At 37.4% G+C, this 72089-nt stretch overlaps 1 protein-coding gene across 2 annotated transcripts; it reads right to left on the minus strand.

Moving 5' to 3' along the window:
* Window positions 1-19169: 19169 nt before the first annotated feature.
* hapln1b (hyaluronan and proteoglycan link protein 1b) lies at window positions 19170-55788 on the minus strand. Of its 2 annotated transcripts, none has more exons than XM_006626553.3 (5): window positions 55289-55788; window positions 33821-33948; window positions 25711-26079; window positions 22437-22739; window positions 19170-21570 (listed from the first exon to the last, which is right to left on the minus strand). In XM_006626553.3, exons 2-5 carry the CDS (start codon window positions 33921-33923, stop codon window positions 21281-21283), a joined length of 1065 nt encoding a protein of 354 aa, XP_006626616.2. In that variant the 5' UTR covers window positions 33924-33948; window positions 55289-55788; the 3' UTR covers window positions 19170-21280. The 2 variants fall into 2 exon arrangements, with proteins under 2 accessions (XP_006626616.2, XP_015215466.1); XM_015359980.2 differs by lacking the exon at window positions 55289-55788 and adding an exon at window positions 34714-34836.
* Window positions 55789-72089: the final 16301 nt, after the last annotated feature.

The following is a 72089-nucleotide window of genomic DNA, read 5'->3' on the forward strand; positions in this document are numbered from 1 at the left end:
CCTGTTCCTTTGCAGCTTACGCATGCCGACGCAGCTACCCACTTGAACTACCTGTGCAAAGTGTGCCCATTGTGTCTCCATGAGTGTGAGGTTGTCTATCCACTCACTGCATCATGTGTTTTTTACCAGAGGAAATGCAAAGTGTTTGGCTTCCTGTATGTCCTTCTATTACAAGTTTTATATATATAGTATCTTAAGAAGAAGAGACTATTATTAGAAATAAGCACTGAAATGTTGCAGAAGAGGCCACTTCCTGGAATGATATTTGGAATAATACAAATTCTGACTAGGATTCTAATCATGGAAAGACCCACTCACTGTACACTTCCCTCACATACCCTCTTTGACTCAATTCAGAAGGTATCTTGCAATGACAGTCTCCAGTGCACATTTGTACATGTTTTTGGGAGTATTCAGAGGTTGTTATGTTTTAATAATAATAATAATAATAATAATAATAATAATAATAATAATAATAATTGCTTACACTTATATAGCGCTTTTCTGGACACTCCACTCAAAGCACTTTAAAGGTAATGGGGACTCCAATCCACCACCACCAATGTGCAGCATCCATCTTTTGGCAATAGTTCTCTTTCAATTTGATCATTAATTTATATAAGGATATTAAGTAGTTCTTGCCGGATGATGCCTGTAAAATGGGCATATTCCAGTGGCAGAAATGGATCTGGCTGGCTGGCTGGCCTGATTGCAGGTGTCAGTTGGCACGGAGTTGTGAGCTCCTTGACTCCCTCACTGGGTCCTGATCAGTGTACGATTATAATTTATGCGTCGTATCAGCTGCATGAATCCATGGTGCCAGTTCAGGGCGGTGGAGGCTTAAGGTCCTGCAGCGGATGAAGTCAAAGTCACATTGCAAATTGCTGCTTAACCTTATTTCAGAGTATGTAGAACCTGAAAGAGGCATTCAAAGAAGCAGGGCATCTGAGCGGTAATTGTTTTTGTATCTTATTCGGGAAAATGTTCACAATAATTATTGAAAAGGTTTCAAACCATCACAGAATGCAGGTGCAAAAAAGAACATTTCAGATTCAGAAACACGGTTAATCAAATAAAAATAGGCTGCACTCGTCTTGGTGGCATGGTGCAGTGGTTAACATCCTGTCCCGTCCTTCGGATGAGACGTAAAACCGAGGTCCTGACTTTCTGTGGTCATTAAAAATCCCAGGGTGTTTCTCAAAAAGAGTAGGGTGTTACCCTGGCCAAATTTCCCATTGGCCCTCACCAATCATGGCCTCCTAATAATCCCCATCTATGAATTGGCTTCATTACTCTGCTCTTCTCCCCACTGAGAGCTGATGTGTGGGGAGTGTTCTGACGCACTATGGCTGCTGTCGCATCATCCAGATGGGGCTGCACATTGGTGGTGGTGGAGGGGAGACCCCATTACCTGTAAAGTGCTTTGAGTGGAGTGTCCAGAAAAAGCGCTATATAAGTGTAAGCAATTATTATTATTAGTAGTAGTACTAGTATTATTAACATGGCTGTCTTGCAGCCCTAGGGTTGCCCTGGGTTCAATTCCAGACCTGGTGTGGATTTTGTGTGTTTTCCCTGTGCTGATGTGGGATTCCTGTAGGTGCTCCAGTTTCTTCCCACAGTCCAAAGATATACTGGTAGGTTAATGGACATTGGGAAAAATAGGCCCTAGGTTTGAGTGTGTTAGTGTCTGTGTGTGTGCCCTGCAATGGACTGGTGTCCTGTCCAGGGTTTGCACTGTCTTGCTCCCTTGCTGGGATAGGCTCTGGCTTCCCCATGGCCCTGAATTGGAAGTAGTGGTCAGAAAATGAAAGGATGGATGAACCAGTCTTTTCAATGAAGAATTTATAGTTGTTTTTGGCCCAAAGTCAGAAAAGATGATGTGCCACTGCATTGGAGTTTTCAGGCTTTCTTATACTTATCAGAAATAAAGTTGGCATTATAATTATGTTGTGGGCTCATTTCGTTTCATCTTCAGGGAGGGTTTTGTGATTGAAAAGTGTAAAATGAGGTGCAGGGTGCTGTAACAGTCTGCCAACAGCAGGTGGTGCTGTTGAATGGGTGATACATAGGCAAATCTACAAACACCTTGGCATTTTGAAAGCAGGATCAGTAGGTAGAGGTTTTATTCTACATATTTTTTCTTTCATGATAAAGATCATGGGGTGTGTGGCATTTTAAAAGGAATTTGTTTTGGAAAACTGGATTGCTAATTCTACAGCTGATTCCATGAGTTGGTTGGCTTAAAATAAGTAGTTATAAACATAATTACTGTCTCATACTCAATTCAAGGGACCTAAAATTAGTAATGGCTTGTGAGAATGCGTTCAAAGTTCCTTACAGCAGGGAATGGGGCAGAAACAAAAAAATATTTAGCGATGAAAGGGTTTACAAACAACATAACCAAAACAGCAGAATAAACATTTACCTTCATCTTACATTTCTGCCACATTGTATATACGTACAAAATGAAAAATTTACCCTATGCCAGCAGGTATGGAGGGCTATACAAAAAAATTACAATTGAGTGATAAGAAACAACAAAAAAGTCTATACATACTATAGATATCACTGCATATTTTCTCAAAAGTAGAATCAGGTCCCTGTAGGGAGATAAATTGAATCCATGTTTCCCAGTATTTGCTAAACCACTCTGCCTGCAATCTGAGAGAAAAAGTTATTTTTTCCATTATATAGATCTCATTCACAACATTAACCCCATTGTTCATGTGTTGGAGGTTCTTTTATAAGCCATTTTCTTGTAATGACTTTTTTACTAGCTGCTGGAAGAATCCTTCATATATTTCTATCCTTTACTTCAGTATCATTAAAGTCGAAATTGCCTAAGTGCATAACAGAAAATTCAAATGGTATATTCACCTTTACTTAATTATTAAGAGTTATATGTATAGATTTCCAGTATTGGTGTATTTACACTTTTAGCAACAGACTGCTCCAGCTACGGTGTTCAAGGGAACGTTTCCGCAGGTCTTTTCTCCCGGTGGCAGTCAGGGTGTATAACGCTGCCCTAGGTTAGGATTGCTAGCCCTTCATTTGCTCGTCTATGGACAACATGTTGCTCCATTGTACTTTTTTTTTTGGACACTCAATCTGTATATACCTATGCACATTTTGCACATATTTTATTGTTTTTACAGTGTCTATGAACATATTTTGCACACACCTATGTACTGTATTTATTTTTATATATTTATTTTTGCATTACTGTATTTTAATTGTATTCTAATTTTTCGTCTGTGCTGATGTCTGTTTTTGTTTGCTTGTCTTGGGCTGGACTGCTGTAACACATCAATTTCCCTTCGGGATCAATAAAGTCTTATCTATCTATTTATGGGCATGACCAAAATATGTGTGAATGAGTCACATCTTGCTCTCCACATAATCTCCAACATTGTGAACTGCTGCCTTTTTTTTTGGCTTGAATTTTAGGGCTGATTAAAAAACCGGGTCAAATTTTTCCAACATAACTCTCTTCAAGTCTGTGAACTTGTAGAGCCCTGTTAATATCTACACATATAATTCCACTGATCCATAGAAATTGTTGTATTGATTTATTTTCCAATTTTATTTTAATATATTCCGTTGAGTCTTTTTTCATATATTCAATACTACTGTACAGCTTTGATTTTATTTTTTTCAAATGACCATGCTGATTTATTACTTTCCTTTCTAAAAGGCTGCTTTCTCCAGCTTTTTATATCATATATAATTTGAAGATATCTGTTAAAATCTTTTTTTTCCAGATTATATTGTTAGATCTTTAAAGTTTTTCAGATGGTCTTGTTTCATCATAGTACATACAGTATTGCCGTAATCCCTTTCGTAGCCCAAATCTTAAACCTTATGTACATATTTAATTGTTTCTATTGTGTTAATTTAAACAGAGAAACAGTTCAGAAATTATGCCATTTAGTATGAACCGTATCTTTGACTAATGGAAGATTCAGCTTCGGAAGGTTGTGAGAGACTCACAGGTTCCATTAAGTTAGTCAAGCAAGCACACTAAGGGCTCTGCGATAGAACAACAAACTCAGAAATAGAATGTTCTGTCCGGAATATTTGCCTTCCCAGCCTGTTGATGTCTGCCTAAGAGGCAATAATACAATTTGCGCCAGCATTAGCTGGGTTTCTAGGTGGGTGGGGGTTTCCAAAATAGAATGAGGCAAAGAAGCAAACATGGAATAATGTGCAACACTTTTACTTTCAATGCTATCGTTTATTTAGCATGACATACTGCACTGCATCTTACAATTTCTCCCATTAAACCTGTCTTCATGTTGAAATGTTTTTGCAAAAAAGAAATTGACTTGCAAGGAAAGGCTCAGTCTTGTTAGTCCCCAAAACAATGTGCAGTAAACGTACGGAGGTCTAGACAGGTTACCTTGCCTGCCCAGGATCAATAGCTAGTTTCACATTGCACCTTCCTCTTACAAATAGAGAGGGAAGCTTCAGTACTCTGAAAGCTCAGCTCAGCTCATTATCTTTTCTGTACAATAACATATGGTATATGTCATACACATTGGGCAGGAAGTTTAATATTGAATAGACATTTTGTGCACATTTATAAGAGGTAGGACTCAATGCACATAAAAAAATGCCAAGTCACTGTTATTATTATAGTGGCAGCAAAAGATAATCACACACTAGCAATCGATAAAGCCTTACTCCTGAAATTAATCAGATCTCAGTACTCTTCTGTCATAAGGAAACCATGTTGTAACTGTAAAACCTACTTTATAGCATTTGATTGCTGAGTATGGAAGTTGCTCAATTTTTCATCTCTCCTTGGCCTAAAAAAGTACATTTACATATTTATATTTATCATTTAATTTCAAATTTACCATTACCCTCTCAACTCAGTCTTTTCAAAATCATTTATTGCAAAATTATTAATTAATACAAAAGTACCTCATACAAAACTAAAAAACATAAATAAATAAATCATATTGTTAAGTAAAAGTGGGGGTTGACTTTTTTAATCCTACCTGGTCTCAGCAATGTTTGACATAGGTCAACCATGATGACTAACAGGGCAGCCTAGAAAGTCCATTGTCTTGTCTGACACATTCCCTTTATGGCTAGTCCAGCATACAGCATGCAGAAACTTCTACAACTAAACAAACATCAATTATAAAACCATAATTTCTGGTATACCTTGGGGTTGAGTCTTGATTTTTATAATGATCCTATTAATCTTACAGTGTATAGATTCTCGCCTTGAAAAAAATAAAATCTGGACACACTTAAATTTACCCACTTAATTCTGAAATAAACAGAGCTTATGTTATTTGATATGCTATCTCCTCTCCCAAACTCATTTACTTTCAATTGCAGATATTAACGTTAATTTTGGACTGAAATCAACTGTTAGAATGTTAAGGATTTTATTTCAATATCCATTAAAATACAACCAAGATACTGCCCATGTCAAGACCACCTTCTTATTGCTATTTTAAAAAAGAAGGATTTCAGGATTTATTTCAGGATTTATTTTTACGTGATCATTCATCACAGAGGCTTTTCTCAACAATAGTCTATTTGCTAACAAAGCAACTGAAAATGAAATTAAATGCATAGAGCTGTTGTATTCTGTTTAAGCAGTATTACAGTGTAGGAAACAAAGGCTTGTCTCATGCTTTGCAGTACAACATTCTTAATGCTTTATTTTCAGTGTGAAAGCTAGTTTCATGAATAATATCTTAAGGCGATGTAGAGCTGATGGGTAGAAAAATGAGTGTGATTCCAACTTGCATATGCATAGATATGCAAGTTGTATATTATAGCTAAATTAATTCATTATTAAAGAAAAAATAGATAAATTACCCCCAGAAAGAAATCAGAACCACATACTCAGGTGAATGCAGATATAGTGCCTTGCCAAAGAATATAGACTTTTGCATAGTTTTCTTGTTTTGTTGCTTTAAAGTTTGTTTACATCTGCCAAAAAGTATGGAAACAATTCCATAAAGCTGGTGTGAAAAGTTGGTAAAGACCTATCCAAAAAGATAAGCTGTTGTAATTGCCAAGGGCCAAAGGCACTTCCACAAAATACTTATGCAAACAACGAGTTGCAAGAGTCTTTTCTTTAGTTTTTGTTGACATTGATTTCACCCTAGATAGTCATACTCTTCAGCATGAGTATTCAGGTTTTGAGTAAAACATTTTTAAAACAAGTTTAAAAAGATGTGTATGCATAATTTTGTACTTTCAGAAACGGTACACCATACACCAAGCATCTGAATACTGTGGCAAAGCAACTATTTGATGTGCTTTCTTTGTACTGATTATTTCTGATTATTTCTGGTGTTCAATTGGTCAAAAGGAAAGTTAGTTAAGCAGGACCTGCCTTTTTGAAATCCATATTAGCCTGAAGCATTCCCTCGAGTCCTGATGCTATATGATTATTGTCTGGTTTAGAAGAAGGTTTACTTCAAAGAAATAAGTGTCTTTGGAATCAGTACCAAAAAAGGCTTTGCTTTTCTTGAATCAGTACAAATAAGTGAGACCAGGTATTTTTAAATGCTTATAGGAACACCCTACACTGACAGCCTGAAAAAACTACATCTTGTTGGTCAAAAAAAAAAAGCCAAGACTGTGCAGAGACCTAATCCTGGTATCAAAAACCCAGTCATTGACAACGTCAACAGATTCCTTTAGAATCAACCGTGGAAATCTAGCGTGAAGTGCTTTTCCAACTGAGAAAAGTAGGTAATGCGTGTGTGGAACAAGATTCACAGTCATGTTATTGAAGCTGAAACTCCCGCTGTTTTCAGAAAATGATTATATGATCCTCAGGTTAATTAGCTATCAAATATGTTTGAGGAGTCAACAGGTTTCAGCTGTAAGCTTTATTTTGTACTTACAATCATTTAACTTTATTTCCTTTGTTCTCACCAGGTAATAGAAATGGCAGAATCTGACATTGCTCATTGTAAGATGACTAGGCCAGGATCCACTTCAATGCTTAGGAGTAGGATGCCATATGATCTGGCAGTCTCCGATTCACATCTTGCTTTCCTTGGAAGCTTTTATGGACCTCATCAAAATCTAAGCACAATACAGACATTCGATATACAAATTTTCACTAATCCAAGTATGGAAGAATTTGTACTTTGTAATTCATTATAAGAACGAAATTTTGCGAATCCAAACTCAAAAGCGACCAATTTTGGCAAGAACCTTCTGCCAACATTTGAATTCAGCATCATTGAAAAGCTGTTTGTTTCCACGTGTGCGCAAATCATTATGGTGATGGATGCCGTGAGGCAGCAGCTTTGTTTCTGATCACAGTGAAAGCTTGTGCTCTTAATTTCAAAGTTTTTTTTTTTTGCAGTCGCTGTTCATTATTGGGTCTTAAGGAAGAGAAAAAGATTCTTTAGCATAACAGTAAACAATAGTTTGCATATCATTCTAGCCGATCGCTTGGATAGCTATCTATTATGAATGAATAAAAAATGTACTGTAAATATCATATCATTCATTATTTTACAGCTATAGTTGGTTTATTTGAGTCAAACTACTTTATTCACTAAGCTTATACAGTATAATTGTTTATATGGTATTTTCTGTTTAGAGTGATTTTGAGTAAACTTGTCTTAGGTTCCTTCATAAGAAATAAAGGAATTTTTATTTTTGATTTACAATCTCCCTCCTTCCGAACACATTTTCAGGAACAAATTAAGTTTGAATACATGAGTGTAGATCCTTAACTTCCTCATCAGTGTTCAACATTGAGTCACAAACACCTGATACGAAGACCAATGTATTAAATGTGTCTTTTCTCAGCAGGTGTCTCTTTTTTTGGAAGAAGGTATATCAACCACCTCTTCTATTTAATTAACCTTCATCTCATCTGGCTCTCAAGGAAAACACAGACAATATACCTTGCAGGTTTGCTAAGAGCAAGGAGAGTCTGACACAACTTGAGGATTACTATGAAGCTTGACTAGTCTGGACCCTCACTTTATTTATGGGAATGCAAGTATTTAGATGATATGACTCATATTTTCACATATTAAGTGGCCTGTTATTGTCTTTTGGGCTTCTTCCAGGATTCTTCCCCTCTTGGGAAGTTACATCAATTACTTTACTTGGTTCTACTAACACAACCAACAGTAGTGCTTTAAATTACACCTGAAAATGAAGAGCATAACTAAATATTCTGTCTAACTTAGTCAGCGGGCACTGAAGGAACGAACGCAACATTACCCATTTATGCTGAGCTCCTTCTTGGCTAAACATCTCAAACATCTCAAATCTACCATGTTCAGCTGGTTTACCCTATTCCTCTACTGTGAACATCTACATTATTTAGCCTGGCAAGTCTACCAAACATTCATGTATTCAGCAACTGTACAGTAATTCCCCTCAGTAGAGAGCTAAGCTGTATCCCTCAGTCCCTGATTCACATAGGTCTGTATATCAGTTCAATACATTACTAATCAAAACTCCTGTAGTAAAAGCTTTTTCACCCTCTCCTAACAGCCTGGAATCTAGACTGAAATCCTTTTCCTCTTAGTTGGTCTTATAAGCTTCTTAATTAGCTTTGAGGAGTGGCTAATTTCACAGAAAGCTTTCTTCCATCTTGTGGAATTTCAAGCCCTCTGAGTACTAATTACTCATGCAGCGCAACTGTGTCTCATTTTGCAGGTTCTTTCAATTAACAGCCAGCCTTCCTGAAGCTCTTCAAACCAGAGGGTTTGTTTTTGTCATTGAAATGTCTTGTTCTTTATCCATGTTATTGGATCATACACAGTGCTAATGTATATGAACTCTATTCTGTGGAGTTTTTGTAAAGCACTTGGTCACTAACAGTACTTTATGGTTTGTTATAGGTTGCCTTGCTACTTTAAAAATGTCAAGCAAAATAGGTTTTCTTAAAAGTTTTAAGTACTGGTGGAAACAAAATAATAGCCTTTTCATTAATGTATGGGGAACAATTCATAATGTTCAGTTAGAATGATTCAGTATTTACATTGCAGAGCCAAAGCAGTTTATTTATTCCTCCAACAATGATTTCATATCTCCACCCTTCTATTGTTGACATACTTCCTTTCAAATTGAGTTTCCCTGGCATCTCTTTCAAATATTTATTGGTGATCATTTCTTCATGACAAGCCTGAAATGTTTTTGTACTAAACTAGCATCTTATGTACCAATTGTATTATTTATTTTAGAAGGTTATGCAAGAACAGTCAGACGCAAAACACAGAACTTTGAAGCCTTCACTTAAGCCAGATTTTATGCTGAGTCATTCAATTTATATTACACTCATTCAGTCTGTTTTTCTTTTGACATGATAAATATGCCTCCAGAGTTTCAAATTGCTTTGTGATGTTTAAGCCAGTAAGAAGGATCTTGCCATATGTAATTTAAAATAATTTAATGGTGTTCTATCTTAATTGTTTCCAGTTGGCTGAAAGCGTAATAAAAGAGGACACTATGAAATCTGATGAACTCTGATAATGTTGAGAACAGATTTCCCAAAATCTTGATTTAGTTATGCACTCCTGCGAAGTATGTCCTTGGAGAGTTGGTGAAGACGTGATCAACGTGATTACAGTGGGGGTTGTCAGGGGTCACTCCTGAATGTTTCAATCTTTTTGGCTGCTTTCCCATGTACCCACCTCATTTGCAGGGCCATTTCCTTGAATAATTAAACACGTGGCAAACACAAAACAACTACAACGTTATTTGTAAAGTTACAAAAGTACATGTAATATTATAATGTTATACTTACTGGTTTATAATGTTTTCGACAATGTTTTATGTTAATAACAAAAGGATGTTCTGTCATTTCGAGAAAGCATGTGCAGTATGTTCTTTCTAAAAAAAATATTTACAAGAGCCTACTTTATTCCACTTTATACTGTATGTAACAATATTTTACATAGTTGTAATGGCATAGTATTGGCCTTAGCACTTTTCAAAAAAATATTCTAATTTTAGACTTTGATGTGTGACTTGGTTTCCCCATTATAATTTCATTAAATACAGAGTCAAACACTTTTGAGCACATGTGAAAGAGTTATGTCTTACAAAACAGTTTTTCATTGAGTGTCAAAGCTCCACAGAGATCACAGATCATGAACATTGAGGTTCTCTACAGAAACAGAAGAACACATACCGATGACATATACTATTGTCATGGGTTATCCTTCTCAGCTCAGTCAAGGATGATCTTCCATGATCTGAAGGATAATACTGGATCCACACACTACAGTATATGGTAAGCTGATCAGGAGTTCTCTTGGAAGACACAAAGTTGTGAACTGTTCAGTCCAGTCATGTTGAGCTCTCTATGACACTCTCTCTTTGCTTCCTCAGTGCAAATCACTGAGCATCTTTCCAGAATGCTCCTCCTTCAGATGGTTCAGTCAAGGACAATGAAGACCCATTGATATCAATGTTGCACCTCTTCATGTTTGTTATTAACATATCTTTGACATCTGGTATGGTTGCCTTTGCTAGGCTTGAAAAAGAAGGCCGTCTTGGGAAGACTAACATCCAGATGACATAACCAGCTGAATGCAACTAATGATGGATGAACACAGCTTCAATACTTGTGGTGTCTGTTTGAGAGAGAGCACTAAAATTGGTGTCTTCCCACTGGATACATTAAAAAAGTTCTAAAAACAGCAGAGGTGAATATGATTCCAGTCCAGTTAAAGTGTTTAGTAAGTGTTCTGGTTAGTCCAAGTTTCACACTCTACTGCATTTCAGTTTTAACAATCCTTAAACAAATACTTAAACTCCTGCTTCTTTAAGGTGGGCAAAGTCCAAACTTCACTTCACTAGCAAACACTAACCCTTCCAGCTCATCCTGTTTGGCCAGAGACAATGCTCTATTATCAGAACTTGCACCCCTGACACAACAGCAGCCAGTCTGTTATTTTCTCTGATGACACCACATCTGTATGCTGACATTAAGACCTACAGAGTATCATCCTGTGGCATCTTGACTCCTCTCTCACCTCTGTTGAGAAGAAAGTATGCTGTTGTAGAGGCACGGCTTATTGATAACACAGGAATTAAGTTTGCTGCTCCCTTGCCAGTCCCTCTCTCCCTCATCTCAGTGGTGCTTTACACAGAGAGGTCATATAATTTGGTTTAGATTAAAGGTGTTTTTCTATGTGATAGATTTTCTTGATAAGGAACAACTCCCAAGGCTGAGATTCTCCAGTCACCCTAAAAAATGGTCATCTCTGGCGTCTTACTGTCTGGAAGATTCTGGGAGAGTCTCATCCCAAGGTTTACAACCCTAATGTCAGAGAGCATTGTTACTCATCCTCCACCTCGATCAGCCAATCAGGAACTGGGAGGGCAGGGTAACCCCACTTGAGTCTCGAATGCCCACAAAACTTTCAACCAATGAATGACCGTAGTTCCTCCCGATAAAACAGGCAGCACAGGGCCCAGAAGATGCCCCTCCAGGACATTCTCAGACTCAGCTCAGACAATCACGTGACGGCCAGTGTGTCCGAGTGCCAGGACTTTATTTTGTTCTAAGAGGTCGTCCACGCATAACCAAAGGATCCGCCCGAGGTTAGCCCAGCAGCAAGCCTCGTGAACTGCCAGTACCCTACAAGGAACGCTCGCCTGATCAACGAGTGAACTACGGTCGGAACTGTGGCAACTGAATCTCAGGATTCAGGACTAGTGCTACATCAGGAATGAACCCGTCTTCTTCCGTCTAATGTGTGTGACATGCTTGGACCCGCAGTCACTTTCCATGTGCACAATCTCTGCTAGTGAAGCCAGGACTAACTAGCCGGTCTTCGGAGAGCTCACTGCCAGCATGCCGAAGCAGAAATCTCTCCCTCCTTCTCCCACACCTCATGCCAGACCAGCACTGCCTGGCACCGGGCCAGAGGACGCCGATTGGACTCAGCAACAGCCTGCCACTGTTCCTTTGTCCTTTGTTCCTTTGTTCCTTTGTCCGTGGGAGATCTGAATCCACATAGATTGGATGAGTACTCAACATTCTACATTACAGCTCGAGAATTCAATTGTTGCCTCAACCCCAGTGGATATCAATTTAATTCCTATGAGTAATGCACTTGCTTTTGAGTATCTAGTGTAGAAGTTGTAATCCAGGTTCATTATAAATGAATGGTATACTGAATGTATGTCCCTTTTGGTATTTGTAACTCTTCGTTATTGAATATACTGTATACCTTTTGTATTCTGCTAACCCTCACTCTTAAGATCTGTTATGTTTATATGCACATTTTATATATTAATAAATGCATTCTCGTGTATTAGTATCCATGTGTGTGCGTTGCTGAGTCATTCTGCAAGATCAGTTTTCTAATAGCCATCAAAGAATCATTTTGTGACTTACTGCTACAATTAATAATTGTCCCAGTAAGTGCACAAAACCCCTACACTGTCACACAGGCAAGTTACAGTATGCTGAACTCCTTCTTGGCTAAACACTTTAAATCTACTGTACCATGTTCAGCTGGCTCACCCTATTCCTTTGCTGTGAACTTCTGCATTATTTAGCCTGGCAAGTCTACCAAACATTCATGTATTCAGCAACTGTAATTCCCCTCAGTAGAGAGCTAAGCTGTATCCCTCAGTCCCTGAGTCACATAGGTCTGTATATCAGTTCAATGCATTACTAATCAGAACTCCTGTAATAATACATTTTTTCACCCTCTCCTAATAGCCTGGAATCTAGACACAGTCTGAAATCCTTTTCCTCTTAGTTGGTCTTATAAGCTTCTTAATTAGCTTTGAGGAGTGGCTTATTTCACAGAAAGCTTTCTTCCACCTTGTGGAACTTCCCTCTGAGTACTGATTACTCATGCAGAGCAACTGTGTCTCTTTTTGCAGGTTCTCTCACTTATAACCTATTCAAAGCAAAGGATTGTGTCTGTCATTGAAAAGTCTTGTTATTTATTCATACACAGTGCTTATGTATATGAACTGTATTCTGTGGAGTTTTTAATTTCAGTTTTGATGTGACGATCCTTAAACAAACCCTTACACTGCTTCTTCAAGGCGGCCAAAGTCCAAACTTGCAGATTTTAGGGAACCTCTGGACTTTGTTGTCAGCAGTAACCTTCTGTGAAAGGTAGCTCCCAAGGTAGGGTTGGGTTCTGCATCCATTAAAAACTGCATTCAAACAATAGCACTGGAACCTGTCCATTTTGATCTTACTGATGGAGAATTATGGTCTTGGGAATGTTCAAAAGTCCTATCTTCTCAAATAATGTCACTTAAATATAGCATGGCAGACAAAGTTTTGGAGATCCATTTCATTGTTTCATTGAAAAGTGAAAGTTTCCATTTTTAATTTTCTTTTTCCATGTTAAGGCAAATAATGTACCATCATCAGTGTACTAGAGTTTGATGAATGATGATGCGGTGACTTAACTTGTTAACCAGAAATTTGTAAGGGATCCGTAATCCATTAATTACTGAGGATTAGCACATGAAGATGATGCTGACAAATTTAAAACGACATTTGAACTTCCAAATCACCGCACAATTTAAAGACCCAAACCCTTTTTATTTTTTTTTATTTTCTAAATGCTTGGGTCTGGAAGATCTTTACTCTGCTGTAATACCTTACAATTTACTTTTGCTTTTTATGTTCCAGTCATTTGCTGCTATGTTTCTGTGTCATACGTCACACAAAGTCTGCTTGTCCTCTGCATTTCTTTCCGTACTCATTCCAATTCCTCATTTTCTTGCAGATTTTCAACCACTTTATATAATTTCTACATTACTCTTTCATAATGCTATGACTTTTTTCTCTGCTTCATTTTTTCCTCCCACCAATCCTTGTGTTGGTTGGAACACAAATTGGGATCCCATCCAAATTAATTAATCGTATGCTTTAAATTACCCTCATTTGAATAAGTGACTGATAGCTGGATTTCCTGAAGCACTAGCTAATTTGAGAATATATTCATTATTATTCAGTTTAAGTTTGGTTTATCTTTAGTTTATTTACGTAGTTTAAATCCCTGAATTATTATTTGTTATTATTGGACAGCAGGTTTATATGGCACTTACACGTCAAGTGATCCAAACCAATGCTGCCCACTGATTAATAACTGCAGAGAGCTTTACTTTTGTGTACATATTTTCCTAACCTGTCATTAGTTATTACTGGCCAACTCTTTTGTGCGATGTCTGTGTCCAAAGCAACACTGCACAGACTCAATTGGTGACTTCAAACAGCTCCAAACCCAGTTCTCAGCTATTGGCACAGAGCCTTTACATAAGGATTGACTCTCGCGCTGCTTTTTCACACATTGTGATTCTACGCAATAGCCCTTTACTTACAAAACCCTGACCTCTGTTCTTATTTAAAAACTGGGTTCTCATTTACACTAGGGTCATTTTACATTCCCCATCTTTTTCACTAAAGTAAAGGTGAGAGAAGTTAAATCTACTCCCCCCTTCTCCGAGGTGAGGTTTCAGGTACTGTAATTCTGTTTTTTTGCATCAGCAGTATCATGCCTGTGACATCAAAATGTACTGGGAGAAAATAAGCCTAATCTAGGAGGTGTTTCCTCAATTCCACTTTCATTAATTGTTCAATATGCATTTGTTTCTTATCCAGATGCAAGGAGTTTCTGAGAAAAAAAAATCCTTACACTTATATAATGCCTTTGCTAGACACTCATCTAAAGGCTTTTCACAGGTAATGGGGACTCCCCTCCACCCCCACCAATGTGTAGTCCCACCTGGATGATGTGACGGCAGCAAATGTGTGCCAGTATATTCACCACACATCAGCTCTCATTGGGGAGATGAACGAAGTGATGAAACTAATTCATAGATGGGGATTATTGAGAGGCCATGATTGGTAAAGACCAGGGGGAAATCTGGCCAGGACAACGAGGTAACTACACTACTCTTTTAGAGAAGTGCCTTGAGGATTTATAATGACCACAGAGAGTCAGGACCTCAGTTTTATGTCTCATCAAAAGGACAGCACTTTTTTTACAGTTAAGTGTCCCCAAAACTTTATTGGGGCATTAGGACCATTATAGACCACAGGTTGATGCTTCCTACTGGTCCCTCTAAAACCTCTTCCAGCAGCAAACGTTTTCAGCTTCAGCTTTCTCAGGAGGTTTCTCATCCAAGCTCTCACCTCCTGAGCTTCATTGAGTTGTCAGTTGTGAGTTGCAGAGTGATATAGCTGCTGGTTCCACCTAATTTCAAATACCTTGAATTAAAAAAAAAGTGTAACTTGTAGTGTGTGAACACTATACCCTCAGTATATGCCATTTGCATTTCTGAAATGACTGAATTTTCTTCATTCGAAGATGGGATTGGCAAGAAATGAAAAGATACTGTTTTGTAGTTAGTAAGTTATTGATCCACGGATCTAATCCAGCTTTTCCTTGAAAGAAGTCAGAGTATTGGCTTCAAAAACATGGCTTGGTACTGTAGTTTGTCCAGTACTCTCAAAACAATTTGAAGAGAAAGAAATGCCTGCTGTTCTCATTTTTAAATGCACTTCAAAGTTTCCATTTGTGCCTCACTTGTTTTTTATGTTTAAATAATATTGGTTACATTTCAAATTCAAATATTTGCTTGTTATCAGATGTAGGAAAAATCACGTGATGAAGTTTGCTGTAGTTATTGTCACTCCTTCTCTGTCCTGTCCCTAGTTTCCGGTCTGCTGTCCTTCCTGTCCCTCTCCTTCCCTTGGGCTATATATTTCCGGGTCTTGCACTCTGTCCTGGCTCAGCATTGAGGTTCGGATGTCCTGAGACCCGCCTAGCACCAGGGCGCCCCACGTCCGCTCCCTGAGGGCATAGGTTTCTATACGGCATTCCTGAACTCTTTGCACTATGAGCCCGGGCCTTTTTCCCGTCTCGCCGCTACGCATATGGGTCTTTTTCCGCTCTCCTGCTCCCCACGGTTTGTCCCTTTGGACGTCCGTGACAGTTATTAATTAGGTATGTTTGTCACTGTGTTTCTGCCCAAAACATTTAGATTTAGGATGCTTTTCAAATGTTAATTTGTCTTCATTCTTTGACCTGCAAGACTTCATGACTGTATTATAGGTTACAGCCTGGTGTCATGTGGAGAGACTGGTGGAGACTTTGTTCCTATCTGGAAGTGATGGTACAAAGGAGTATCAGAGCTGTGTATTAGGTGGGATCAGGCCCTTGCTGAGACCAGGGTGTCTATGTTGCTTTGTTTGTGAATTTTGAAGTCTCTAGTAAAACAGATGTGGCATGATATTAAGGGATGCTACACAATTTACTACAGAAGTGCATTGCTGCCTTCAAGAAAAAAATATTTCATGTGTATCTCTTATAATTCCATGATAATTGTTACATACTTCCAAGATGATTATCTTGTATGTGCATTAAAATATTCTTGTCATTACCAGGTAGTAAATGATGTTGTTATTACACGATAGTAAGTTATCACATAATTACAAGATAAATATGATCATTTCAGTGTATGAATAACCTATTACATTCTACAATGACAGCACCTTGTCATGTTCCTAAACCCCTCCTCTTAAGGACGCTCCAGCCCTTCCTTGTTTTCTACTCATCCCCCGCACCTGCTCCCTGTTCCAGCCCCCTTTTCAGTTCTCCTTAAAAGCCAGGCACTCACTCTATTCTCTGCATTGGTTCCCGTACCAAGTGAGTCCTGGACCTGGAAGTGCTGGTCCCGTCAAGCTTTTGAGTTCCTGTTTTTTTATTCTGTTTGTCTCGGATGGACCGCCTGGTTTTTGGATTTTCGCCTTCGTCTTGGATTTCCCATTGGAGTCTATTTCTGGACTGTTTGCCTCAGCCACACCTCCCCCGAACACCAGTGCACCATGGACACTCCCCTCTGTTTTCATTCCCGACTCCCGCATGGTTTTTCCCTGTGTTTTCCTCACTCAACCCCGGCTTGTGTCATCTGCATAGGGTCCTGAAAGAACACTTTCGTTACAACCTAGAAGCTACCAACAGCTCATCTGGAACTTTTGCTTTAGTATTCATGTCGACTTACTTTTGACTGGGGTTTAGTCATAAGGAAATCTTGAAAGTTTTAACGAATGTGAACAGAATAATTATAAGCATGAGCTTTAATACGAAAGTCAACTAAAGATAATATATGCTTTGTTCTTCATGAAAGTTGTGACATCACATGATTATCACATAAATTATGCAATAATTTACTATCTTGTAATTACAAAAAAAATCTTGTTACAATGTCATAATTTACTATAATGCAATACTGAGAACTTTTGTATTTTCATGTCAATCCGAAATAATGATCTGATGAATTAGTGATGATTATCACATATTTGTGAAATGACATGATTTTTTTTCTTGATGGCAGCAAAAGGCTTCAGTAATTTAGAACCTTTTCTGCAAGTGACCTTTCCACTTTTTTCTTTTTGGTTTGTTTCACTGCTGGTTCTTAGGTAGTCCATAGGGTTTACTTTGTCAATGCCTTTTGAATACTTGAATGAGGTCCTGGGTGGCACAATAGCATGTTGTCTCACCAGCTACCTCTTAATCCTACTGTTAAGATATCAATTCTATCCTGGAGTGAATTCTGAGTGGTGTTTTCGGATGTGCTCTGGTTACATACCCGAGTCCAAAGAATGGCATACAGGTTAACAGACATGTCTTAATCCTCCATATGAATTTATGTGTGCCCATCGATGGACTAACATTCCATCCACGGTGTAGTCCTGCGCTGAGCCCAGTGCTGAGTGGATTAGATTCACTGTGACACTCCAGGAGTAAAGCCATTTCTAGAGATGGATGCATTCAGTAGAGTATTCCTCTGAGCCTGAAAACGTATCTGGTCACTCTTATATAATAGATTCCTGAGCAGCAATATCTTTTTTATTAAATGAAAATATGAAAATGCACTTAGTTGCATCTTTGGTCACCACCACGGTGTGTGTGAAAGTTGATAGGATAGCTGTTCTTTTACTGGCCATCTCAAAAGATTGAATGATATCTTCAGATCTTTTTGTCTTTTAACTACCAAAAGGGATTGATAAGCTGACTAGCCTCCTTTATTTTGTAACAGGGAAGAATTGACTGTCCCCATGCTTATTCAGAAATGAATGTTTTTTCAACATGCATATTGTCCTGCTATAAGAATGACAAAATATGCAAAAAGCAACAGCTGGCCTCCCACAGGGGGAATAGCAAAACTCAATTCTAGTTAAACACAGCAGGCTGGGATCCCTGGAGCTTGTCAGAGAATACATGCTTAATAAGGAGTTCTGCATTTGAATGTATAGGAGATTCGAATGCAAAAAAATTGAGTTTTCTGAAACCTACTGCCTGCAATTCAAAAAGATTTGTAGTACTAAACAGTTTGCTGAATGTGTGTTCTTCAGTCTTTAATGGGATTTTAATCAGTATTAAACATCATACTAAGGCTAAACAAAAATAATTGTAGAATTGTAACTTGATTTCTTGCATTTTCATTTTAAATGCTGCACTCAGGTTTTCTTATTTACATGTTTTCTTTTTGTTCTTTAGTGTTTTCAATATGCACTTTAGTGTACGAGAGTATAAACTTTACAAACTGTCATTTCAGTAGTTCATCGAAATGACATTATTATAAAGGAAGAGGGAGTACTGCATATGTTGGCGATAACTTGCCTGGTTGAGAAAATGATCACATCGTCTTCGTAAATCGGTGCTGTCACATCCACCTTCACATCCACCTTCACATATGATGCATGAGCCAGGGAGAAAATGCTATTAGGGTGAATTTGGGGTGGTGGGTGGGGTGCTAGAAAAGATTCTCAGAGTGACGTGTGCTAAGCACGTAAACTGTATAGCAGTCCTGAACGTGGAGCCCCAGCACTACAAGGTAGTAATGCTAACTACTGTGAGAAGGTGCCACCATGTTTTTAAAGTTTCTTTTCAGAAAAAAACATAACCATAAACCCGAACATAATTCTAAAGTTATTATCACATTATTGGTAAAGATGGCAAATACAGTAGAAATTAAAATAGAACAAATATTTTCAAGGTAATTTACCTGGACATGCAAATATACAGTAGCTTAAGACAATAATTGACACACCCAAAAAAATAAAAACGAACAAAATGTAAATGTAAAATGCAAACTTGAGCCCACTTCATTTCTTTCAATTTACTCTTGAATGCACATGAAATAAATGCAAAATATTTCACCAGTTCCTCTTTTTCAAGTTTTTATTTCCTCTTTTGAATTTGGGTCAAAAAGTATTTTACACAGAGATGCAAAACATACTCTGATGGAGTAAAGCATTCTGTACACAAACTAAACAGGGAAACTAATAGTTGATATTTCTTTCAGGAATGTATCATGACTTTCAAACTTACTGTGACATATTGCCGTTTATGGGACCAGTCTACCATTTGGTTAAATTCTACTTATTTAGGTTCCAGATGAAAACTAGCAAAAAAAAAAAACAAGCTGGCAAGCAATATGAAGACTCCCAGGAATAAGAATACATGATATTGCCAGCAATGTCATTTGGCTGCATGGTTCTTCCATTAACTAACAATTTTCTAATGACTAGTTTAGTTCCTAGTATTACAAAATCTTCAGGGTGCGTCTTCAGTTTATCGTGCCCTTAATCTCCTTATCTGTGACCTTCACAGTGTTCTGATGCAAAAAATCTTAAAATATTACAGCTACATATCTGATAAGATTATAACATTTTCCAGGCTAACTCAAAAACCAAGCTTCTTGTTTTTACACGTTCTCTGTCCAGCAGTTCATCATGGTAACTGCCCTGAGCTGACATATTATGTTTTTTTATTTTAAACACATTTTAAAGAGATCACAGAAAAGCCACTCAAAGGAGAACAGATACCTTTCAGGCTGGTTTCAGACAATCTTCTACAGTATGTGTCCGCCTTAAACGTTTAAGCAAGCATGTCACCATTATTTGCAAAGTAATAATGTTTACAGGGTGCAAATGTTTCTGCTGCATTTGTGCTGTGTTGTGCAGTCAGTACTTGCTTTGAAATCAGTGATAAGCATTGGCTTGCTGTTCTCCAGAGAAGCTGTATACATCTACTATTGATAGATTGCTCCAGTGCTTCTAACAACTGCTAGTGTTTATAATGAAGATAAGAAGTTGACTTGGGACAATTTTTCCTTCCCTTTGTGAAGCAATAGAATTCCATACACAGATGGCAAAGTCACAGGGGCAATATGCTCCATGTTGGCAGTAAGCCACCTTTAACTTTTCCTCTCTTTTAACTTAAATAATTACTTTTAGGAATTAGAGAACAGTGCTAGCATTCTGCTTACCATCAAACTGTCTGTGCTGAGCACAATGCTGATTATATCTGGAAAAGGCCTGTGTCTTTAAGCAAAACAAAAAACAGACCGCATCATTTGGATTTTTTGGAGATGTGCCCTTTTCAAACTACAAGCCACACTCTGCTATAGACTAAGTTTCACTTAAAGCATTCAAATCCAAAATAATAAGATCATATTTTGAGTACCACATTTTTTAATACCAGCAGTAGAATATGAGGTTGAAAGTTTGGTCCCTAAAATAATTTTTGCAACTCTGGATGACAAAAGACAATGCTAGGGTGTGCTTGTAGTACATTGTTTAGCACCTTGCACAGGAAACTGATGAAAGAATTTCCTTTCTTGTTTGTGAGGAGCAGTGTTTTTTTCTTTTTGTGCATTAAGCCCTTGGATGTTATAAAACGTGAATTATCCAGAATAAAGACTGGCACTTGGAGATGGCTGAAATGATTGACTTACTGTAGCTGTAGGTGATAAAAAATGTGTCTGCAAACAAATGCAAAAAGTATTCTAATGGTACATAATTTACTATCATGTCCACAATTTGATTATTCAATCACTTTGAAGTTAATCTTATTCAAAATGCCTTTTAAGTGCCTGAAGCTTTCTGACACTACTTTGAGAAGCTTTTCCATTTCTCATTTCAAAAGGTATTTCAAGCTACTGCATGCTCCATCGAGTCATGTTTGGATAATGTTAACGCGATCATTCTTTTTTTTTGTCATTTTTCTCTTAGTTCTGCTATAGTGCTACTTTTATATAGAACTCCAGATAAAATTATATTAATTTTAAATATCTGAAAAAATGGTTAAAAGTGAAATAATGCGGTTTCAGTTTACAAAAAATGTTTCTGTTATTTATGAAAATGATTTTTTTCTTCCTCTTACAGCAATTAAAAAAAAGGTTATCACAGTTTTGGTAACATTATGAGTTCATACTATTTGAGAAGAAGTCCCACATGTGTTTGGAAATGAACGGGTTTGGAGCTGGACTCTCAGTTGAAAGCTTTGAAGCAGTAGACACCGTATAGCTTGTGCTTCTTGTCTGGGAATCCCACGAAACGCACGGCTGCCTCGGTGGGACTGCAGCGTCGCCGGGGCCTGGAGATGGGGTAGCGGACGCTGCCATCGGCGAGCCAGCCGGCGTCGCAGCGGTCGTATCCCATGAGCTTCCAGGCCGCGTACATCTGGCCGACCTTCGCGATCTGGGCGCCGTCCTTCTGGCAAGCCTGGACTGCCTCGTCATAAGTTAGCTTGGAGGGGTGTATTAAGTAGTAAAAACGTCCTGTGAAAGAGAGGGAGGGGGAGAGAGATGGGTTTTGAGCGAAAAAGAGAGAAAAATAAAACTAGAATGAAGAAGGTGAGAAGTTTGGTGGATCTGGAGGTGTAACGAGTGGACCTGCAGGGGGGGAGCTTTTTATTCCAGAGCTGGATTTCCAAATTGTCTCCTTAGTATGGTGACAGGAGACACCCTGTCCACTACATGGAGTGGACGCATACTTTATATGTGGAGATGGCCTAGAGATCACAGAAAATCAAAGTGACTTATCACACTGATTATATTTGCTCACATAACACTGGAGAACATATTTTTTTTGCTGTTGCATTCCAATACAAAAAAATCAAATAGTATAAAACACATACAGTACGTTTTTCTCATCCTGAGATTAGTGGCTCAGTCAACCTATGTGCTACGTGCCCTTTATTGCTACGACAGCAATGCACACTTGCAGTGGTTTCTGAAAATTGCCCTCAGTATTTTGCAGCTCATTAAAGATGAGTCACTGTTGATCAGCATTTGTAGTGTCATTAATCTTTACGCTGACAAGCAATTACTATCTTATATGATAAATTAGCTTCACCATCCTCAGAATCCATGGGTGCACTTTTATGTGTACGTAGCAACTTAGTGCAGCCTTTCAGCTGTTAATAGGTTTTCACCATATTCAACAAAGCATAGCATGAAGATAAGAAAGCCCAAACTAAATTTCACCTGCCCGAATTGATTTAACTTAAATACATTACATCTGTTATCTATCAATGCTTAAATTTAGAAAATGGCCAAGTAAAAAGCTTTAACTGAATACTCAGCTGTACAGTACATCACCCTGACTTCCAAAGGAGGCCATATCCCACAGATGGGCTTCCTACCTTTGTAGTTCGAAGTGAAGCAGAAGACATCGTATTGGCTTTTCTCTCTGTCACGGAAGCCGTAGTTTCTGACCCCCGGGACAGTGTCCTTGCCCCCACAGGGCTCTCGGGGATTGGTAATGGGGTACTGCACCGAGCCGTCACTGAGCCAGCCTGCGTTGCACCAGTCCAGCCCCCCTCTCCATGCATCATAGAGCTGGTCGAAAGAGGCCACTCGCGCATCCTGGTCCTGGCAAGCCTTTTCCGCGTCAAGAAAATTCAGGTTGTAGCGTCCAAGGCGGGGAAAATATGGAAAAACAATACCTGCAAATCGCAACGGTAAATTAACGGTTAAGCGCGTAAGCAAAAATACAGCTGAAGCCTGTAACAGATTTTCAGACTCTTACTGAACACCTCGGGATACAGGTAAAGGCCATCCTGGGGAATAAATACTAAAAGGCAAATGTAAGACGTTGATGTGGGTATAGGAGTGGTTGAGCCCTGAGGTTACATTTAAAAAGTTGGGGGTTCAAATCCTTGGTTGTACATTCCCGTTATACCCTGTTATACTGTACTTCCGTTTTTTTTTCAGGCTACTTCAGTTGTATAAATGAATACAAATAAAAGTTGATTTGGATAAGAGCACTAGGAAAATAAATATCTAGAAGACTTCTTTTATATAACCACTGTAAGGTCAGCCTTCTTTGAAACCACACTGGTAATTCAAATGGGGGTGAAGGCTATAAGAATCAGCAAGTGTGTCTTAAAATTTAAACTCATGTAAAACAATATTAATGCAAATGCACACAATATACAGGATACTATGAAGGCACAGTACATTTGGTTGCTACTTTATTTGGGTGATGCTTTAATTGCCAATGACCTCTATCTTGAAGGTCCGGAAAGGCCCTTCCATATTTCTGGAACCTATCCTACAAGACTATAAAGCATAATGTACACACACGAACACACAGGGACAAATGAGACAGCATTTAAATGGGAACTGCAATGCTATTTTCATGTTTCAGGGTTAGAAAGAATCGGCGTAGATGAGTACATTTCAAACCACAATGAAAGTAAAATGTAAATGGTAACATGTAAAACCTCCAATTTACATCACAAAATAGATTACATTTCCAGGTATGCGCAGCGCCATATTGTTGTCATTGTCTGTGATTCAGAACAAGGCAACAAAACTGCCGGGGACATGCGGCCCTATTATATTGTAAATAATCAGACTGGTGAATACCAAATACATAACGTTCTATCCCAAAATGACAATATTTGAAAACCAATCCACTTGTCTTGCAATAAAGCACATGCTTCAGAACAAGAAGACTCTATAAATAAAGTTTATTGTATAACCCTGGAGGAGGGGGTAGTTCTCAGCAGTGGACCCCTGGAGGTTTCCTGACAGTTAAATGAGATGTGGTACTTGGTATACATGAAACCCCTAGAGAGCGCTCCACTTCTTTCCTATTCCTAGTTCCTAGTGTGATTATTGTTTTTTGTGTCCTACTTAGTCCCTGTGTCTCCAGTATTTCTTGCTCAGTATTAGGGTGCAGATGTCGCAAGGCCCGCCTAGCACCAGGTCACCCCACGTCCGTGTCCTGACGGCAAAGGCCACATCCCCAACATCGCCTGACCCCTGAGCCTGGAGCAAACCTCTGAAACCAACATTCCACGGCTGGAAGTACTGTATGTGTCCGGCATCTGTGACACATACAGTACTTTCATAAAGTTCATGATTTTGTGCCTGTTCCGAAATGTGTAAAATTAAAAAAAAACATAAATTTATTTAGATACAGAGGTTTTAATAACGGGTCTTAGGAACTGGGACTGCAGTTCCCCTTTAATTCAACCAGAGGAAGCTGGAACAGAAAAACCATAAAACCATGTGGTTTCTGGACACATGTCCAGAATCAAACAATGTATCCAAACGTTGTGAGATAGAAGCACTAACTGCTATGTCAGCACACTGCTCCCCCCTCCCACATTTAAAGCTCAAACACTGTTTTAAAAATCTTTAAAATAAATTGCAACAACTTTAAGGCTTGTAGAGGTCATTAAATCAATTTAAAGATACCTTAATATATTTTCCTGCTATGATAATGTTTTAATGGTAATGTATTTAGATGCCTTACTTTGGGTTATTTTAAAACATATGAAAATAATTTCCTGATAATTTAAATAGATATCCAGTTATCCAGATTTCTGCAGAATCTTATTTTTAGAAATCTCAAATTGGTTTTGATAGTTTTCTTTGTATTTTAAAATTATTCCAACTAGTTGAAATGCTAGTGTTATATTTCACATCTATATTATAAAACATGAAAACACTTCTAAGATATTTCTAATGTATGTTAAACGACATAAATTACCATTAAAAGATTAATTTCTACATACACTGCTCATGAATCAAAGTCCTACAAGCACAACCGTACAGAAATTATTTTTGTACAGTAAGTACAACTTGCACTTATATGAATTTTCACCTATTGTCAGCTTCCTAATGTTCATATTCCTAGACTAGAAAATGTAGTCCTTAAAACTTTGATAATATGGACATTTGAAAGAGGTCATAAAAGAGTTAATTCTCCTTGAATGCTAACTTCATGTCCTAAAAGAAAACTATGTGATTTTCCAAGAAAGGATGAGAAGAAACTATGAAACCCAGACTGCACCATGCTATGGTTCACCAGTAAATTGCACTAAATCTCACCATCAGGTCTTTTTTCAGAAACTTTGTAAATTTCAGACATTACTATTGGCACTCTGTATTCCCAATTTAATTTAGTCACTCAAATATTTTAAATACTAAGTGGTAGGATGAAGGGTTATTTAACAAACCAGGAAAAACTCATTAACAATTTATTAACCATAGGTAAAACAATACACAAATATAATTTAAGAAGAAATTCTTACACTGAGTGCATTGGTTTAAAACCACAGATCCCATACAAGTGACTGGGATTGCATTTGTACAAACTTGTGTTTTCAAATTTAATTTTTTATATATATATGATCAGGAAGTTTTTTTTCCTGATCACTACAGTGCTCCTGAAGTCCAGTGAATCAAACAATGCAATGCAAAATGCAAAAAGTGTTGTTCTAAAAATGTTACGGAAAAGGCAAAGGTGACTACTGTCCTATCCTGGATAATCACCGGTCACAAATGTGCTTTAATGTTTTTTCCATGACAGGTCCAATTAGAAAGTCAGGCATATCTAATTATCATCTTTGCTGAATGGCCCCATACCACGAAAAACATCGGGAAACATAGTAAATCTGTTACCTTGCAAATCCAGCGCAACAACGCCGATGTCATCTTCCAACCCTTCAATGACTTCGCACTTATACTTTCCGTAGTCGTCCAACGTGATGTCGGTGATAACCAGGGAGGCATCATTGTCAGTGGCCTGCTGAAGAAACACCCTTCCATGGTAGCTGCCATAGCTCTTCCTGTGATAGCCCATGGAAACAAAGACGTCAATCTCTTTGAGGTAATCTGAGGTGAGCTTAGTCCATTTGATCCTCATCCTTTGGCTGGGGCCGGTGGCGGAACCAGCATCGCGGACAAACTTGCACGGTAGTGTGGCGTTGCCGCCGCGACGGGAGATGACTTTGGACTGTTCCATCACCACTGAAAGGCGGGGGCCATTTTCTGGAACAAAAATGAGAGAAGTTAACCAGGCTCGAGTGGGGGCCTCGTGCAATGTGAAAAGGGCTGAACAACTCAAATGTTGTGCTTCTTGTTTCTACTTTTCATTGTGGGGTGTCGATTGACTTTTTTAAAATTTTATTTTACGCATCAAATGTAAAACTGATAAAAAGTGGACACTGTCCTTAGGCACAGACAGGACACAAGAAACACCATCACCCCATGTGTCACATCAGAAGTGAGACTGTGATTACAAATAGGCTGAAGCACATCACATGGACAGAGAAACAGATGAACACAGGAACAAACTGGTGAAGACAGACATTTTTTCACACACTAATCACCTCAGTCATCCAATCTCATTCCAATTTACACAACTGATGAAAAACAATGAACACTGCAAAGGCTGTTTTTGAAAGGAACTACAGGAATGCTAATAATAAGGACAGGCTATTTTGTCTGTCAATGTCCTAGCACACCATTTATCTCTGGGAACTTGTTAAAGCCTCCTGTGATTTAGGCACCTGCTTTGTCATTCCTGCCAAGGTGACCAGGTGTTTGGAAAGTGCTGAACGGCAGGGTTTGGAATTGAAACTAAAACGAGAAATATGAATTCTGAAAAGTGAAAGGTTGAGGTCTAATTCACACCACTTTATTGCCCGTAGAAAAATGTTATGAAAATGCCCCCATACATAAAATAATTCTTCCAAGAGCTTTCTCAGATACACATGAAATTTGAAGAAACAGTAATGACTCTTAATATCCCTGTAGCGTCCTTCCATCTTCAAAGTGCCCCTGTGACCTTGATTTAATTTAGGTAAGAGACATGTTAATTTTAATTTATACATGTCACAGCTGTCTTAATAAAAAAAATGATTTTTATAGTGGTGATTTAATTACTGATGTGATTAAATCAATATCATTTTGTTTCTCATTCAAAAGGTTCTGGATTTCTAAAACACTTAGTAATAATCCTTGTTCTCTCAGCTATATGTAATCAACTTTGTCTTGGGTCTCTTAATTCACTAACAGTGAATTGCTTTAAAATCTTACCTCTCACGTTCTTAACCTGACAAAATTGTCTAAATGACTTGAGCTATTCAGCTTCCCAGAATGATTGAAAATGTTGAAAAGATTTATATTGTAAGATGAACGCAATAAAAATATCACAGGTGGTTTATTCCCCAGTGCACAGGGATCTTTATATTTTACAGTAGAATTTGAAACAATATTTTGTATAAACATATCACATTTTACCACAAAAGATGGACCTTATTCAAATGGAATGCTTTTCTATGCTTTGAAAGAAAGGAAACTAATCTGTCTTGCACCCCAGTGGATTACAATATTCTTTATTTTGCAAATGCAATTGCTGTTCTAAATGCCATGTACTAAAATTCTTCTTCTCTGGAAGAAAGAAAAGTTTGTCAAAGGGAAACAGAAAAGTAAATACCATGGGATCTCATAATCAAAGAACAAAATTATTCTAAAGCAAAGACCAAAACAAGAAAGCAAAATTGCACCAACAGAAAAGAAGGTTTCTTCTCCAAAAGCTGCTGACATTATGCATCAAGACTATTAGAAATTAGGAAATGTGTTGTGTTGTTTTCTTTCATCATGAAGCATACTATATATCTAGCACTTAAGGCCCTCATTGGGTGCAATGGAGTTTTTGCCAGTCTAAAAAAAAGCACCATATTCTTGTGTTTAATTTCAATATTGCCTGCTGTCAGTTTCACTTATTTTTAAATTAACAGAATTTGTGACTAAATGCTGTGCACTACTACCATGCTATAATTGATATTATACAGCTCAGTACTACATTACTGAGTGGTCACTGAGCAACAGCCTCCATATAACAGAGCCCCTGTTAGCACCACTGTGTCACTTTCTACTGTAATAGCAGCCAGTGATAATGGTGATGATATAGGTAAGGTAAAAAAATAGCCCATCCACATACCTGATTGTTTATGGATAGGAATTCTGTTTGGCTAGATTCCTAGCCTGTTGGACAGGGCCCTGACCTTTTGACTGAAGTCAGTTTCTGATTGGTATTGTTGACTACAATGGAATATACATCATCCACTTTTTATAGGAAGGTTGTAAACTTTATTGTGGGGCTGTATAGCTGTTATTGGTTTGGAGTGCTTTACAAATAAAATTATGGATGGGTAAATTGAAAGGCACTGAGGCTGAACTGATCCCTTTGTTGAATGGTGTTCTGTATTTTATTGTGCAGCTGTGCATGGAAAAGGGAGTTTCTGTATTTGTAAATTAACATTTCCCACAAGGAATGCCTTTCAGTGTTATAGCATTATTTAAGAGCAAGCAGTCGCTGTGAATTATGGAAATGAGAATTTTTATTAGCACTGGCCATTGGAGGTTTTTCTCATAGTTTTCCAATTAGTGTTGTATCTGGATTTGAAAGCCCCTAAACTGCTGTTCTACTGTAGGCTGTTCTATTTAATTGTGCTTAATTCTAAAAAGGGTAAATGCCTAAATATTTAAGAAATGATTAAAGATGTCATGGCAAGAAAATAATAGTATGTTGCATGTAACTAAATTGTGTTACTCATAAACACTAGAGGAAACCACAAACCTAACAATAAATAACATTTTTAAATGACTTGCATGGGATACATGCACTACCCAGCAGCAGGACTCAGAAATCACTTCACCGGTTAAATTAAGGGGTGAATTTAGGGCAGGTTAAATTGTTCAATCAAGAGTGGAAATGAACCAGGACATGAGGATAATACCCCTCATCCTACAAAAAGTGCCATGGGACCTTTAATGACCATGGACATTAGTCAGGACCTCAGTTTAACATCTCAATCAAAGGACAGCAACTCCTGTAGCACAGTGTCCCCAGTCACCACACAAATACATTGGTTTGGAAACTGTGGACGAGAAATCTAATTGCTCACTTACAGCACCAACTTGGTGTTCATTAGAGCTCTTCCTTCTCAATATTGACCAGGCACAGGCTTGCCTGGCTTCTGAGACCTGAAGAGATCTACTGTGATGTGACAGCTTGATTTAAGAGGGTTCTCAAGATGTTTTCAGCCCAAAGGGGATGGGAGTTGCTTGTGAATCTAAAAGAGTCACAGATGTGCAGAGGTAACAGCGCAGCCCATCGAGACCACTACTCCAACAACTGCTCAAACAGTGGCGTCCTCTATTTATCTGTCCTGGGAGAGTGAAGGTATGAAGGGAATCCTCTGGTAGAAGCCACATGTCAAAAGCTCTCACAACAGAGAAAAAAGGCTTTTCATTCTAGAAAGAAAAGCTTCTCTCTCTATCCGGTACTAATGAAGAACTATCATTGACATTTTCTCCCTACCCAAAGTCTCAGCATCCCACAGGTTTCTCAGATTTCATAAGACAAAAGATGCTTGAGAAGAATGACACAGAGCCTTGAAAAAAATAGTAATTCAAATTAATTTTTAACTTCATATTCTGCATAATTGTTTTGGTGGTTGTTTCACATGATATAGCAAGAGAGTTTTAGTAAAGCACATGCTGACATAGGAGACTGGTTTAATATCTTCATTGTGGGCAAGCTAGTTATCATTTTTTTCCATTGCAAAACTTCATTTCTACGACGTGCCATTATTCTTCATGAAATGAATGTAACTTACACAGAAGCTTAAAAGTACCTGGGAATGTGTTCAAACATGTAAATAGCAAAGTAAATACAAAGATATAAAATTGAAGCATAAGTAGCATAGTAAGATTCTGAATCATATCCTTTCAGGCTAAGAAAAAGACACAAATCTTGAAGGGCTCAAGTGCTAGATATCCAGCAACACTGAACTACGGCTTTAGAAGCTGAGTCTGCACTGCTCTGCATTGCACCTTCATTATTCAGCCAAGGGCAAGACAGCCAGGAACGCTCTTGCCTACAGTTTTCTCTATATTCATGTAAAACTAGCTGATTGCATGCTGGTCTTCAGATCACAATCATCTGGAAATGTTCTAGAAATGAAGTTTTGCAATGGAAAAAAAATGTACCAATAGAGTTATTTTAGCTTGCATGCTTGAATTCTGTGTTTGTGATGATGACATTTTAAATGACATCATTCCCTTCTTCAAATTTATGAAGGTTCAGTGCATGTCACTTCATAATTACAGGGTCAATTCAAAGAACATAAGAGCGTTTTTCAGAAAACGATGAGCTTAAATCTTAAGCAATGTGTTTTGTGCATTTTGATTTTTCATTGGCACGAGAACTCTTAATATTGTACTGCAAAATAAGTCACAAGGAGAGAGTGGTACACAATTGGTCTCAGACTGGAACTGGTCTGACAGGGACCCTGACAGTTAACATACTGTAAGCTTGTCTGTTAGCTGGTGTTCCTGTCTGTGGTGAAGTGGTTGCACGAGGCAAGAGAAGTTACAGTGTGTTTCCACAAAGGAGCTGAAAAAGAGAGAGAGAAGGTAGACACACCCTGTTGGGGGAGTAATGGTCCCTGTGTGGGGGACATTAAAAGAAAAAGGAAACCCTCTGCTGGAGAAAGGATGACCTCCTCTATCCTTTTGTTTCACGTGGCTCCCAAACGTGGTAAGGAGAAGGATCTTTCACGGAGGGAGGGATCAGAGTAAACTAATTGCGAGATGTATCTTGAGGTAAACTGCTTCATTGTAAATGGAAACCGCAGGTGCAGCTGCCATTATGGTTGAAGTGTTGCCTGTGCAGATTTGCTGGGAACGACTGGTGGAAAAATCCAAATGTGTTCCTCCTTAGTGCCATACGATTATTTCATTGGGATGTTCATTGTATCGCCAAGTCAAAAAAAATAATAATAACACTTAATGAAACTACAATGTAGAAATTGCCAAATGAACACAGACCTCTCAAAGTAATTTAATTTACACATTCTTTCAAGTGCATGCAAAAAATAAACAATTGTTATATTTATATATAATTGTTATATTTATAATACAATTTATAAATAGCACTTGAAAGAATGTGTAAATTAAATTACTTTGAGAGGTCTCTAACAATGACAACAATACGCAACAAAACTCCTTTACAATCCATCCTTTACAATTACAATATTTTAAAAAGTTCACAACTCCTCCTGATATGCACATCCTGACAACCTCATTAAAGTTTGTAAAGTCTGTGTTCATTTGGCAATTTCTACATTGTAGTTTCATTAAGTGTTATTATTATTTTTTTTTGACTTGGCGATACAATGAACATCCCAATGAAATAATCGTATGGCACTAAGGAGGAACACATTTGGATTTTTCCACCAGTCGTTCCCAGCAAATCTGCACAGGCAACACTTCAACCATAATGGCAGCTGCACCTGCGGTTTCCATTTACAATGAAGCCGTTTACCTCAAGATACATCTCGCAATTAGTTTACTTTGATCCCTCCCTCCGTGAAAGATCCTTCTCCTTACCACGTTTGGGAGCCACGTGAAACAAAAGGATAGAGGAGGTCATCCTTTCTCCAGCAGAGGGTTTCCTGTTTCTTTTAATGTCCCCCACACAGGGACCATTACTCCCCCAACAGGGTGTGTCTACCTTCTCTCTCTCTTTTTCAGCTCCTTTGTGGAAACACACTGTAACTTCTCTTGCCTCGTGCAACCACTTCACCACAGACAGGAACACCAGCCAACAGACAAGCTTACAGTATGTTAACTGTCAGGGTCCCTGTTAGACCAGTTCCAGTCTGAGACCAATTGTGTACCACTCTCTCCTTGTGACTTACTGGATTTTGCAGTACTATATTAAGAGTTCTCGTGCCAATGAAAAATCAAAATGCACAAAACACATCGCTTAAGATCTAAGCTAATTTTTTTCCTGAAAAACGCTCTTATGTTCTTTGAACTGACCCTGTAATAATGAAGTGACATGCACTGAACTTTTATAAATTTGAAGAAGGGAATGATGACATTTAAAATGTCATCATCACAAACCCAGAATTCCAGCATGCAAGCTAAAATGACTCCGTTGGCACTTTTTGTTCTACACTAAAAATGTGCCTTGGAAATCAGGTGTATGGTTTTCAAAGAACAGAACATGTAGATTAATATTATTTGGAGAAATATTGGAGCACTTTAATGATTTCCCCCTTTTAATCACTGTAATTCTTCCTTCAAAATTCTGATTTCTCTGGATGACTAATTTCCAGAATTCAAAATACAGAATTCAATGCAACAAATACTGAGCTCCAAGTGGAAATGGCTGGTTGACATCCTTGGATCAATAGCTACTAAGTACCAAACTGGCCAGAACAGCTTTAACCACCAGAGATCCTGAATTGAAAGGGTCCTACATAGCAAATATTGTACTCTGTGTCAGCAGGACTGCTGCAGCTGTACCATTTCTATCAGCCACTGAATCTTTCCTTTAACAACAATTACTGAAGGTCACAGTAAGCATATGGTGAAACTCCTTACACTACAGGGCTTCAACAGTTTAGTGACAATCCCCACTGGTGCGGTAGATCAAATTTCTTGGCTGTGCCCTATATTTATCCGTCCTGTAAATCAAATCTGTTAAGTTTGTTTCATAAAACCACATGAAAGCACGCGACTATTACACTTTGTCCACAATACTGTCTAGTCAATCTGTGGTATAATCAGGGAGCAATCGGGGAGAGTGAATAAGTTGTTTTGGTTTTGAAAGCCGGATTATTGTGGCTGATATCAACATGGATAAAATAGTTTTTAAAATCCAAAAAAGTTTTTTTTTTCCACTGCTAAAATGTTTGCAGATGCCGGGTTTAGTAAATTTAGACCATAAGTCTGGACCCCCATACTGGGGGTCTGTGAATCAGAGAGCATGTATTTCCCAATGCACCAGAGTACCAGGCAACAGCTAACTGTATTACTTCATAATTCCCTGGGATCTGATAACTAAACTACAAATATACACAACAGTCAAAAAAGCTAGAAAACATAAATTATATGTTACATATTAAATTCTGATGCATATACAGTACAATGTTTCCCTTCTACAGTATATCTTCCGGTGGATATTCAGATAAAAGAAGGGGCATAATCCGAGTGTTTTAATCTTTATGAGAGGTTTTACAAGAACAAGACCCTGCAGCCACATGGTGTGACGCCCAGTTCGCTTCTAGAACTTCTGAAAGCTGACAATTCTAAATTGTTGCTCGTGTTCATATTTGCTTTCAAGACTTTTGTCAGCTTCATTTCTACCCTTATCTACCTTCTTCCTTAAACAACAACTCTTTAGGCTATTCCTTTGCCCAGATTTCTCTCTTTGGAAACTTGGGAAAAGGTCTGGATTTAAACCAAGATATTTGATTAAATTATGTTGCATTCATATCCATTTGCAGCTGTTAATGTCTTCCATTCAAAGACACTGTGGCATGTGCTGCACTGGCTCTTGAATTTCTAAATCAGATCTAATCATTGGTGACATCACAGACAACTCATATACAAAAAAAGTAAAATTGGACTGTTATATCATAATGTATTTATAATAACATTGACATTATTTAACATTAATTTTTTTGTAACAATGGTGATTTTGGCAAATACTCACAGTGATAGAGTCATGGGAACAATTCAATTCATCCTGAAATTAAAACCTCAGAAATTAGAATATGTTTTATGGTTGCTGCATCAACTAGATGCCTTACTGCAGTCCTATATGCAGTCCACATGGAATACACAACTATCCCAATGTAGAAATACAATTATACAAATGCAAGTACAAAACATAGCTCCCTTTCCACGATAAAACAAAATCACTTACCTGATATGTAGATGGTTCTGTGGTGCTCCAGGTCTGTGTAAGTATGATCATAGCTATCAGCCAGGCACAGGGAAAACAATGCAAACAGAAGCAGCGAGTTCATTTTTATAGCACCAAGGGTCCTTTCACTGCAAAAGGAAAAAGCAATCCACAGAAAAAATACAGAAATGTAAACATTAAGTAGCACTTCTGCATGCGATGAATAGGCTTAAAACTGTTGTGCCATGTTCAGGTTTTAACTTTGTTAAACTTCTTCACAGTACCTTTTTTAAACAGGTCTTAGTTACAGCATTATCCCAGGGGGCTGTTACTGCATTCTGCACATTAAGTATATGTATATCTGCTACACGAAATGCAAGCACACTTATATATTACTTCACCCCTCTACAGTGTGCTCACACACATACACACACATTTTCAGCTGCAGTACAATCCCAGTGCACTAAAGGATTGCGATAGAATGCAGTCCTGACTGTGCCCTTCAAAGTCAATGCAATACTGAGTAATACGTAACATACAAGTAATATATCATATAAAGTGAGCCAAAGCAACACTAACAGCAGAAGAAAACCAATATGATGTTTGTCTGTGTGAATATTTGATTAGCACAGCTATAAAATGTCAAACTTAAATTTCAGTATTAAAAAATACATTTTCTTAAGCTCCTTTGGAACCGGTACCCTTTTATGAAGCACTAACAACAAATATCTGAAACAACAGTCCCCACTAGCAAAATAAAACAACCCAACGCGAATGCAATGCTCTTTTCAGTTTGTAAAGATAAGATAAACTTGCAGAACAGAGATTACTGGATGTAATTTCACCCTGTCAACATTTTCTGTGGTTGAATTAAAATCTATAGCTATATATACTGTATATGAATATTAACTTACCATCTTAAGGAGTACTTGCACCTGAAAGGGGTATGTAGAGACCCATACACAAACTAGGTTAGAGTTGTGAGGGCTAGCACTGCAGTCACACTGATTGATTTTTCATTCATTCCTACCTAGAATGCTGACGCACTAACTCAGTGTGCCAGGTAGCGTTTCTGCAGTCAGCAGAACTATGTGCTGCAGAGCAGCCCTCTCCAGCCTACGAATAGTAATTAGGCAAATGAGGATCCAAAATAGATAAGAAAAGGACACGGAAATAAATGTTCTTTCCTCTGGGAAATCGAACGTTATAGATGGAATTTCCCATTTGAATGTACTTTCTGTGAAGAACATGCAAGCTTATTACAGCTCTGTGCAGCACTGGCAATGCAGAACTTCAGTCCTTTATCAATAAACAGATTCTACGCAACATTAGGCAAGGCTGGGAGGACATCGCAGGGACTTGCACCATTAAACAAACCTTAGGGTCCCCTTTATGACAGAAAGTGTTTATGGCTCGGTGAGCTTATGTTTTTTTTTTTCCCGCTAAGCAATTATTTTCAGATAAACCTCCTGTTATGATAATTCTTTCACTGGCCAATATTGCTGTCACTGTTCCCAGTATAGAATGTAATAAAAAGCAAACAAATATTGTTTGAAAATGAGAGAAAACAAGCAGCAAAAAAGATGAACTGTCAAAAGGTACTTAGCCTCTGCATTCCAGTTACTAAAGGTATTGTTATTCACAGCAGGAATCACAGTATTGCAGATATGTCAAAACGCTGAAAGAGGACTTCACTGATGACAATTTCATACGGTGGCTTGTGAATTCCAACTCAAGAGAAAGTCAGATCATTTGAAACTGAGGTTATTATTGAAATTGTTGCAGAAGACAGCTTGGTGGCACGGTGGTTGGCATTACTGTCTTGCAGTGCTGGGTGTCCTGGGTTCATTTCCAGACCCGGGGACCTGTCTGCACGGAGTTCCTATCTTCTCCATGTGTTTGTGTGGGTTTCCTCCAGGTGCTCTGGTTTCTTCCTCCAGTCCAAAAACATACTGGTAGGTTAATTGACTTCTAGGTGTAAAATTGTCCCTAGGTGTATGTGCTTTTCTGTGTAGTGCCCTGAGATGGACAGATAGTCTGTTTATTTTTTTGCACTGTAGTCTGTTTATTTTTCCAGACTACAGTGTACTTTTGCCTTGCACCTGTTGCTTGCCAGGGTAGGCTATGACTCCAATTGGAAGAAGTGGTTAGAAAATTGATGCAGCACTGTAACCTACTGTATGCTCATTTTTATACAATTATGTGCTTTCATTGTTTGCTTTTGGTCAAAGATTCCACATCCTTCAGATCGCTTGAACTATGATGTAGCAACACGTACTGTAAAAAGTGCCTTGAAATGCCAATTTTTTGAAATGCTGAAGATCGTGAGTAATAACTCTGGATGACGCTATTACAATGTAAAGAACCCCAGCACTCATCTTATCTCAATTGGCAACCCACTGAAGCTTAGCAGATGTGAGCCTTGCCAGTTCCTGGATAGGAGATGTTCTGGGAAAATTTAAGGTTGTTGCTGGAAGAGGTGTTAGTGGGGCCTGTAGGAGGCACCATGCTGTAAAAAGGAATCGTCCTTTGGATGAGATGTAAAACCAAGGTCCTTACGCTATGCAGTCATTAAAAATACCAGGGCACTTCTTGAAAACAGTAGGTGTGAGGTGTGTAAACTTGACGTCCTAGATACACTTCCCATTGGCCTTTGGCAATGGCCTCCTAATAATCCCCATCTATGAATCGGCTACATCACTTTATTCTCCTCCCCACTGAGAGCTAAGCCTACCGGTGCACTTGGGCTGCTGTCGCATCATTCATTGGTGGTGGTGGAGTGGACTTCCCATTAACTGTAAATCACTTTGAGTGGTGTCCAGTAAAGCACTATATACAGTAAGTGTAAATAATAATTATTAATAATAATTAATAATAATAATACCACTACTTTGAAAATGACCTAAGAAAGGTTAAAATTGCTTAAAAGAGCATGTTATTGCTAGATAACTGTTCTTGCATAGCAAAAGTCTTTAAAAAAGTTGGTGTATATCACAAAAACTTGTAATTTTCTTCTCTTACTAGTCTTTCTTTCCCACTGCTTACTTATAAGGACCCATCTTAATTCTTAAATGTATAACTGCAGCAAGAGTATGTTAATGTTTTGCTAGCAAGGAGAAGATGTTATATTCCTGCTTTACATGAAATTACAGAGGTGCTGAGAGACTGGGAAAGATTTCAGATGGTTCTTGTATATTTTGGAGCCCCAGAAATCCAGTACTGCATGCCTAACACACTAAGAAATAAAAGAAAAAAAGAGACACTGCAGTTTTTCCTCAGGGTAGGACATGAAGAAAGACTATATGTCCCAGCAGACTTCAGTACAAGATCAGGCTGCATGTGGAAAAGTACCGAGTTGTTGTTGCACCATATCTGTTCAGAGGAATCTATTCGGCCCTTCTAGATCATCTGGTAGATAGAAACTAAATAATCTGATGATCTCATCTACTGTAGCTGCGTCTTGAAGGTATCTAAGGCATCGTCTTCAATGACATGACAGTAGGTAATTACGAAACTTTGCATAAAAAAGTTTCCTGATCTTAGTTTTAAATGCATTTCCCTGTATATGACACTTTTGTACTCTAGTTCACATTTCACTGTTTATTCTGAAGGAATCCACTGGGCTGTCTTTGTCAGTACCCTTGACGGTTTTTAATATTTAAAAAGATTCACTTGAGCCTGCATGAACTTAAGCTTGAATGCACTGTCTATTGTTGCTCTGGATTGATATGAGAACAGAAATATCCTATATAGAATAAAATAATATTCTAAATGAGATTTATTCTCATTTAGAATGAGAATGAAAATATTATACATTTTAATATTTTCATTTAGCTTTTTTATTACTGTCCCACCTCGTGCTCAGCTGCACTGCTTAAATGAGCACCAGACCCACTGAACCAATAGACCTGCCCCTGACATGCTCCTGAGCGATCAGGGAAATGAGCTCACTGTAACATGCTTATTATAAAAATAACCCTGTAACATCTAAATGACATTTACAAAAATCTAGATGTGTCTTTACTTCATATCTCAGAAACTTCACATTGCATTGAAATAATTTTCCAATGTCTAAACCAAATTATTTTTCATTGTATAGCTTGTACAGCAGTGTATTTAAAGCTGACTGCTTATGTTTTAGGACATTTTAGAATCTTTTGCTCGTTAACTACACAGAAGAAAACACTTGTTTCTTTCATATTAGATACAGCAAAATATGGAATTTGGAACTCTTTCAGAATTACACACACCTGTAAAAATCAAAACTACTTATTGTGTCATAAGAAGGATCAGGCCTTCTAGCAAAATACCATGATGGAGAACAAGTGGACTACCAGGATGGTTGTCTGGGAGCATTCCTTAACTGTGAAACAACTGAAACTCCTTGAATTCCAGCTTTCTTATGTACATGAATCAGGTTTAATTGTCAATGCATTCTTCACAAGCTGTAATAGCTAGAGATTCTTAAGTCCACATCTGTTTCCAATATTTCTGACAGAACATGTCCTGTAAGGCATTAGTAATAACATCATGTATTTGAAAACCCACACTGTTTATTTTAGAATAATGGGGAACACCTTTAAACTGTAAGTAAATTACGCAGACCTTGAAATACCCAGAGAGCAGAAATTATGTTATTTACCATGCTGAATTACATTGTTTGATTAAGGATCTGTGTTTCCATTAGATTATAGTGGCAAGAAAATAGGAATTTGTAAATTGCCCTAATTTCTTTCCATGACCACACTACAGAGGCACAGTGCCATCTACTTTTGAAAATGTTAGTCCAGTCAATCCTGGGGAGGAGACTGACATAGTAACAGATGCTCTGAATGTTATATGTGATATATGTAAAATGCCTCTCATTCCTGAAGTGTTGAATGGTTTTTACCCATTACAACCATTGTGTTTACTCAGGAATCTGGATGGAAACAATGGCAGTGCAACCCATTGAGTTGAGGATAAATGGCTCAACTCGGCTGTCTTAGATGGTTATGAGACAATGAGGGTTTCAAGATTTCCTTATATTACCTCCTGTAGCTGGAGTAGAACAGGAAGTTAGACCTCTTACGAAATGCTTCCTCTATCACCCACATGATTTTCATAAAAGAAATGGTTGCATGCATACTGTACATTCAAAATATCAACCTCTTACCGTTTAGAAACAAAAGCATAACACAATGGATTTTAGCCCCCAGAATATCAAGACCGCTAGGACCCCTACATGTGTGTTTTTATGACAGACGCAATGTGCTTGATGTGAAAACTAGCCTCAGCATTATTTGTACCTACAAGATGAGGCCAAATGGCGTCCTCCGATTTGTATCTGCCTCCTCATTTGTTCCATTGTCTCGATACATTCCAGGGAACTAGGTCTAGAAGTGGAGACTAGATAAAGACACTTCTGAACTAGATGTTGCCCCCATGGAAATCCTCAGGATCCACCAGAACCTAGAGTCACAGGTCAGACCCTGTTACATTAACAGAATGATCTGAAAGGACTAACCCCCAGTACTTATTTACTGGGGCAGAGTGGACCTGGGAGCCGTCTGGAAGGAATTAAGAGCAAGCTGCATTTTTTTTTGGGGGGGGGGGATTACATAGATTCAAAGGACATTACTATGCATTTAGTGGCAGCAATGGGACAATATGAGACTAAAAGGTTGGTAATAAGATAATTAACTGGTCCTAAGAAAACAAATCACCTTTCAGACATTTTAAAAAGCTAGTTTTTGACCCTATTGAACATAAGTGTTGCTGAGCAACCTATGACTTGCTAATATGGCAAAATGTCAGCTTCATTTGTCATTTACTTGGTCTGGGAACTGTAAAAGGCAAGTCATAATTGCACAACGGTCTTACTTAGCTTGTCATTTTTTATATTAAATCTTATGATTGCTAATCTTAAATTGGCAGTAGTGCTGGCACAGAGAAAGCCCGGTTTCAGAGCTTCATAGCTTTCTGACTTGGCTGCTCATGTACTGCATGAAAGAGACAAATCATCTTATAATATGGTCTGGAGAATTTCAGCATCCAAATTCATAGAATATGAGTAACAGTTACTTTTTAACAACAAAACTGTAATACATTTTGGATAGCTTGTAGCAAAAAACAGTCACATTTTTTTATATTTAGAGTCTGTAGTTGTGAAAGAGAATGCAGCAGCAGGTTGTGTTTTGTAAGACTTTTCTAGGTGACTTTGAGGAGATTAAAAATGCACAGTAGCAACAAATCAGGTGGCTGTTGCACCTGAGTGACTAACCATTAAGAGTAACAGCACTGTAGCACAGCAGAACTGTGTCCTATTAGTCGTGAAACTACTATGTAAAAATTGGGAGTTCAGCAGGAAAAATAAGTTTCACTGAAAATAAGTTTAAAATTGATCTGATCCTCATTCAGATATCAGTGGGTTATTCACCTAAAGATCCTCTCCAGCCAGTTTTTGAAGGATATGTGAATCACTCTATTTCAGTCCTAAATAAACTTTCTTCCAATCTGCTCATTAGTCTTTTGTTTCACATCTGAACATCAAAAGTCCATTAGCTGAGTAAATTTGCCTCATTATCTTTTATAGTGTGAGCAACAACACTCTGTTTCATCTCAGGCCATGAAGTCTTAAATGGGAGACTACCTGATAAACTAAGACAAGTAGTCAATACTGTGTAACTGAGTTTAAATACTGTATCCTAGCTACTTGGAAGCTACTCCAGTGTTTTGCTCTGTTATAGCATCACTTACACTTCATTAGCCTGAGACTAATTAAGAGAAACAAAATAGGAGACACCTTTAAAAATAAGAAAATGCAAGGAAAAAAGCTCTATCTGTAGTGTTACGTGTTTTCTTCAATTTGACATTTCAAGACATTGCCTTTTAAAGAAAAATGAAATGAAACAATCACTGCTTTGTTAAAAATGCTCCTTACCCCATTCTGTTATGTTTGGCTGGGAATTCATTTCATGATGTAGTTTAACACAATTATGAAATAAATAATTAAACAAAGGGTTTGTAAGTAAAACACGGCATTAAAAGCACATTATATTTTAGGTTGTGGCCATATACGTGTGGATTGTGGAAAAGTTAATGTTTCATCACATAAGAGTATTCATTCCAATCAAGTTTTAGAAAGAACACGTAAAATGTCATTTTCATATCCAGAGTACTTGAAATGCAACAAATACAATGTAAAATATTTTAGGTATTAAAGAAGAATAGGACAGGGATCTACAATAGCACTATGTGCACACAGGATTACAGGCTATATCTAAGTTATTTAAAGTCATACCAAAGTCACCAATCTATCAGTTTTATTTACGTTTCAGAAATTGTGAACTGTAATTGGAATGGGATGTATCCAGAAATTGTAATACTGCCTGTCAAAAAAGCTTTTCAATATAATTGTTTATATCACAGGAATAGAGAAAGATCCCAAAATAATAAGCTCTCCAGAGTTACAGCAGGTTAATTTCATGATGCACTTTCATGACACGAGTGTAAATTTCAACTTCCTACTGTCTTTGCCATTCGTTTCCATCTGACACTGCTTAACAAATCTTTTCATGACCCACTGAGCCCCTATTTATAGTACCTACAGTATGAAGTTTGTTGTATAAGTATGATGTGATGGGTAGATTCTATAACTAAATACAGGTACAGTATGTGCCCTGGTTTGAATTATGATGGCTGCATCATGCCATAGTCTCGGAGTGACCTGTAAGTACGCTTAAGACATACTGTAAGACCATAAGAACGTTAGAAAAATGAGACTATGCCATTGGGCCACTCTAGCCCATTTTGATAACTAATAGATGCAAGAGATGCAATAGATCCAGCTACATCTTGAAAAAAGTCAGTATCAGTTTCACCAGCATGGACACTTGTTCCATACTCCCGCAACCCTTTTGTTAAAGAAATGCCCCTGTTCTCAGTTTTAAATGCACTTCCACATAGTTTCCATTGATGACAATATGCTGACACTGGTTTGAGGAATGACGTACAGTATATAGAAAAGCTGTCAGCTACATACTACGTTAATTTACATCCACTACCACAGTAACACATCCCAAACGTTAAAAGAGTTACTTTTTCATATACTGTATTCACACAACAATGACAATATTTTATTTTCACTTAGAGCTAATCTTTCGCTTTCTGGGTTAAAGAGCTGAATTTAATTTGCACATGATGGTAATGTCAGTGGTCTGTTTGGCATCTCTTGAATAACAAGTCTCTGAATGACTTCCAAATCAATAGCTAGTCATCAGACTTAGTTCTATAGCCACTTATCTCCAAAATCACATGACAGGATAGAACAGATTGAGTCAAGATGGCTTCCCCACCTTTTCAACACACTACTTGAAACGGAAGACAATTAGCACAAAGAGTTAAGTGTTTGATTTTTCTAAACGGGAGGCTCATCCACAACCCCTGTTTTGGATAGAGCCGTTGGAAATTAGACTTCCAACATTGTAGGTTGGATTTTAGACTTTTTGACCAACAGATCACAGAGAGTGAGGGCTAATGGTTTTATATCAGAGCATCTTTTTCTTCCACCGGGTGTCCCGAGGGCTGTGTGCAATCCCCAATCCTGCACATTCTTTATACAGACAGCAGTAGAGGACAGACACATCATCTAGTTTGATGATGACTGTAATTATCAAGTCTCCTCCATGATCTAGACACTGATCATGGGTCTGTGGTGGACTGTTTTTTGAGTGGTGCAACACCCCCTTCCTTCAGCTTAATGTGTCAAAAAACAAAGACATGATAATTAACTATAGACAGCAACAACCAGTTGCAAAACCAAAAGTCATTGTGGAGCAAGAAACTGAAATTGCCAACAGTTACAAATATCTTGGCACTGTTGTTGATTAAAAGCTAACATGTCTTATGCAAGACTTTGCTCTTTTAATTTGTGTAGTTCAATGATGACATTATTCTACAGAACCTTTATGGAATCTGTTATTACATGTACTGTACTGTGGTAGCCTGCTTTGGTAACCTTAATACATGTAATAAAAACAGACTGAGCAGGTTTGTGAAAGTAGCCAGCAAGATTATTGGTGCATCACAGCTACAGATGTCAGACATCTACACTACATCAAACAAACAGTGTGGAAGGGCAGTATAATCACTGACTGTCATGACCACCCCTTGCACAGTTAATCTTATGCAGTGTTTCCACCAGTAACAACTGGACCATCATGTGAGCACTGTTTTATCTGTGGTTATTCATCACAGCAAATCAATCTACATTAAAATAGCATCCCCCAAAAATAACATATTTAGAGCTTGCAAACAGTTATAAATGAGTGGAGGCCATTTGGCCCATCAAGTCTGCTTATTATACAACTTATAATAAAGTATAATAAAGTTTTATTTAAGATATTGAGTTTCTCCTTTAAAACAGCTTTTATTATTGGCAGCGCAGTCAAAACCTTTCATAAGGTGTTTCATCTCTAATAGAACAATGCATCCAGAATGCATCCTACAGCTTTGTAGAGTGTGGTTTAGATGTTCTTATAGATAAGAAAAAAATAAAGTGATAAGATTAGCAGCAGCAGCTATATCACCCTGCAGCTCTCAACTGGCAGCCCACTGAAGCTCAGCAGGGTTGAGCCTGGTCAGTACCTGGATGGGAGACTCCTGGGAAGCTATGGTTGCTGCTGGAAGAGGTGTTAGTGGGACCAGCAGGGGCCCCCACCTTGCAGTCCATGTGGGTCCTAATACCCTGGTATAGTGGCGGGGACACTATCCTTTAGTGGGCGCCGTCTTTCGGATGAGATGTTAAACCGAGGTCCTGACTCTCTGTGGTCATTAAAGATCCCCGGGCATTTCTCGAGAAGAGTAGGGACTTATCCCTGTATCCGGGCCAGATTTCCCCTTCAGCCTATATCATGGTTTCCAAATTGTCCCCATGTGTGATTGGCTTGCACTTGCCCAGTGATGGACTGGCGCCCTGTCCAGGGTGTACCCTGCCTTGCGCTCGCTGCTGGCCGGGTAGGCTCCGGCTTCCTGCGACACCATATGGGATAAAGCGGTTTGGCAAATGACATGACATAAGATTAGCACACCTAATACAATTTCTTTTTAAATTGCCTACTATTGGCAGTTTATGCAGTGGGTACTTAGGATATATTATTAAAGTACTTTACATATATAACTTTATCACTTTCAACTGGAAAGCCAAGTTAGGAAGATACTGAAAGATAGTATCCAAGATTTAAGCCAAATGAAAGATGATCTGCAGATCGAGAGTAGCTTTCAGTGTCAGACACTCACTTGATAATTAATAAGAGTTTAATTGCTTGGCTGTTTCAATCGGTTCAGTGCTTTTCTTCTATTGATTAGGACAGTTCGTATTTCATAAGAACAGAAATGAAAGTTAATTGACTGTGTCACTGCAGTAGAAAATATGATGTGATATGCTCAGAATGTATCAGTCAATGTTAAAATGAGGTGGTTCAAAAAGTACAATCCACTGGTAATTTTTTTTTTTACATTATAAAGAAATGTACTACAGTTGTAGCTGTTCCTTTAATTAATATATTAAAGGTACAGAATATATTTAGAATATAAATATTATATGCAGTGAAATGGGTGGTTTGATTCTGAGGTTTCTGGATACAGAAAGGAGCTATAGCATACAGTAGGTTTTATTAGTCAGTCAAGTTTGTTAGTCTAATGCGATACAAACATTCATTCCATAACCACTGCCTTTTGCCCGTACTGAAAGCAAGACGAAGTAGAGGCCAGCGGTGTGCCTCATTTGATCTAAAACATGTTAAAAAGCGCTTGGTAAACATCAAAGCTGAGCTTTCTTAGACGTCAAGGCTCAGGTGTCATGGGCTAAGTCCCAGCTCACGGACTGTGAGGCAAACAGTGTTTTATCTTCGATGTGATCCAACGGATACACCACTCCAGAGGAATGGACCCTGGCACTGTGCCATTCTGGCAGACGAGCCAAAGGAAACTGACAGTTCTCCTGGGGTCTCGGGAACGTTAGATCTGCAAAGACATAACTCAGAAAACTGAATCAACTTTTTTGATAGGAGGAAATACTAAAAAGTAAAAAAATTATCAGGCTATCTTATCAATCAGTCAATCTTCCAGACAGTCACATCTATGTAAAAGAGGGATGTAACCTGATTTTGCAGGTTCCTCCATTCTGTGAATGGATACTCATCTTCCACGCACAGGATTCATATTTTTTGCTTATAAAATTGTTTGTTCATTCTTTGCTATACTAATCTCAACCCTGATAAGCAGAGTCTGACTTTTCACACTACACATAAAGACCCCAAATGCACATTGAATAATCATTTGACAGATCTCTTGACGAGTACGTGAATTGGGGCAGGAAAATAAATGTTTTTCCACTACACTTTTACATTATTTTTAAAGAAAGGTATTCCAAAATCATTATTTGTTTAGCATTCTCACAAATTCTACCTTTATTCCCAGTTTCATTAAAGAGGAAGAAAGGCCGCCTTCAAAGTAGTAATGCAGATATAAGTAGGAATTTCGCAAAATAAGATTATGTCAATTTGACATGAAAAGGATATGTTACTGCATGGTCTCTATGGCAACTTAGACATTTTCTTAATTCATTCACGACTGAATGCCATCAATCTGAAAAAGAAAGCTCACGCACAAAGGCTCACTGTTCTGTGAAGTGGATCTTCTAATTCAAAACTCAACGTGCTTTTTCCTGAGATAAAACATTGGAAGCTACTAAAGGCTTAGCAGTCATGCAGCCACATTTGGAAAGAGATTCTTGCATAAAGTCAAGTTTCAGAGTTAATGGTCTTTTGTGTTAAAAAAGGAAACCTTAGGACAGTACTCCATGTGTATAGCGGTAGTTATGTTAAAAATGCCAATTTAAACATTGAGCAAAGGTAATATAAATGTTTATTTACATTGACATCAATCCAAGCGCAGATTCAAAAAAACTGAATTTGTTGGAACGAGTTCACATTCCTTTCAATCCATAGAGCCACAAAACTTTTAATGGTTTCAAACCAAATGTGTGTACCATTAAAGTCAGGTAGCAAACAGAAGCCAAACAAAAAAAGAGCTGCGTAAGAACTTGAACTGGAAGGGTTTTACAATGGTGGCTCATTGTGAGCACTTCACCTGGGTTACTGGCAAGTAGTATTTGGAGGTTAGATCTCCAAGAGTGACCGTCCTTGAAGGGTCTCATTCATACTGTACTTTGTTCTTATGAAATAAGGTGCACCTTATTCAATGATCACCCTGTGGATAAGACACAACACACAGTGCAAGTGAGAACCTTTTGTGAATTACGCCTTATGAGCATTGTTTTAGTATTTTCTTAACTAAAACCTAGCCCTTCCACCATCACACCCTTCAGTGAACCTGAAGAATCTCCCTTCATTTTAAAAAGAAAGAACGTCTGTTAGCGTAGTGTATCAATGTTACGCTATTAGTGTGAAACCCCTTTTTGTCAAAGAAACTAAGTGTTACTGTATGTGTATGTCATTATAACCTCCAAAGCTTATGACTGAATGGTAACACAAGGTCATATATAAAGTCTCTCCCTTAATATCACAGATTGCTCCCCTTCATTTTTAGTGCAGATGTTTTCTGGTTTGTTTAATACACCAAAATATATTCTTTAGTCCCACTGTGATCCAGTTTTTAAGTGCATCATATGAAAAGTAAGGAAGTAGATCACATTAGATTGGATAACCCCTTAAGTTTTTTTTATTTTTTTTGTGTTCATCTCCTGATATTCACATCATTATAAAGCACACAATTTTTTACTTATGTGTTACTGTACTCAAAATTCAAATTCAAAATCTTCCGATCACAATTACCATGTCCATCTTAATGCTAATAAAAATATATTTAACTCCTTAAACAATAACTCAAAAATAATTCCAAAATATGCTTAAAAACCAAAGTTCAACATTTCTTTAATGTTCCATTTCCTAATGTAATTCTGGAACAAGAGCCATGTGTTTCCATTCCAAAACAAATTTTATGCTCTGTGCAAGACACCCATTTCTGTATTTACTTTAAAGTTTTCACTTTGCAATTACAATTTACTGCACACATTTAGTCTAGATGTATGAGGTCAGCATGCATGAATTCTGATATTTTCTCTAATACACATAAAGTTAGAAATACATTATACTGCACAGTATATAAAGTTTATACAGTATATCCATCCATTTTCTAATTTATCCAGAACAGTGTCGCAGAAACCTATAGATCAAAGTTTAACATTTAGAGTTGCAAAATGTAATCTAAAAAAAAGGAAATATTTTTAGTTTACTTTGAACATAAACCCCCTGATAAATATTTCTCTGAAGAAAAATATGAATGGATTTACTGTGAACTTAAATTAAATCACTCTTATAATTATGTATGGTATACAATCAATCCATGAACAAGAAGAATCCAAGAAGAGAACAAAGCAAATTCTGAGTGTTCACTATGTGCATGAACGTTTCCATGCTGTTTTTACAGTATTTTTTCAGCACATACTATACCTCTGCCAAAATCTGGAGGTTCTCTATTCACATACAGGGAAATACTTTTCTTAGAATACACACATCTGTCAGTCTGTAGCTACAGGACTATCTCAGATGTGTCACCCGGTTAACGGCACAAAATCCTGAACTGGCCTTGCAGCATACATTTAACAGATCTTATTTCATTATATACTAGAAAATGACATTAGGTCCATCATTCTATTACCTGTTTTACAATACATATGTATAACGTAAAAATCTAGATCGGTCAGAAGATCTGTTCAGTTGCTTCCTACTGAATATCTTACTCATATATTAAAAAATGGGAACATGAGAAAATTTATGAAAAGAGGCAGTCCTTGGAGGTTCAGTTGCCCATATTTAATTAAGCCCATGCTTTCCTAGAAACACCTCCTAGGAAAAAAAATAAGTCAAAATCTTAGGAAAAGGCTCCAAGCTAGCTTCGGTCTACAGTCTTTTAGATAACCACACGGTTCATTTGCACAGAATTTAAAGATGTCTTCAATCCTAGATCATGACCTCACATCCTTGATTAATGAAAATGCGAATATGTACCGTATAACAATTTTGTTAAATTCTTTATGTGTTTTTTTTTAATTGCAAGATTTCAATTAGCCCATTCAGGTTTTCTGTCATACTTAAAAATATGTAATATTTACATAATACATGTAAATATAACTGCTTACTCTATGGCAATTTTTGTTTTTAAACTGAGATCCAAGCAATATGTATGGCTTAATACTATCCTCCCTTCATTTAATATTTTTGTTGTTGTGAAATAAGAAGTACTGAAATGCAGGTGAAAAGGGTTCTGTATTAACCCATATTTGCTCACTGGGATGAAATGCAGCAACCAAAGATAATAACTATCCAGGTCTAGTGCAAGTGATCACATTACTCCTATCCTGGAGTCCTTGCACTTGTTTCCTGTCAAATTCTGTGTGGGCTTTAAAATCCTCATGCTGACCTGATAAAGCTCTGCATGGCTTTGCACCTCAGTACCTGTCTGAACTATTATCACCCTACTCCCCACCTCGCAACCTTCGCTCTTCTCTAATTCTGGTCTCCTAACTGTCCCCCAAGCCCGTCTACACTCTAGTGGTGACAGGGCCTTCTCCTGTTATGCCCCCAAGCTCTGGAACTCTCTGCCCAAGGATATCAGAGAGTCACCTTCTCTAAACTCCTTCAAATCCAGACTCAAAACCGTCTTCTTTAGAAGAGCCTCCCCTGTATATTCTAATTGTGTTTTTGCTTCTGTATTCGTTTTATTTATTGTTGTTGTCATTCTGTAAAGCACTTTGAGAAGCCACCATTAAAGGTGCTATTTAAATAAAGTTTATTATTATTATTATAACTACAAATGGGACACATTCTCTCAAACCTCAGTTCACCTACTCTAAATGCCCAACAGCTTCTGTGTAATATCTTTCAATCCCCCATTCCCTTTATATCACCCTTTATATTGAACTACTCTCCCCTCCTGGATCTGCTGTCTGATTCTGAAGTGTTCACTCTCTCCTGATCTCACTGCTGGTAGCTGTCAGAGAGGCCCTTTTGGTCTCCATTGTCTAATCAAAAGCAAGGACACACCTTCTGTTTCTCATATAGACGTTCTTTTAATCATCAAGATGTTTACTCCACTATATGGGGGTGGTTAAGGTTGTGCTTAGAGATTCTTAGCTAAAAGAAATGTAAATGACTTTGAAATGAATCCTGCAACTTGGTTAGCTCACTTCATATCCTGTAATTCTTGAAGAGTGAAGATAATTATTATTCTTCAGTAAACTGAACTGCTGCAGTGTAAACATAAACGACTGGAAATGACAAAATGATGTTATGTGCAAGTCTTAAATTATTAAAAGATATTTTTAGGACTTGTCAAACGAAGTGCTTCCTGAAATGTTCAGAAAGAAACGTAACCTTAGTGTACTAAATCTGTTGTAGAAAACTTGTTTTTTTATTTGGTGAAAATGAGTGGGATCTTTTAAACATGTAGACCTTGTATACAACATGAAATCGTCCTTTTATTTTTTCACAGTATTCTGTATTCCTCTTGTTCTTTGACTGCAAAACAATGCATTGCAACATGACTCTTTAAAGTGTATTCAACATAAAAACCCATTCTGTGCAATCTAAAATGGTAACCCGATTTTGTTCAATTCCAGTCTAGTAAGCTCATCATCATCAGAGATTTATTAAATCATTTTATACTTCACTATCATAAGCTTTAGTGCCTTGATGATTTTGGAACTGTTCTACATGAAATGAATCATAATTTTCATGCACTGTGCAACACCTTCTAAGGAACTACTCGTTAACCAGGAACACAGGCAGACCTACAGTATCTTTCTCACACACTATTTCTTACACAGTAGACTTCAGCACAGTGAAAGCTCAGGAGACTGCAGAATGTTTTCTGCCAGCTTTGGCTAATGTTAATGTTTAATGAACAGTACTGTTGAACTGTGTTATGTTTCCAATGTATGCTTAATATACTTTTTACTTCAATTACATCATAATACTGGATAGGCTTTTTGTACTGAAAGGATTTATGCCCTTTTATAGCTGTAAACAGAAAAATGTTCCAGGATAGAATTTAATAACTACTATAACCTATTTTGAAAGTATGTAGTACTTACTGTCCATGATATTTAATGTCCTCTTAAAATAAATATAAAGGTCTTAACAAGACTTTTTTATATATGTGATTAATTGGAATTTTATTTCACTGTTTAAGGACAGTGGTTGCCTTACAAAATCAAATATTTCAAGACTTTGTAAAACACATTAAAACAAAAGCATAATGGTTTTTCACTGTGTATTTTTCTCCTTTTAAAACTGTTTTTTTTCTAATGCAATAAAAGAGTGTATTTACTTTGTTCTCACATTTCAGTTTGTTTTTGAAAGAAAGAGAAAAGGAAATCAATGTTTTATACTGGCCTTGCTGACTTTTGTCTGAAGATACAGTATATAGGTGGATGCTGCACATTAGTGGTGGTGGAGGGGATCCCCATTACCTGTAAAGTGCTTTGAGTGGAGTGTCCAGAAAAGAGCTATATAAGTGTAAGCAATTATTATTATTATTATTATTATTATTACTACTACTACTACTTCAGGAATCGTTTATAAATAGAGCACTTAAGCATGTCAATAGAATTAAATTATAGTATAATTTAGGCAGCAAAGAATCAGTAAGAAATTATGATTTAATTTTCTTAAAAAACATTAATTATCTCTGTGCAGTACTGTAAAGTGGACTTTACCAAACTTTACATCTGGGTTAAAATATTTAATAGCTGTAAAACAAATTAACCCTTTATCTACCACTCAATGAAATACAATACAGAGTCTTTTACGTGACACTTCTCTGAGCAAAAGATGAGAAAATAAGGACTCTTCACATTTTCCTGTAAAAGATAAAGGTAACCTGTGCTTAACAACCTAAATAATCTGTGATAAGTCACACAAAGTATATGATTAATTTAACCAGAATTTGCTATTTTTCTTTTGTGAATGAAAAGAAACATTTCAATGGAAGTACAACTAAAATGAAAAAGAGCATCTTTAAGATATGAAAAGAAAAATGAAAATGAAAAGATTGGGGGAGTTCTCGGAGATCACAGTTACTAGACTGGCAGCTCCTAACCTTTGTTTCCTCTCTAAGTCCAAAAACACACAAGAGGTTAATTGGATTCTGGGAAAATTGTCCCTAGTGTGAGCGTGGTTGTGTCTGCCCTGGTGTCCCATCCAGGGAGTATGCTGCCTTGTGCCCATTGCTTGCTGGGATGGGCTCAGGCTCCCCAAAATCCAGAACTGGATGAAGCAATTAGAAAACAGATGGATAGATGAATTGATGAGTGTCTTGTTTGCACTTCACCAGGTGGCTTCCTCCAAGTCTCCATTTCACATTCAGAATGTTTTTATTAATGAAACCCAAGATTTGCTCTGCTATCAGACGGTTACAAAGTAATCTTTCTAATCTGACGCTGGTAAAAGTTTCTCTCTAATAGTGCTGGTGGGCTGCCCTGGCTCATCAATGAGGCCGAGTTTACACAGGTGGACAGCCTTAGGTTGTCACCTGAGCTAAACACTGATGGAAGTCAATAAAACTGAGCAATGATACAATGAAAGTAAAATCGTGTTTGTTGAAACAGGCTATCTGTTGCAATGCAGTCTCTTCAGTGTCTTGATACAGCCATGCTTTGATAACAGAATCTGAAGGAGACCACCTTCACTGTATTGTTTAAGAAAAAGAAACATGACAACATGTTCTGATAAGACTTTCAAAGAAGATACGTAATGAATAGTGAATGGCTCTGTTTGAAGTCTGTGCCAAAGCATTATTCTTTTAAGAAAATATTTTTGCTACAGAATATTAAATGAAGAAACTATTATATATTCTAAACCTTATAATCTTTTAGACAAAAAAGCAGCACCTTCTTTATAAGCTACACAAAAAATAATGCAAAGTCAACATTCCTTTATTCTAATATTAACAAAGGGAATTTACTGCATTAAAATGTATCATGTACTGATGAAAGTATTGATAATATTGTTTAACTGTGTTTTTAATTTATCTAGTGCAAACCACTAAATTTACAATTTACCCATGAGGTAGAAAACTTATTGGTAACAGCGGTACTTTTTTTTGTTTTCAGTACAAGATAAACTATCCAAGGATTTCTGCTTAACAGTTACAGTACGGCCCTTGAGGTCTCACATGCAAAAACAGCGTGTGTGTGGCCTGCTGTTGTTAATGATTTTCAAATAAACAGCTAAGAGCTTTTAGGATCGTTGTACAGCTGGTACAGCTTCCTTATGTAACTCACCTGCGAGATGATAGTTCATTGCAACTAAAGAGGTGGTAAATCCCAAATTTGCTTTGCATTCTATTTTGAAATTATTTTTTTAGAACATTACCTACATTTTAAAATGGACATTTTTAAGCCTTTCTTGATTGCTTGTGGCTGCTTTATTTTTTTAAGGCAAACTATTCCATGTTGTCCAAGCTTATAATATGGGCATTCTGTTCCTTGTACTAATTAAAGGATCTGCTCTTAAGGAGCTGTAACAGAACAGTTTTTGTTATACACATTTCATGCATGTATGATGTCATCTTTTGGATTCGTTACAGCTCCTGAGTCCCAGCAGAAAGTACACACGATGTGTTCTTACCATTTTGAGTATTTGGACCCCACCAACACTTATAGATAATTATTTAGCTGAAGCCTACATAAATTATCTGTAATGAAATACACCAAGTAATTTCCCTTTGAATAGTCGTTAAACCAAATTAAATTATATTTGCGGATCTACTTTGCATTTTCCTAGATACATATTAAAATTAATTTTTGGTGTTTCATACTAATTTTGGAAAAAACATAAGAAGGCCTAAATCATGGAACTCAATATAAATGCAATATAAAAACAAACAGAAATTATAGCCATGTTGTGAAAGAAAAAGGTGTATATTACATATCCTTGAAGGCACTATAAGCTAATATAGAATACATCACTTTATGTGAGGATAAATGGACAGCTGTGATAGTGTGCAGACAGAAAAGGAACATGTAGATTTCCTTTTTCAATTCCACATTTTCACCAAAAAAAACTGTTACTCCTACTAGAGTACAAACATGGAATAAATGCAACACCTGAGAGAAAATAATGTATTGTATATTCCTAACTCCTTAGGTATAACAGTATGTTAATCCAGAAAACAGTTAAAATACACTTTGTTAGTAACATTTTATGGAATTTATTTTCAACTAAAATGTAAAATGTCCAGAGCCAAAACTTCAACAGAAGTTTACTGTACTTGGCTGAATTTTTTTCTTTAAAGTTATGAGTGTGTACACATACAGTAGTTATACTAAAGACACACCCACTTAAAAAAACCTATTCATAGGACAAAAAAATGATGTCCTTCAGTGTAACTGGATTGGATAATTGCTTATATTGGATCATTAGTTCCTAAAAAGCAGTGGTTAGCTTTGGCATTAAACGCAACACACAAAAAAAGTGGTTACCATTAGCTAAGTGGAAATGAACACTGCATTGTACATTCATAATTACATTTATGAGTATCTTGACAAATTAAACCCATAACTGACTTCCCTCCAGTGTGCTGTGTACCTAAAACGATTTAAAATGCGGCTGGCTCTTGACTACAACTCCCTTTTAACATGACCTCTTTGGTTGCAGCTTATACAGCTCGTCAGCGAAACATGCGCGCAAATAAATTCAAACATAGCGTATTGGAGGAGCTCTATCCTTTCACAGACCAGTAGATGGCAAGCTAAACCTACTTAACTCCACAAATACCCCATTCATACAGGAAATAAAGAACTGCATTATTAATTTATACCATTACATACGCTCAGCTCCCAATATTTGTTTTGCCAGCTGTTTCCTCCAGCACTCCTTTAACTTTAAAGAAGTGGGCCTTATGTAAATGCGCCCCAAGACCATTCGCTCGAAAAGAACATTTTGTCAGTTAGTACTACAAGCAACCTTTTCAGGTACTGGACTGTGCGCTACAGTTGCTGGTTTCTCTGGAGCCAGACAGTCTCATAACTCATGGGACTATCAACAGAAGCAAAGCGGGAGCAGAAAAAATGCATTACTTTGCCTTTTCACTTTTTGAACTTCCAGCTAATGAGTGAAAACAAGTATTGACACCCATCTCCGCGCCTTCCTGGCATCGCGAACATTGCAAAATTAAGTTTCAATAACTTTCAATTCAAATACAAAACGCCGCTCAGACATTTGAGACGGCTAACACTTCGAAATGCCTTTTTTCCCCCAAACATGTTTTCAGGTTATTAAACGAGTTTACAAGTTGTAATCTGTCCAGAAAGTAATCTGTCAGCAACAGTCGTCTTTTAACATTTTCTTTTAAAGTGTTAATATTGCCAAGAGAAAAGAAACATAAATAAGAACAAATGAAGCAGAACACAACGTTTTGGCTAGGGACTTATGATGTGAGCTCAAGAACAGTTGAAACGTTGTGCCTCTCCTATTTTTCAGCATTAAAATAACCTTGTTTCTTTGCGGCCAATGCACTGACAGCTACCCCACTCGAATAGGTACAGTATATACCGTACAGTATATTGCAATTAAATGACGGACTAGTTCCTAACTTGGCTGAAATCAAAGTTATGATTTAATCATACGTGATAATTTTTCTCCTAATTTGGAAAAGACCACAGTTTTCATTTACACTTAATATATAGTTCCGTGTATTAGTCTAGTACATACAGTATGCAGAATAGGGCTCGGTTCCAGCACTTCAGAACCAATACAATGATACATTCTACAGTGATGATGTTGATCCGAAACGCCAGGAAACACACTCTCACGTTTAAACCTGGCATCGCTTACACTACAAGTTCCAAAAAAGCGTTGCGCTGGTCCTAAGGTGATCATGACATCATACGCGAAGATAGCTTGTCCAACAGCTCTTGAGCAGTTTCCAGCAAAGTTCCAATATGAGAAACAAGCATGCTGTATAATACTGAACTAAGGTCTAATGTAATTACACACTACCCTTAGGACTTATCAACTAGGTTCTGCCCTTGAACAAATTCAAGCAAACGGCATTTTGTTTGAGGAAAGTTTTACCGCACTGATTTCAGAGTTTTAAAACATCTCCACCCTGCCCCTTAGGAAATTCAAGAGTCCCCAAAAGAGCACTTATGGTCTAAAAGCGCCATAAGCACCAATGCCCTTCATATGTGAACTCAGACTGCTATAGTCCCTTTTTTACTCGCAAACCATATTTAATTACTTGCAAATGACACTCTCACTCTGGTTATCCAATATTGGGACCCTGACCTTAATTTCCATTCCTGCAAGAGGAGCAAAGTAAATAACAATACCCGCAAAATAAGTATGCTACTTGAAAGCGCGGTTTGTTCAGATGTAGAAACAGGCTAGAGTTACAGAACAACAAAAAGTCAAACGTGCTCACCTTGCAAAGTTGCGCGTGTAGCTCGGAATGATTCAGAACGGTCTTTTCTCCGGGAGGAGCAAGCCCAATTTCTCGCCAAATAGAAAGAGGAACCACGTCACAGGCAGGGAGCGAGGATTCACAAGGACTCAAAATTACTGGTCAAACACTCAACTTGTAGAGACCCACCCGTTAGGCACACAGGTATCGCTACCGCAAGATGCATGACGATTCAGAGTCCTATGTACGTACAGTAGTTGTAGTTGTTTTTCTTGTTTCAGACTCGTCAATATTCCATATTCAAAAAGAAACTTCTTAGAATGACTTTACCATTACTAAAGTTTACAGTCTTCATCGATGCAGCAAAGCAATCAGAGCATCGGTGCAAGCTGTTTCTGTGCAATTAAATAATTTTAATTAGGGATGGATCCGGAGTATTTCGAGGTGATTTCTAAAATGACCTGCTAGACAGCAACCATCAGTTTAGTGGGTGGGGTTGAAACACTGAAAACCGAGTAGCTGGTGTACCATATAAAAGTAGGGAAATGCCTGTAAGGTGAGAAAACATAAAAATAAGTTTTAAAAGCACCCCTAACGTACTGTATAACTCCGCCTTTTCCCCCTCTTACTTATTCCTTTGCAATGGTTATGTAACTTCTGAGTGCAGCCTACTTAATAATTTGCGGGCTAGCATTTACGAAACCTATTGCAACATACTGTATAGTATTAATAGAACATTATCTACGCCGCGGTCGTAGTTTATTTATTGGTTATATTACAGTGCGTCTCACCTACGAACAAACAAGTATTTGCCTTATGATGTTAAAATTCTTACACTTTGTGTCACTGCAGCATCGACACGTACAGAAGTGTGTGGAGATTTCACAGTTCCACAGATGTTCCACAGTTTCGCATATTTAGAGTAAGTAATGCGACTTTTCAGTCGTCTGTGGGTTAATGTCTCAATTTACACAGCAAGTGGCGCTATTGTCCGTGGAATACGAACAGGAAAAATAGAAGTTGAGTTATAAAGCAGAGGTATTCTCACAGAGTAAAAGTAGATATTAATATTTTATACTTTGTACGTCGAGCGCGGGGCTTTCATTGTACGATAGTCATGAAATTAAAATAGTTTTACACTGATGTAAATAAATATAAAATAAATGAGGGTTTATTATTACGTCACTGAAAATCAATACATCTAAATCTAATAGTGGGTAATATGGCAGAGTGAGTGTATATTAAGTCCATATAGTATTATACGCGTTCCCACCAATTTCTACTTATGAAGCACAATCATTTTACAATACGGTATAAAGAGAAATCTTCCCACGACTATTTTAAACTATGTTATTTATATTCACAAAATTTGTGAATAAACTTTCTTTTTTCCATTTAAAATCTTTGGAAAATAAAATAGTTTTCTAAATGTTTAGGAAGTTTCATTCCTTTCTAGCTTTCTGGTCTTTCTTGTAAATCCCGTTAAATTAATTGTAATATTAATTGTAGAAATGCCAAAGAAATGCAAGTGCGATTAACCACGGCGTTTGAAATGAAAACACAAGGACGAAAAGAAATAAAGCAATATGATCTCTTGATTTTTTTAATACAATTGTGGACAGACAAAACGGAGTATTAAAACTTGTGCATTTACAAACATGCAAACATGCACCTCATTTTAAATGAAATGCTTTTTTTAACAGGAAAGCAACCCAACATGGTCTGTGAGGATTCAATCAACAAGCAGCTTAGCGGACTTCAATGCTCTTTATTACAGTAGGTACATCTGTGGAAAGGGTCACAGCTTTCACTAACTTGTCTGGTACAACCCACCAACATTCAGGATACAGGCATAGACTTCAGCACCCAATCCAGAACAGTCTGAAAACTCTCAAGACTCTTAGCACCTATTTTGAGCCCTTCACTTATCCTCATGGGTGACAGACATCTAACACAGAGGGACACCAGAGACTGGACCACACAGATAAAATAGCACAATAGCAAGAAACAATAGCGCCATTTCAGCCATTTGCAATCTAAGACCCAGGATGAAGCTAATTACCTACAATTATCTTTACACTCCTATTGTCCTCAGTGACCAAGTCACTGTTTCTGAGTCCTGTATCACCCCCTCTATCAGATGATAAGACAAGTCTGTTAAAAGTGAAAAACTGCAAAACTGCCAAAAAAAAAGACCAAACAGTCAAACAGGAAACCTGAAACTGCACATCAGGTAGTTCCTAATCTTTGCGATACATGGGAATCCTAAACTATAACACTTATGACACCTCCACTTCCTTTAAACAATGAATTGAGATTCCAAGTATGTTATTTATTTATTTAATTACTTATTTGTCATTAATGGTGAGATGTCCTTATTGTTCCAAGTGTACTAGGAGGGATACATATTTCTATGTGTTTATCTCTAAGTACCTGTATGTAGCAATATGTGTTAATACAAGGATGACGATTTTACTGTAAAAACAAATGTATAATTATTATATTATAATAACATTCTAACATAACAAACATATATTGTATTGTTGCTGGTTGCCAGAAAAAAAATATTTTCATAAAACCCACAAATATGCACCTCCTTAATATGAAAAGAATCCATGGAAAAAGTAAGGTGTCATCTTATTTCTAAGACATTGTCAACAAAACAAAATATTCAGTTTCCAGAAAGACCCCAGTCAGGATGGGAGAGTACAAAAAACAAATGCTCAGTGCAAGGACACACTTAAGATAAGGCAGAAAATAGGCACAACTGAAAAATTAATACAACAGTTGTTTTCTTCTAACTTATCATTTGTAAGCAAGGATCACAACAGAGAAACTCAAGATGTGTATTTCCATAAATAGCCATTTCTGTTAAACTGCAGGGAATTCAGGGCATCTTACGCTTTGAGATCTGTTCCATTCTGCCCACATAACTTCCACAGTAATCTGAGTGACTGATAGGCACCACTCTCAGTGATCTGAGTCTTGGCAACTCTGTATGAGATGCAGTCAAAAACTAGAGCAGAACTAAATTACACCTCTAAGCCCAATATACAGTACAGTACATAGCCTAACAAGCATCAACAGCACCATGCCACAGGGGCTCTGAAAACTCTTGAAGGTGCTTGGGATATAACTTTAAAAGTCTCACCTTATACAATGAGACTTGTTGTACTTAGAGATCACTTTATTAGTCATATACAATTTCTTGCATTAGGAATTTGTCTATTCGCATACCCCAGCTTGCTCTCCATGAGATACACAGACAGAGAGAGAGAATCTTGGGGACATAACATAGGGTCAGCCATTTACACAGCACCCCTGAAGCAGTTGGGGGTTAAGGGCCTTGCTCAGGGGCCCAACGGAGTAGGATTCCTCTGCCAGCCACAGGATTTGAACCGGCAACCTTCCAGCCACAGTCAAATCCAGAATAGACAACTTCTTTTGTGTCAACTGTTTTACAAAGAACCTACTCCAATTGCCTTGTGAAAACGCTTCACTTTTATTACTCTCACTTGGTTTCTGGATTGTCTTTATGCTACCTTCTAGAGGTCAAATCCAATATTAACACTCCAGGTCCAGCTGCTCCATTACAGTTGCATAAGAAAGATACTAAATTGACACAAAATCATCTGCTTAATCACTGCTACAGTATGTCTTTTAATTATAGATGTGAATGACTCCTACATTACAATCTGTGATGGTATTCTTATATTTACATAGAACAGGCATTAGATGAATAAATAGAAGGTTAATAAATAGAAAACAGAGAGTACAGAGAAGGGGTTGGTCTTCAGATTGGTGTGATGAGATCAGTGGAGTACCACAGGGATCTGTACTTGGACCACTGGTCTTCCTAATGTGTATCAATTATATAGATAACTCGTATAGTTAGTGATAATTCCAAATGATGAGGATTGGTAAACATTAAAAACTAAATTTTTTGGGGGCAATTCAAGACTTTCTGAGAAAAACAAATACAAAGAGAGAAAAATGTTGCTACAAAGATCAAATGGATGCAATGCAATTAATACAGAACCCACACGTATAATAAAAATATAAAAATTTAAAAAGTTAAATTAGGTTAAAATTGTGTTCCACTCTCTTGCTGTTCAGTGCTGAAATATTCTGATAACCTTTACAGCTTCTTCCCTACCACAGCTCATTGTGAAGTGTTTGTTAACTCTCAGTATGCAAATAAAGATCAGATTAATTCCAAGACAGGAAAATGCACCTACCTATGATTTTCTACATACTGTATATATATAACATTATTGGTGCCACTGCAAATTTGACAGCTTTTGCTTATTTTTACAATTCTCTGGAAATAAGATTATTTCTATTCTGGAAATAAGCATTGGAGATAAGCATTATCATTCATTATGATCAAGATTTAAAGTTCAATATAAAAAACATATAAAAAACATACAAATAGTTGCAAAATAAAAGCACAAGCAAAACAAATATGAAATGACTGGCTGTAAACATATTTTTATAGTTTACCAAAATATAATAAATATAAAATTATACAGTATATTTAGCTATTTTTTATAATAGTGTCAACATTTTTTATGTTAAGCATTTGGAAAAGTAATAAATATTTGATGTTTTTTGCAGACTTGAGTTGTTTTGGGATAACAAAATAACGTATTAGGATGTGTAGAAAAACAAGTTAAACTATGCTAAATTTTTCCATGACACTGTCAGCTGATGACAATAATCACACCACCTTCAAAGGTTTAGGAACAACAGACAGACATTATTTTGTCAAACGTAGTTGACAGTTCAATTGGTAGCTGGGTCTTTGAACCAAGAATATCATCCAGTCATTTCTTGAAAGAAGCCAGGATATTATTTTGGACAAGACTGCTGGATAGCTCATTCCAGACTCCCATGACCCTTTGTGTAACGATGTGTGTCTATTTCTCAGTTTTTAAACGCATTCTGAGATACACTATTTCTGTAAAATGGTCGGACGATTTCCTTGTTTTGCAGAGAACAGTTTTAAAAATAAGCTTCCACTAAGTACTGCATAATGGTCATTCATTGCATAAAACAATCATTGGTGTATTCTCTTTCAGTGAAAAAAAAAAAAATGCCTATGTACAGTATACTGCATGTTAGGTTTCTCTAAACTGTGAAAAAAATATACAGGCAACCGATTCAACAGGTTTTTTGGCTGAGCAGATTTCCTAAACCTACTGAAAATGGTTGAAAGTGACAGCCTACATCCTTCCCCAGTAACAGTCTCTTTATTTCCAAATGTGGATGTTTAACAGCCATTTCACATTGCACGTCTGTGTAGAGGGTGTGTATCCCTGTTTTTGAAGCTAGGTACATTTAACGTGTAGTGCTCTTGGAATTTGACCTTTTCTCTTTATTTAGCAAAGTTGTTTCCAGGAACTCGTGGTCAAGACATCTTTCAAAATTCAGTTAAACTGAGGGGGAACCTGAACAGAGCAATCATTGTGACTACTGCATCTTAGGCTGTGTCAATGTTGTGTGCTTTAATGTGTCAAGACTCCTGATGTGATTTAAAAACTGAAATTTATTTCATACAGTAATGGGTTTTATTACAGATTTTGAACGAGACTGCAGAAATCCCTCAAGAAAGCATTTAATGAAATTGAAAAATTTCATCTTTAATTTAAAAACTGTTAAAGATGATAAAACATTGATTTTGTTTACCAGAGAATAACTCATTTCGTGAGTAAATATTGTTGTGATGCAGAAATTAATTGTGTCTATTGTATCTATTATATTAAAAAGCAGAGGGTGAAAACTAAAGTCCATTTCATAATGAATAGCTTTATAATCATATCTTTTGGGGCAGAAAATTGAAATGACAGTGCTTTATGGTTTATTGCCATAAACCAGCAGTATTTCATTTGCTAATTTTGTTCAGTTCAATATTTCATTTAATTACTTTATTTTTATTTATATATATATTTTTTTACAAATCAACTGAACTGCTATATGGCAATAAAGTTACAGATAGATGCCTTTTTAATTAAAGACTCATATTTGGGATTATTAATTTAAATTAGGGGGAAAACCTTTGTGCCGGGTAAAGATTATTTTGTTACTGTAAAATAGGATATTATCTAATTTGGTAATGACTTTCTTGGTATCCTGACTGTGCTTGACATAACAGTGTAGTGCTAAGAATGCAGACATAAATAAGTGCCTGCTTATTTATGAGAGAGTCTGTAAATATCCCTTCTGCAGTCCTAATAGCACAGCTAAGGGGGATAAACTGAAAAAAAAAAAGACGTTCTCATCTTGGAACCATAGATCCTAAAAACTGAAATGACCACAATGTATACTACTGTATGATATCCTTAGTTATGAAACAGCAACAAACAGCAACCTGATAATCAATAGAAAGAGCAAACAACATTTCAATTGCATGGTCACATATGTCAATAAAAATTGGGATTAACATCTAGAGATAGCATTGCTTCATAACCACCCATACTGGTCTGGAGAGGGTGTCTATTGCCTGTGACCCCTTGGTCTTGGTATTCACAGGAAGGAAGATGGTCTGAATTGGAGTCACCTTGATCTGCATTAACATGCAGAAATGGTTTGATTGGAAAAGATGCAAAAAATGCCCAGCTGATATCATCTGTGATGAATTCCTCCCTCCATGGTTGGATAGCTGTCATTAAGTTTAAGTCTGTCCGATTAGGTCTACAATATAACAGTAAATCATTTCCATATAGTAATAACAAGGAAATAGGGAAACAAATAAGAAACAAATTTGTTTTTTAGATCTTTACATTCATACAGTACATTGTTTTTACTCAAATAACTTTATCTTAAAATGCCTTTCCTAGCTAGATGAAATTGGGGGTATTTTTTTCATACCATTCCATTCTTCAGTATCTCATCCTGCATTTAGAACAGATGGGAACATAACAAAATAGGAGTAACTGTTATGATTAATTAAGTAGTGGTAATCTGATGAGAAAAGTTTGCAGTGGCATGTCAGCAAGAAATGAATTGCATCTTCTAGACTGCAACACTGCAGTATGACATTTGAGACCTGTAAATGAGTAAATTAGGGATTTACCCTCATTTTTGTTTTGGTTCACCTCAGGGGCATGTGCTTAGACGTTAATAAATAAAGGCATTTTTATTAGTGTTCTTCTAATATGTTGATCTATAATATTCAAGGCAATGGGGTCAGTCCATGAGTGCTTTGAGACTGCACCCTTTCCCTCAGGAAAAAGAGCCATGAGAGGAACGTTTTATCTATGTTTTTTACCTCACTTGGATTGAACCTAAGCGCAATACGCAGAGGTTTTGAGAAATGACTGTAACTACTGTTTACAATCAGCCACCCACACAAAGAAACCATTTTGGGATGTATGTAAGCAAGCCTCTTGGAGTAATCATAAAATTGGCTTTTGCTGTGAATGATTTCTTCTGTAGTCCATGTTGTATGGAGACACAAGGCAAGGCCTGGTTTCAGAAAGCAGGCTCTGTGCTTCTATCACAAGGTTCAATTCATTCTTAAAAGAGCCAACAGCAATTTACTGGTCAGGCCCTCCAGGGTGACGGTTTCCTTTTTTTTTTTGCATTTCTGCATACTGAACAAAGTGAAAAATTGTATTTGTGTGTTGCATACACCTTTTGTCAATAATAAGGCCACTAAACATTTGAATTCACCAATCTCATTTAAAGACAGCAGGGATGTTGTTACAGTTACAGCAACAGGAATCAAAACACTCTCTCCCAATATTTGTCAAGTCAGAGGTTGATGTTACTGTTCTCATGGACAGGTATCTTTTACATTTTATTTTCATTTTTACCACCAGGGCAGTTTACCAGAGACAGGGCAGTTCTACCACCCGTGTGTACGACTCAAAATCACAAACCTTATTTCTGGAGTCGAAGAAACAAAATGCACTGGAATATTAAATGTAAGAAGTAGGATCTAATAGTGTAATGACATGCTGTATATATATGCCCAGAGCACTGGCCAGGTGAAGCGAGTTTTAGTAAATGGCTTTTCAATCACCTTCCAAATTAATGAATCAAGATTTGAGAACACCTAATAAAGGTCTCCATGTACTTAATGCTTTTTAATACCTTCCATGAAGGATAAATGACACTGTTAGCATTCACGAACGTGCATGGGGTGCATACTTTTACTCTCTAGAGGTTAAAGAACACTTTTGATTGATTTTGTTTAAGACCTGTTCTAAAAATCTCATTGGCACTCTTTAAAGACATTCCTGTTAAACGGCAACGTTTTGCTTGGGCGGCTGGAGGAAATGAGGTGATAAAAAGTCTTTTGGAAGGGTGGGAGTTATAAAAGTGGAACAGATCTTTGTCATTAAGAAAGTGTGTATGGTGGGAACCTGAATGGAGAAAGGGTTTTCTTTTTGTGTGTCCAGCACTGGTATTCAATAGACCAGAAGATTCTGACTTTGACCTGTTTCAGAGACAGTCTACCTTTTTTAGCATCTTAAGTCAGGAACCCACATTTTGAATGTCCTGACCTTTACTACTGCAGGTGACCTAACAGAAAAAAAGGTGATATTTTCTGAGAAAAATGTTAAGCTGTTTCATTGTATAGTATGTCAGTTTCTGATTTATTTTGTTGGTGTTGTACGCATAACTGTAATTCAAAACCAAATGATTGCTAACTAGTCCATTCCAGCGTAATGGAACAGATTGCACTGATACTTCATTTGAAGACATATACAGTACTGTGCATTAACATACTTACATTGACATCTGGTCCTTTGTTGGATAAATGAGAGATTTTGTCAGGCAAACCAGAATTTCACCTTTTCATTATCTGCTCACAAGCTTAGACCTTGCTTTTGAGATGAAGAAGTGCTAGGTAGTTCCGTATACAGTATGGCCTATTTAATTTGATGGAAAAAGGTGGAAATAAAAGCTCAGTAGCATATGCGAGCTCAATGGCATATATTTACTATATCAAGCGACATGGTGGTGTAATGGCTTTGGTGTGTGACTCACATGCTGGAGGGCGAGGGTTCAAACTCCACTCCCGACCTGAGCTTTCTTTGGGTGGAGTGGTGGTACTGTGGCTAAGGATCTATGCCTGAGGCTTGAAGATTGCCTGTTCAAATACTGCAGCTGGCAGAGGAATCCTACTCTGTTGGACTATGAGCTAGGCCCTTAACCCCAGCTGCTCCAGGGGTGCTGTATAATGGCTGAGTCTCCACTCTGACACCAAGCTTCTCTCCCTGTTTGTGTGTCTCATGGAGAGCAAGCTGGGGTACGTGAAAAGACAAATTCCTAATGCAAGAAATTGTATGTGGCCAATAAAGTGATCTTATCTCTTAAAACCGTGTCTTCAACTGTATTTATGTCTACATAACCAGAAAAGAATATTAAATGATTTGAAGTTGCATTCAAGTTTTAATTGATTGAAACTCATGTGTTTCAGGGCATTTCAGACAAAACTCAATCAGCTGGTTAGAAAGAAATGTAACAATAAAATGTTTACATACTTTATGGTACAGAGCCTTGTTAGAGTATTAAGATCCTTCCTATTGTGTTCCACTTTGTGAAACTGATGCCGCCAGGCCCACCTCTGCTAGGTATGCTGGACAGGCAGGCCCTCCCACTCTCTTCTTCCTTCAGACCACGGAGCTCTTCTGGCTGCATCTCCTACTGTCCGGTCTCACAACGTCTATTACCAGCACTCCCAGATATTCGTAACATCATTATGCTCTTTCACCATTACACTCACTATTCACAAAATCGCACCACTTTCTCACATTATCACTTTTTTTCACCGCAACCCTCTCTCGCCCTTGGGCATGACCATATATACTGTAGGGTGAGACGACCCACTACCATCTGACAGACCACTAAGAAGAATAATCTCCACTTACAGGAGATTGTACTATCCCGCCATCCTTGACAGTAAGGATGGTGTTGACCAGGAGTGGTGCTCTGTATGCTCTGCATGGCAATTAAACCAAACACCATCTACCATGTTTTTTCAGGATCACTTAGGTGCTTTGTTGCAAAGTCAATGCAGGACATGAGATGTGTTTTCTACACTTTCTACACATACAGTAGGCCAGTTTTACAGACTGGCTGGGATATTGTTGACTGGTTTATATTTTTTCCCATCTCAGCTGAACTCAGTCACTGTTGACCTCACAAGGGCATCCGTAGCCAATTTCCTCCTTGCCTGGCTGCTCAGTGTGAAAGGATAGACTGATCTAGGCAATGTCTGGGTGACTTTCACTTTCTAATGATTAACGATTTTTAAAATGTTTTTATATCCCTCTCCTGATGTGCCTTTTTTAAAACTGTATCCCTGAGTTGTTTTGAAAGTTCCTTGGACTTCATGTTGGAATCTTTGCTTGACGTTTACGACTTGAATGCGGGGTCTTATAGAGACATGTATATTCTGAAATCACAGGAACATTGCACACAGACAGGGGTTACTCAACAACCTGTGTGGCTTGTCAAAGTAATTTTGTGCACCTCGATTAATTTTCGATTACCTCAACTAAGGGAATGCTCAAGCAAACATGACTTTTCCTTTCGCTTTCTTATCAATTATCCATCTACCATACTTCTAATTTTTGCTTTGAATGTGTGGAGTAGGAATAAATGTTGTATATATGGAAAATAAACAATTAAATGTGTCATGACAGCAAGCTTTAAAGCAAAAAAAAAAATAGAACATTGTGCAAGGGCCTGAATACTTTTGCAAAGTTGTGTTCATCTTTAAAGACTTTATTGAGGACAGTTCTGTTTCTTCATAAACTAAGCGTGAGTTCCAAGAGTGTATTGAAAGTGTGATAGTACTTTGCTTTATTTTCTGTGTCTATCATAGATTAGGAGTGAGCAATCCTGGCCCTGGAGGTTTTCTAGCACCAGCACCTGAAGAGTTGGGAGTAGCTAAAGTTAAACTGGTCCTATTAAGCCTATAATGAGCTGATGTAGGTTATTAAGAGTTGGAATACAAACCTGAGAACACAGTAGCTATCCAGGACCACAACCACCAATCTTTTATCACAGACCTTGCTATGTTTTGTTTCAGAGAATAGATTTTTTACTTTTCTGCTATTTTTATCAGTTCCTGCTGCAAACGGGGAGAATTCCTGCTCAGTCCTATAGCAATCCGTGGATACAGCTGCTAAAGTCAGATCGCAGTTCTTTTTTTTCCCCTCTGGTTGTCTTTTTCACCCTGTTTTGTCACCGTCAGTATGAACCGGTTTACCTGGAACTGCTATGCATTGACATTAAGTTTGATTGACAATAGCAAATTTCACAAAAGAATAAATTGTATATAAAATTGTAATAAATTAGGAAAAACATTTGTCTTGTTGTCTAATCTATGCAAAATACATCATGGTATGAGAACCTGCACCTGTAAATAGACAAACGTATTAACACTGTTAGTGTGTAGTGGATCTGCCTTCAGCTAATAATTATGGCTCAGTAGTTGGATTTGTAACCAGTATTTCAGTTTTCCAGCTCTACGATGTTGACATAACCTCCCCATTAAGACACAAATTGAGTAGTCATTTACAATCATCCCTTGTGTTGCATTTATTTTAATTAGCCTTGATATAACTACAATTTGTGTGCACTACTTGTTGATGAATAGAACATTTTACCTGGCTCTCAGCATTTATTGAATTATGCATTTTATCTTTGATTCAAAAATATTTAAGAAAATATGCCAGTAACCTATTGAAATCCTTTTGTTAGATTCACTAATATTTCACAGAATGAATCAATAAATTATTGAAATGCTTTCATTTAAGAGGAACATGTATGGAATAGGTCAACTGAAGAGTTGTTTTTTTTCTGTATTTTAGCCTTTCATGGAAATTATGACAAAGTTTCTGCTTTAATCAAAGATTCATTCAGATTTTCCACTACCATTTTGCAATTGGTATTGGTACTGTAGGTAGGTATTTATTTAATTATATGAGCAGGCAACATCGAGGCGTGGAATAAAATCTAACAAGATTTTAAGATACATGATTGGTCTGTCAAATATTTTAACTGCCTTCAGAAGTTTAAATAAAATATAATTACATTGGTCTGTAATTGTTATAATAGTTTACGATTTACATCGTTCATTGTTTGTTAGCTTAGTCTTGTAATATTAGTACTTTTTTTTAGAAACCTCATGGCAGGTTTTAACATGAAAATGTGTTCAGTGAAATCTGTGTTGCATGCTCCTTGTACTGGTATTAAGACATTCATTTATTGATTCTGCAACTTCATTCTATCTTTGGTTCAGTTTAACTGCAGCTATCAAATGAATATTTCAGATCCACCATCCCTTGTGATCTGGGGAAGATGAGATTCTTATCTTCTTATGTATTTAGATGATTTCTGGAGATTGTTTAACAGGGCAGTATCTGGTGATGTATTAATTTCCTTTAATTTAAGCCCTGAGTGAGAAGTGAGGTCACTAGATGGAATCATATTCAGAAGTAGGTATTCAGGATTGCACGTGCTCCATAGTTGTAAAGGAGTAAGAATATTGCCCCATGCTACACACCACAAATAAACTACACCAGGTAAAATTCCCATCCTAACAGACTTTCATACAGTATACAGTACAGTATGCAATATGCATATTGTTGATTAAGATCCTACATGTAATCTTAATCTACTGAGTGCAATTTTTTAAGATGTGTACTGTATATATACAATTTATAGTAAGGTTTGAACATTCAATAATAATTAATAATAATAATTGCTTACACTTATATAGCGCTTTTCTGGACACTCCACTCAAAGTGAGGGGTGAATGCCCCCTGCTGGCCCCACTTACACCTCTTCCAGCAGCAACCTTAGTTTTTTCTAGAAGGTTTCCCATCCAGGTACTGACCAGGCTCACACCTGTTTAGCTTCAGTAGGTTGCCAGTTGTGATTTGCAGAGTAAATTGGCTGCTTTTGACTGATATTACATCTATATGGCTGATTCCTGGTTTTATCTTATCTGCTTTTGTACAGTGCGACAAGCCAATGGGTACGCCACAATTGGATCTTAAAAATAGGTGGGTCCAGGACAACAGACATGAGTACAGAACACACCGTCGTCAAGTATAAATAAACACAAGTGCTCTTTATTTTCAGTGTTGGAAAACCACAAACAGTCACCACAAACCAAAACAAAACCTTACAAAAGACAAAGCTCCTTTATGAGCTCCTGACTAGTGCCTTCCTGAAGTCCCTGGCTATCACAGCCAGGCAGCTAAACTGTTTACTGGCTTTAAAACAAACAAGTTCCAGTGTTTTAGTCTCTCCTTAAGACTCTTCATCACTTTCAAAGTCTCAAACATAGTCCAAGGTCCCTCTCTGGTGAGTAGAGCACACAGAGCCCCACCTTCTGTTCTCCAGGTAGCAGATAGCAGATATAATTGCAATTGACTGGCTCAGGAAGCTTCTGCTTTTTAAACTGACCAATGGTCTTTCAGCGAGTGGTCAGGTGACTGAGAGTATCTGAGAAATGTTGTCCTGACAGGGCTGTGCTCTCATAACAGGCAAATCATTGGAGTCAAGTCTATTTAATGTGTTAATAATGACCTGTCCATTAGCAGACAGTTTTCATTGTTTGATTATTTTTGCGCTGCGCAGATCTTAGTTTGTTTCTGCAAATGGGGATATTATGAAAAATGAGTTCAAACATTTTGAGGACCGCTTTTCCATGACCTGACCCTCAGTGACTGTCTGGCAGCAGGTGAATCCCTAATTTAACAACAATAACTATTAGTGAACTCTGTGGTTGGCTAGGCCACTAAAAGATTGAAAGGTATTGGTTACAGTACATCCTATAACAGGCTCAAAGACTTCATTTTGCTTATTTCAGACACACAGAAAGAAATGAAGGGCCCACAGCAACTTGGCAACTATCACGTAGCAGTTCCTTCCGGGCCCTATGCGGACGACGCGATCCAGAATAGTGAAGATACACGAGGGAGAAAGTCATGCAGGAAAGGGTCAGGATACAGGGGGGCGTGTCCAAGGTGAGCAGGTGTCCTGGGGAAGTGAGTCCGGGCGAACAAACAAAGCCAAAGTCCAAAGCCAGGAGATCCATCCAGGGGTTAAAACCATGAGCCGGGTCGGGACCGGCGGGGCAGGGGAACAGGAACAGGAACAGGAACAGGAACAGGAAGTTAAAGCCATAACAGATCCAGACGCAGCAGGACCCCAGGCTCTCACGATGCAGAAATCAATGAGGAACCAGGAGTGAGGTCCGCGTCTGGCTTTTAAGGGGGAGTGGGAATAGGGAACAGGTGCAGACAATGGGAGGGAACAAGGAAGGGCTGGAGTGCCCTTAAGAGAAGGGGTTAGCGATCGTGACAGCAACAGATGCCCTTAAGGATATAAAGTCAATAATTATCTGAGCTGGGCATGGGGGTACAGTGAAGAATCCGTCTGATTAGCCAGAGGACATTCTAAAACCTGGTTTATTAATAGAGATGATTAATTAGATTAATCACTGTATTACTACTTTACTGATCAGTCTGTTGTAAAAATAATCATTATTATCCTCATCTTAATTCCTTAAGATTAATGGTTCAAAATAACTTTGAAATTGGTGCTATTAATATTTTTATACAATTTAATTAATTTAATTTTTCATTGATTTTCCATATTTTATTGTATTTCTATGATTAGGATGCCTTTTTTCAGGGAACAAGTTGACCGTACTGTATTTTAACTAGAACTTTTCCATTTTCTTAGGTTTAGGTGAACATTCCTCACTGCAACGGGCATTTGTTAATGTTACTAGCAGATGCTATTAACATTAATAGCAGACTCACTGACAGAAGGAAGGTAATTCTTTCTGAACATAATAATGTACCCATCAATATTATGTGTTAACTTTACAACAGGAGAATGCTGCCTGCAGTGTTAATGTTCTGAGATCTTGTTCTCCAGCATCTTGATTAAACCCTTTCCACTTCATTTAACACCTGAAGGACAATTCTCTAGGCTCAGAAACACAAAGAGTATAATTTGGAAAAGTAACACAGATGAGAGGTTCACAATGACAGCACATCATTAAAGTGGCGTTTTGGATCATTCTGGAGACCTTACTCAAATTATGTCCCCTTAAAAAAATGTTACTTTGGCAAACTGCTGTGCTGTTATAGTGAATGTGAGGTCAATCATTGTGACAGCATAATAAAGGTAATTATACATGAACAAATTTACAAAGCACAGTAGGACACTTTGCACACCTTAGTTAACCAATGCATACCAAAAACATATAACTTATAAGTGTGTGAAAAATTCAGTACTGAATTACGTGCTAAAACAACTTGCTTGATGACACTGTATGATGCACAACTGTGCAAAAACAGGGCTGAATTAAATCTGTTCTTCTATGAATAGTCTTCCTCAGAAATAATTTCACACATCTAATATTGAAAGCTAATTCACTTACACAAACTGGGCATGAAATCCTCAGTGGTCATAAGAAATAATCTTATTGAGCTGATATTCCAGTTTTAATATAAAAGAACATAATGAGCAACAAACTAAACTGGTTTGTAATGTTTTGTCAAGTTATAGAACCCCATAAAGATATGTCTCTAAAAGAGTAGGCTAAAATATTTTAAAATTGTACAGTTGTCTGAAATGCTACTAAGAAAACTACACATCAGAAGCATCTGAGAAACTAAAGAAACTAAAACTATACATCAGTTACTGTAATAGCTGCTGCGGTGGGTTCACAATACATAGATCTTCTGCCATTTAACTTTCAGTTATGCTTGTGAAATAACAACCCTTTGAAACCGGGCATGTTCAATTAGCTTACTCTTAAATACCTTTAAAAAAAATGCCTGCAAAGGAGGTACAAGAACATTTATGTATTAAATATACAGGCACTGCAAAAGACAGGAAGCTTTTTGTCTCATCTTGCACATTCATTATCAATGGACTTTACTTTTTGACCTATCAAGAAGATAGCAAATACTCCTTAACAGGTCTGTACACTTGTTATTTGGACATGTTGCAAAATCAGTTCCACCAGATGTTCACACATACTGTACACTGTACCCATGGAGATATGGGCCCACCCAGCCCACAGCAATTGACACAGCTCTGAATGAGATAACATGTGGTAACCAGTTCACTAACTTCTGTCGGCCTGAATTAAGAATATAAAAACAGTAAAAAATGGGAGAAGGCCATTTGGCCCGTGATCCCAGGATCTCATCCAGCTGTTTCTCGAAAGAAGTCAAGGTCTCGGCTTCAACAACAAGGCTGGGTAGATTGCTCCATACTCCCAGAAACCTTTGGGTAAAGGGCCTCCTCATCTTGAGTTTAAATGCACGTCTGAATAGTTTCAGTTGTGTCCTTTAGTTAACGCATTATCTAAAGAAATACCTTGCACAGGAACCATGCTAATCATCTCTGCATTGTTCCGATTTTAGAAAATGTGTGGCCAAAGCAAGTAATACATACAGTACAGTACTGTAACAACTGGTGAACTTAAGACACTAGCATGCAACTCTTAATTTGTCTAAAATATCACCTCTGCAATCCGAGTACTTACCAGCCTGAACTGTCTTTGTGCACACATTAAATTATAATTGCTTGACCATAAAGCAGAAATAAGATTTTACTATGCTGTTCCAATGACTGTGGAATGCACTGTACACACACATGGTGATGGATGGGCATCCTGTCCAGGTTGTATCCCGTTGCATGCCTGGTGCTTGCTGGGTTAAGCTCTGGCCTTCCCTGGGGAACCCAGAAGGTTGAACTTCATAAAAGCGATTTAGAATTTGGATGGACATATACAGTACGGTACTCACACACATTTATTACACAAATA

Source organism: Lepisosteus oculatus, chromosome 3 (assembly GCF_040954835.1).
Source record: "Lepisosteus oculatus isolate fLepOcu1 chromosome 3, fLepOcu1.hap2, whole genome shotgun sequence".
Lineage (NCBI taxonomy): Eukaryota > Metazoa > Chordata > Actinopteri > Semionotiformes > Lepisosteidae > Lepisosteus > Lepisosteus oculatus.

Bases quoted from the DNA above. Each gene is read 5' to 3' on its own strand.
- hapln1b (XM_006626553.3), bottom strand. From the start codon at position 33,923: ATGAACTCGCTGCTTCTGTTTGCATTGTTTTCCCTGTGCCTGGCTGAT. The intron at 26,080-33,820 runs GTAAGTGATTTT...TTTTTGTTCCAG, and splicing joins CAGAACCATCTACATATCAG to AAAATGGCCCCCGCCTTTCA. The intron at 21,571-22,436 runs GTAGGAAGCCCA...TCTCTTTCACAG, and splicing joins CTTCACTTCGAACTACAAAG to GACGTTTTTACTACTTAATA.